The 72,089-nt window shown below is 45.5% G+C and overlaps 1 protein-coding gene across 1 annotated transcript; it reads right to left on the bottom strand.

The window, feature by feature from the left end:
• Nucleotides 1–34,327: 34,327 nt before the first annotated feature.
• On the bottom strand, nucleotides 34,328–54,133 carry LOC142664422 (uncharacterized). Its single transcript, XM_075843490.1, has 3 exons — nucleotides 53,294–54,133; nucleotides 49,589–50,040; nucleotides 34,328–34,339 (listed from the first exon to the last, which is right to left on the bottom strand). Exons 1-3 carry the CDS (start codon nucleotides 54,111–54,113, stop codon nucleotides 34,328–34,330), a joined length of 1,284 nt encoding a protein of 427 aa, XP_075699605.1. The 5' UTR covers nucleotides 54,114–54,133.
• Nucleotides 54,134–72,089: the final 17,956 nt, after the last annotated feature.

Here is a 72,089-nt window from a genome sequence, read left to right as displayed (position 1 = left end):
GTGGAGTGCTCCTGGCGCCTATCACTAAAGAGGAGGTTGAGAAAGTATTGCATTCAATACCGTCTGGGAAGAGCCCGGGGCCGGATGGTCTCCCTATTTCGTTCTATAAAAAATTTAGTCAGCAATTAATACCGAAGTTTGTGGAAGTATGCAATTCTCTGATGAAGGGTGCTTTATTACCTAAGCAAGCATTGGAAGCTTTTATAACTATTCTTCCTAAAGAGGGGAAGGATCTGGAATGCTGTGGGAGCTATAGGCCTATCTCGCTTTTGAATTGTTATGTGAAGTGGTGGGCTAAAATTCTGTCTCTCCGCATTCAACCACTATTGCCGAAACTAATAAATGAAGAGCAGGTGGGATTTGTGAAGGGACGGGAAGGTAGGCACAATGTGAGTAGGGTATTGCATGCTATATGTCAAATAAGGCGCCGGGGGCATTCTATGATCCTCCTTGGTACTGATGCAGAGAAGGCGTTTGATAGGGTCTGTTGGGAGTACATGAGAGCTAAGTTTAATTTTCCTCCTGTGTTTATTAATGCTATATTTTCTCTGTATACCTCCCCATCTGCTAGAATTCAAGTGAATGGTTCTTTGTCAGATTACTTTTCTATTACAAATGGAACTCGTCAAGGTTGCCCTTTGTCCCCGTCTCTGTTTTGTATGGTGATGGAGACATTACTTGCGAAATTACGACAGACCGTTGAGATTGAAGGACTGAGGATGGGGAGTTATACTCATAAGCTGGCAGCCTTTGCAGATGATTTGCTATTGATGGTTACGAATCCACTTGAGGCCTTTCCAAAAATAATAGACGTCTTTAATAAATTTGGAGAGATATCTAATTTTAAAATTAATTATGATAAGTCGGAGGCCTTAGGCATTAATGTACCGGTTGGTCAGCTTTTGTTTTTTAAATCTATGTCGCCCTTTAAATGGCCTTCGCATGCTATTAAGTACTTGGGGATAATGATTTCAGCTGATGTGTCCCAGCTTTTCGTACTTAATTTTAAACCCCTCCTCTCCAAGATTCATAGATATATATCCCAATTGAACATACCTTATGTCTCTTGGATAAGACGGAAAAATTTATTGGCGACTTATGTGCTCCCACAGATCCTATACATGCTGCAGAGTCTGCCTATTGAGCTGCCAAATAGCTTTTTCAACAGTTTCAAGAGCCTTTTTGTTAAGTTCTTGTGGAAGGAGAAGCATTCCCGGTTGGCTTATCGGCTCCTTACTCTTAAAAAAGCGCAAGGAGGGATGGCATTACCTGATTTAAAGACATATTATGAAGCGGTCCAACTGTCTCACTGGTCACAATTAGCCAATTTGTCTATGGGGGCTCTTCATCTGGATATGGAAAGAGCGTTCCTCTCGGAGGACTTAGCTCACTTGTTGTGGGTGAAATTACCATTACCTCCGCCAAAGGCATTAATTAGTGTACTGACTAGGGAAATGCTTAAAGTTTGTCAGAAATCGGGCGCTCTGGCCATGTCTAGTGGAAATCTCTCTTCATTGGCTCCGCTGGCTGTTCTACCACATTATGTCAATAAAATGCTAACTGTGAGTTCTTCGATGTGGCAGACACTTAAAACATATAAGGTAGCGGAGATATTAGATTCAGCAGCTCTACCTGATTTGGAGGCTCTTAGGACAAGACTTAGCGGAATTGCTCCGAACGCTTCTCTTCATAAGGTTAGGGTCTCCTTTCTACATCAATTTAATTTTAAATTAGTATGTCGTAAATTTTTGTCGGCTAATCCAAGCTCGTATCCGGACCCCACGTGGCTTGAAAATTATTCTCTTTTACCCAGTACCCCAACTAAGCCTCTGTCTAAGATACATTCTGGTCTCCTCCTACAACGAGCTCCATCTAAACCACACTTCATTAGAGAATGGGAAGTTGAGCTGGGCTCTACCTTTTCGCAGACAGAGATTGATCTGATACTATATCACTCTCATGGGTTCTCTAGATGTGTGCAGTACCAGGAAAATTTGTACAAATTGGTGACAAGATGGTATAGGACACCTGCTTATCTTTATAGAATACATCTAGTTAGCACAGACGTTTGTTGGAGATGTGGCCTAGAGACAGGGACGCTCGCACACATATGGTGGTTTTGCCCTAAAATTAAGAATTTCTGGAGGGAGGTGGAAATAGCAATAGGCAAGATCACAGGAAATAATATCCGGTTGACCCCGGAGCTGGTTTTGTTGTGGTTACCAGTGAAAGATTTTACGCCTTCGAAAAAGAATTTGATTACTTTCCTGGTGTCCACTGCAAAACTTCTAATTCCCTTCTATTGGAGGAAAACAGATCCCCCTACGATAGAGGTTTGGTGGTCTAAAATGCATCAACTATATAGACTTGAGGAGTTGGTGGGCTGGAATACTTTCACAAGGGACAGCTTTCTTAAAACATGGCAACTTTGGAAACAATATTTAGAACAATTATCCAGTAACAATATATTGACAGGGGACTAGCTAGAGATAGGCATATCTCAAGAAGCCCTTTCTAAATTAGGTAAACTAGTATCTAGGGGATTAGGGTATGAATAATTTCTATCTCATGATGCAGCAACCACGAGGAAGAGCTTCCCAGGAGGATGGGAGCAGTAGTGAAGTGCACGGTGTATGGCCTGAGGTATCTGTAGGAATCTCTACCTCTCCTCCCTCGCTCCTTCTCGGGCTGGCACAGTGACAGGGGGGCTGCACTATGGATGATGGTGGTGATAGTCTTTTCCCCCGTAGCAACTCCCGTGATGGTGGTAGTAGTATGTGTGCGCCTGGCAAGGTGGTATGTGGGGTGCCCTTGATGTTATGCAGTGCAGGGACCAGACGACACAGGGGATTTGAATAACTCACGTTTACTGAAGAACTTTATACAGTCTTCCAAAATGGAGGCACGTTATCTTCTGTCCACTTCAACAGTTGAGGGGAAGAAGGGACCAGTGGGTGACCAATGAGGGTTTCAATTGTCCAGCTATATCTAGAAATCATTCACTTTTCCAGCAGCGTGTGTAATAAATGAACTCACTTTTCTCAGTGATGAGGGTTGTAGTTGAGTGACTTGATAGACACTTCTTATATTAATTGTGGCGTGCGGCAGAACCGGTAACAGCGCCAGCAGGAGTTCTGAGGCCCAATATTATATAGACTTCTCCTCAGAAACAGACAGACAGCTTTTCAGCTAAATAATACTTGCTGTGGTGATGATAGAGATGATATGCTGGTTACAATCTCCTTACTGTTCCTCCTCTTGCATTGGGCTGCAGGTGCTGAGACCTGTTGCCAGTTGAAAGGATTGTATTAATCTGCTGTGTCAGAGCAGCTAGCAGACATGTCTGTCTCCTCACAGACACGACCCGACTCCTCTGTGTAGACTGTGAGACAGAGTCAGAGTGAGGCTCTAGGGCTCTAGCCAGGCTCCACCCCCTTTTCAAACAATGCTAGATGTACAATGCACCCTCTAGTGGCTCCCCACTGATACCTTCATCCTTCTCTTCAGCTGGTGAACAGCACACTGTGTGAAAAATAATAAAGACATGTAAAACACATACAATGCATGACATACAAATAACAGGGAACCAGAAGGGTATCTTCTGGGATGCTGCATACTCCCGGACTTAAGACAAGACGTCCTCGTCGTTTTCTTGGATATGAACAGCCTAAAAGATGTAAAAAGGGTTAACATGAAATGCAAACATCTTAATAACATTGTATTCCTGTATTCTTGACTCACGAAGGGGGAATAGGGGCGAAGATGTCTTCTGTAACAGTTGGAAGATGAGGGGCAGAAGTCTCAAGTCAAGATGAGCGGCAGTGTCCAACAGTTTATGGCACTTAGGATATGAGGGGCTCTGGTACGTCAGAGTCTATGGGGATATTCCCTCTTGAACGTAACAAGGGTTGTTAGGCTTCAGCCTAACTTGGATAGGAATAAATGAAGAAATGAAGAAGGGGCTCTAGAACATAAGAGTCTTTCTTGTTCCCTACTTGCAATTATATTCAATCCCTATAGCGAACTGGTTTCACTCCTTTAGTGGTTCTCTCTGATCTCCTGACAGGTTCAGGTACAACAACAGCAGGTACATGATGTGATCTGTCCTCTGTGTGAGTTGTAGACACTGTAGGTGTAGGATCAGGTGCAAGGAATGACAAAATTGGGGTAAACCACCAACTCAGTGGGTTCTTTATGTCCAAGTGTTGCTCTTGAGTTGAGGACTCAGTAGTTGTTGCTTCAATAGCTTCAGTTACTTCTGGTAGATCAATTGCAACTGGTTCTCCAATTGATATTTCCTGTTCAAAGGTAGGCAACTGTTGATCTTGTAGGCACAGTTTAAGCCTGTTACGGTGGACAATTTGCGGTTGTTTACCATCTCTTTGGATCTCATAGATATCTGTTCCTTGGTATGGGACAGCCTTGATGGTATAAGGGATTCTTTCCCACTTAGTGTCCAATTTGCTGGTTCTTTGAAAGTTTTTCAACCAGACAAGGTCTCCAACTTGAAAGGGTTTAGCATTAGCATGTTGGTCATAATCATGTTGTTGCTTCTTTCTCGCTTCTTCCATCCTAGCTTCAACAATTTCATTTGCATCAGCCATGCGTCTTTGGTGTTCACTCACCCACTCTGTGGTTGGTAGAGGGTTCAAGTCATCTGGAACGGACACATTCAATGAAATGTCTGAAGGCAGCTTTCCTTGTCTTCCGAACAATAGGAAGTATGGGGTGTAACCTGTGGAGGCTTGCATAGTGTTGTTGTAGATGTACACCAACTCAGGCAAATGATTTGGCCAGACAGCTCTCTGATGAGGCGGTAAAGTTCTGAGCATCTCAATCAGAATCTGGTTCATCTTCTCACACAACCCATTTCCTTGGGGATGGTAAGCGGTTGTTCTTAGTTTCTTACAGTTGTACAGCTGACAAAGTTCCTGAAATAGTTGGGATTCAAATGCAGAACCTCTATCTGTCAAGATCTTCTCAGGACAGCCATAGGGTAGAAGGAGAGTTTTTAGGAAGACTGCAGCGGTGGTCTTTGCTGTCAAGTCCTTTACTGGTACTGCGACTGTGAATTTGGTGTAATGGTCGATGATGGTCATGGCATAGGTGTATCCTGTTCTACTTGGCTCCATTTTCACATGGTCGATGGCCACGATCTCCAGCGGTCGATGACTCACGATAGGATGCAGAGGGGCCTTTTGGTTTGGCTTCTCTCCTCTTGCTAAGGCACAAGCAGTACATTCTTGACACCATTTCTCGACATCACCTCTAATTCCGATCCAATAGAATCTTCTGCGAATTGTAGCTTCTGTCTTTTGAACTCCAAAGTGTCCAGACTTGTTGTGGTATGCCTCAAGGACAACTTTGGCATCTCTCCTTGGGATGACAATTTGGTGCAGCCGATTACTGGTGATGGGATCCAGCACTCTCCTCAGCAGCAGACCATTCTCTTCAAAGAGACGTTTCCTTTGTCTCCAAAGGCGAAGTAGTTCTGGGTCTGTGTTGCCTCGGCGGATTCTAATGGGTATTTTTTTGGTATCCAGGTAGTCTAGGATATCTCCAATCACTCTGCTCTCAGCTTGCAACAGGGCCCATTGTTCTTGTTCTGGTGACTGCTTCTTGGCCTGTTGGGAAGAACAATGTACCTGGGTTTTGTTGTTGATAGCATCAGGATCTGCAAAGCGGTTGTAGAATGCAGGCATCTCTACTTCCTCTTTGTGGTTGTCATCATCAGGATTCTCCGGGTCTTCTCCTGTAGGCAGGCGGGACAAGGCATCCGCATTGATGTTGGACTTGCCTGTTCTGTATTTGACCACGAAGTTGTAATTTGCTAATCGTGAAGCCCATCTCTGTTCTAAGGCTCCCAGCCTTGCGGTGTTCAGGTGTGCTAGCGGGTTGTTATCTGTGAAGACAGTGAAGGAAGAAGCGGCAAGGTAGTCCTTAAACTTCTCTGTGACGGCCCAGACCAATGCAAGGAACTCCAGCTTGAAGGAACTATAGTTCTGATCGTTTCTTTCAGCTCCTTTGAGTGCTCTACTTGCATAGGCGATCACTCTTTCTTTGTCTCCTTGTTGTTGTGCCAGCACTGCACCAAGTCCTTGGTTGCTTGCATCTGTGTAAAGATGGAAGGGCAGGCTGTAATCTGGGTAGCCCAGAATGGGTGGTTCAGTCAATAATCTTTTTAGTAACTGGAAGGCAATTTCTTGTTCTTCTTTCCAGTTAATGGGAATTCTCCTCTTCAAGTGTTCTTTAGGGTGCCCCCTCAAGAGTTCTTGTAGCGGTTCAGCGATGCGGGCAAAATGAGGAATGAATCTCCGGTAGTACCCGGCAAATCCGAGAAAGCTTCTTACTTCCTTCACAGTGGTAGGTGTATGCCAACTGTGGACAGCAGCTATCTTCTCAGGATCTGGCTTTATGCCTTCTGCGCTCACTATATGTCCCAAGTACTGGACTTGAGGTTGGAGGAGGTGACACTTGGAGGGTTTGATTTTTAAGCCATTTTTGGTTAGGACCTGGAACACTTCAGCTAGATGCTTGAGATGATCTTCATAGGACTTGGAGTAGACTATGACGTCATCCAGGTATAGGAGCACAGTCTCAAAGTTCCTGTGACCTAGGCATCTTTCCATCAGCCTTTGGAATGTTCCAGGAGCATTGCACAGTCCGAAGGGCATGCAATTGAACTCGAATAAGCCCATTGGGGTGGTGAAGGCTGTCTTCTCCCTATCAGCTGGAGACATTGGTACTTGCCAGTAACCACTTGTGAGATCCAGTGTAGAGAAGTAGGCAGCTGATCCCAGGGCTGTCAGAGATTCTTCAATCCTTGGAAGAGGATAGGCATCCTTGTGGGTAATGTTATTAATTTTTCTGTAATCCACACAGAAGCGAAGGTTGCCATCTTTCTTCCTGACAAGAACTAGTGGTGCAGCCCAGGGGCTGTGACTTTCTTGGATGACTTTAGCCTCTTTCATGTCGTGGACCATCTGCTTCACGTCTTGGTATAGGGAAGGTGGTATAGGCCTGTGTCTTTCCTTAATGGGAGGATGAGTACCAGTGGGAATAGTGTGCTCAATGTCTTTTGCTCTCCCATGGTCCAGAGGATGCTTACTGAAGGCTTCATGGTTATCCCGAGCCACTTCAAGTACTCCTTGGATCTGGTAGGCAGGTGTTGTTGCAGTTCCCACATGGATTTCTCCCCACCAGGGTGTTACTGGTGCTTCTTCTGACGTCTTTAGTTGCTGTGCAGCCTGTTTAGCGGTGACAGTTGGAATGTCCACCAGGTCTTGCACACTGAGTTGGGACAGCTGTGCTACAGGGTAGTACTTCCTCAGGGTTACTGAATCGTCTCCTAAGTTGAGAAGACGGATGGGTACTTTCCCTTCGACCACAGTCACTAAACTTCGGGCAGCCATAACCATTGGATGTTCATCTAGTGGTATTGGTTCCACTAGGGCTTGGTAGTCAAGTCCTTGTAGGCCTGAACGGGCCCGACACCATAGCAGTGTTTCTGTGCCAGGTTTTAGGGTTACTGGATGGTGGTCCTTGATGCGAGCTCTGCAGATCTCTCCTCTGGCGTTGGTGAATCGCTGTTGGGCAGCCAGTACACGGATGGTCTTGTGTATTACCTTCTGGGCAGCCTGGGAAGCCTTGGGGACGGATTGTCGTAGGGCCTCTAGCATTTCTCCATAGCAGTGCTTTAGGATGTTCATTCCCAGAATTACTGTGGGTTGTCCTTGATCTTTAACTTTGATCACGAGGACTCCTTGCTGAGGTAAGTGCACTCCTCCCACTTGGACAGTAGGCTCCCAGTACCCGTGCAGAGGTAGGGACTGGCCGTTGGTAGCGATGACGTCTAACCAGGCTTCTGGAGGTTGCATCAGGATCTCGCTACTCCAGTGTTGTTCAAAGGCGGCCTGCTGGATGGTTGTCACTTGGGATCCCGTATCCAGGAGGGCAGCAAATGGTACTCCATTGATGCGGATGGTAACTTCTGGACGAGGTCCGACAAACCGTGGCAGCCATTTTAGATCTTTGGGACCTATTATTTCTCCTCCCGAGGAATGGTCCTCTGCCTCGGGAGACGTCCGTTTAACGCCCAGCATTGACGTTCTTGGTGACCTATCTTATGGCAGTGTCTGCAGGCAGGTCTCCCATGTTCATCAAAGCGATCTGTCGACGTTTTGTTGGGACTATTGCGGTAGCCCTTGCTAGGACTATTTGGATAACTGTCTCTAGATGTTGGCAGCTCCCATTTTACTGGAGAGCTAGCTTCTAGATTCTCCAGTCGTTGGCAGACTTGCTCCAGGCTTTTGGCAATGAGTTTCAGTTGATCTTGGTACTGATCTCCTCCAGCTGTGATTTGAGCCTGTGTAGCCTGGTAGGTGATGGGCTTGCAAGGTGTTGGATGTGGTGCTACTGGGGCAGGTTCCTCTTCTGCCTCTTTAAGAGGGGTGGTAGCCCTGACTGTTCTTCTTCTGGGCCTTCTTTCTAGTACCTCTATGGCCAGTTCTTTAAACTCATGGAAGGTGCTGTCAGGGTTCTGGACGGACATCATTTGTAGTTGATGACTCATGGAATCTGAGGCGACTCCTTCAATGAACTGCTCCCTCAGGATTCTGTCTGCTTTTTCAGCCTCATGGGGGTCGGCTTGTATCATGGCCCTCATGGTCTCCTGTAAGGAAAGAGCAAAATTTCGGAGTGTCTCACCTGGTTGCTGAACTCTGTCCATGAACCTCATCCTGAGCTCAGAGATGGATTTGGGCTCAAAGGTGGTACGTAGCTGGACCAGGATCTGATCCACAGCCTTCTTTTGGATACGTGGCCAGGACTCCACTTCTTTTAGGGCCACATCTTGTAGTTGTCCCATTAAGATCTCTACCTTCTGTTCTTCTGGAATGGGGTAGAGGCGGAACATGGCAAGCATCTTTTTTCTAAAGTCTTTTAAGGTGTGTGGTTCACCTTTGTAGTGGGGCAGCCATGGGGCCCCTGCATAGTAGGGCATGGACAGCGGCATGATGCAGGGTGCTGCAGCAGGTGTTGTTCTTTCTGTCATGGCCGGTGTAGTGACCGTGCTGAGACCGGGCTCTTCCGTGTCACTTGAGTCCGACATTGTTACTGTCCCTTTAAATTTTTCCAATGTCTATTATTGGCGCTCCCGGACTTTTAACTGAGTCGGGGGTCTTGTTAAAGGTGCTCCCGGACTTTTTATTGGGTCCGGAGTGATGTCCAGGATGCTCCCGGGCTTTTTATTGGGCACCGGTGGTGGTACAGCAGGGGTTAACTTGATGGCCAATTGAATCGGGACTCACCGATGGTATGCTGTTGCTTCCCTCTGGGCTGTACTTTACCGGGCTGTTCCGTTGCTCTCCTGTGATGTTTTTGGGAGAGTTGCTGGTTGCAGGGGATCCGCGGTGGAGGTGCCGTGCAGAGGCTTCACTCATCCAAGATGGCGGCGCCTAGCAGTTTTCGGCCGTTCCCTCTTGCCTGTGCTGGATATTGTGAGTTCCTATAATCATCCAGATGGTGGCGCTAGACTGGCGCCGCAGGTTAACCTGTCTGGAGCGGGTAAATGGAACTGTGACGCAGCAGTTTGTGAGGTAAAATGGCGGATTAACCCCTTTTGGGCTGGAACTGCCGGGAAACAGTGATTTTAACCCCTTTTGGGGCTGAAATAGTCTCTTGCAGCTGCGGTTGCAGCTTTGTACGGTGGGGACCAGGGCTTTGGGACAAAGTCTCTCTGGTTTGGGGCCCACATGAGATTTAAACGTATCCTGTTCGTGACGCCAAAGTTTATATGCAGCAACCACGAGGAAGAGCTTCCCAGGAGGATGGGAGCAGTAGTGAAGTGCACGGTGTATGGCCTGAGGTATCTGTAGGAATCTCTACCTCTCCTCCCTCGCTCCTTCTCGGGCTGGCACAGTGACAGGGGGGCTGCACTATGGATGATGGTGGTGATAGTCTTTTCCCCCGTAGCAACTCCCGTGATGGTGGTAGTAGTATGTGTGCGCCTGGCAAGGTGGTATGTGGGGTGCCCTTGATGTTATGCAGTGCAGGGACCAGACGACACAGGGGATTTGAATAACTCACGTTTACTGAAGAACTTTATACAGTCTTCCAAAATGGAGGCACGTTATCTTCTGTCCACTTCAACAGTTGAGGGGAAGAAGGGACCAGTGGGTGACCAATGAGGGTTTCAATTGTCCAGCTATATCTAGAAATCATTCACTTTTCCAGCAGCGTGTGTAATAAATGAACTCACTTTTCTCAGTGATGAGGGTTGTAGTTGAGTGACTTGATAGACACTTCTTATATTAATTGTGGCGTGCGGCAGAACCGGTAACAGCGCCAGCAGGAGTTCTGAGGCCCAATATTATATAGACTTCTCCTCAGAAACAGACAGACAGCTTTTCAGCTAAATAATACTTGCTGTGGTGATGATAGAGATGATATGCTGGTTACAATCTCCTTACTGTTCCTCCTCTTGCATTGGGCTGCAGGTGCTGAGACCTGTTGCCAGTTGAAAGGATTGTATTAATCTGCTGTGTCAGAGCAGCTAGCAGACATGTCTGTCTCCTCACAGACACGACCCGACTCCTCTGTGTAGACTGTGAGACAGAGTCAGAGTGAGGCTCTAGGGCTCTAGCCAGGCTCCACCCCCTTTTCAAACAATGCTAGATGTACAATGCACCCTCTAGTGGCTCCCCACTGATACCTTCATCCTTCTCTTCAGCTGGTGAACAGCACACTGTGTGAAAAATAATAAAGACATGTAAAACACATACAATGCATGACATACAAATAACAGGGAACCAGAAGGGTATCTTCTGGGATGCTGCAATGACACTTGATTTATTTTGAAGGACGAGATCAGGGACGTTATAAGGTGCTGACATTCCATACTTTCCCACCACCAGGGAGACTGTATCTTTTGTACTGTATCTACCCTTTTATGTAATTATTATTTTCTTTCCTTCCCTTTGTGTTCTTTTACGAATACAGTAGGTTACTGATATTTGATCCTCGATGAGAGGGTTTTCGTTCATCAGGTTATAATATAGGGAAGTGAACCCCCTGGCCCACTCTCTGTAATGCATGTCTTTATTTTTCTTTCACACTTTATTTCATGCCGTTATGTCGGGATTTATCCCATTCGCTCTTAGACAAATTTTCTAAGGACATTTGATTTACGTAGCCTGCTGATACATTGTAAGAATGTTATTACGATGGATGTAAGTTTTGTTTTTCTTGTTGTTTTGTATGTTAAAACCTTTAATAAAAGAGAATTTATAAAAAATAAAAATAAAAATAAAAAGTTTATTCAGTATACAGTAAACATTTCTACAACTTTCTAATATACTTTGTGTTTCATTGTTCGGTCATTTAGAGGCTAAAAATCTGTGACAGGATCCATCAGGCCGTCGTGGGAACGGGTAAGGTGAGTTTTCTTTTTACTGGTGCAAAGGGGGCCTAACTTATCTATGGTAAAACACAGGGGGCCTAACTTATCTATGGTAAAACACAGGGCGCCTAACTTATCTATGGTAAAACACAGGGGCCTAACTTATCTATGGTAAAACACAAGGGGCCTAACTTCTCTATGGTAAAACACAGGGTGCCTTACTTATCTATGGTAAAACACAGGGGACCTAACTTATCTATAGTAAAACACAGGGGCCTAACTTATCTATGGTAAAACACAGGGGCCTAACTTATCTATGGTAAAACACAGGGGGGCCTAATTTATCTATGGTAAAACACAGGGGGGCCTAACTTATCTATGGTAAAACACAGGGGGGCCTAACTTATCTATGGTAAAACACAGGGGGCCTAATTTATCTATGGTAAAACACAGGGGGCCTAACCAGGGCCGGCCCTAGGATAGATGGCGCCCTTTGCAAAATGATCTTTCGGCGCCCCACCCCATGCACCAGTCCTCTGGAATGCGCTACCCCAATCAGATTAATTCCCAATATCCACAGTTTTAAATGTGCCCTGAAAACACATCTATTTAGACTGGCCTATAACATTCCCTAATCTGACTCCTTTCCATGGCCCTCCTTTTAGATTAGTCATCAGAATAAGATTCCCTCACACTCCTTCTCTTCATGTCAGTCATACACGGAGACTGGCTGGTGACAGGCTCATGCAGCTTTATGTTACCACCCCATGTGTATAAAAATGGCCGGACTATTGTACAGAACAAACTGTTAAACGTTGTGTCTCCTTTATTTCCTCATAGATTGTAAGCTCTTGCGAGCAGGGTCCTCACTCCTCAGGTTTGAATTGTAAATTAACTTTGTCACTATGTAATGTCTGATATTGTTTGTTTCATGTTCCCTCTAAATTGTAAAGTGCTGCGTAATATGTTGGCGCTACATAAATAAAGATTATTATTTATTATTATTATTATTATTATTAATTATTATTATTATTATTATTATTATCATTAAAAATGCCCCATAAAAAAAATTATAATGCCCCTTTAGTGCTCCCAGACAGTATAATACTAATAATATTTAACAATATAATATATTACAACCCCTTCAAGGACACAGTATTTTGTCCTCTAATTGTGCCCACAGTATTTTGCCCCCTGTAGTACCTCTACACAGTATAATGTCCGCGTAGTGGCCCTACACAGTATAGTGCCCCCTCCCCTGTAGATTTTGCCATATAGCCTCCCTCTAGACAGTGCCATAATCCCCCACCGCCTTTTTGCTTTTTGTAGATCGTGCCATACAGCCCCCCACCTCCCCCTTGTAGACAGTGCCAGACAGTCCCCCACCTCCCCCTTGTAGACCGTGTCCCCAAACAAAAACAAAAATTGTACTCACCTAGGCCCCGTTCCCATGATGTACTGAGCTGCTCCACGATGGGATCCTGTGGCCTAGTACAGAGTTTCTCAACCTTTTCGGACTCGAGGCAGCACTGGAAAAATAAAATTTCCTCAGGGCCCCCCTACCAAAAATTGTTTTGAGAAAGACAGAAAAAAGGCTGAGAACAAGCACTACACTCGTAGGGTTTGTTCACACACGTTTTTTGTAAGGCAAAAAAATCTGCCTCAAAATTTCTTCAGGAACTAACAGCGTTGTTTGACCTTGTTTTTGTGTTTTTTCTTAAGCTGTTGAAGCGAATGCAAAAAACGCAGAAAAAAAGCTCCAAACGAGCGCCGCAGGTATTTTCTGCCTCCTATTAATTTCAAAAAGAAACCACTTGAAGACCATCAGCCCCCCACTCACAGTAAAATGACCATCAGCCCCCCACTCACAGATTACCCCTGTAGGTAGCGCCACACAGCCCCTTGTAGGTAGCGCCACACAGCCCTTTGTGGGTAGCGCCACACAGCCCCTTGTGGGTTGCACCACACAGCCCCTTGTAGGAAAGACCACGCAGCCCCCTTGTGGGTAGCGCCACACAGCCCCTTGTGGGTAGCGCCACACAGCCCCTTGTGGGTAGCGCCACACAGCCCCTTGTGGGTAGCGCCACACAGCCCCTTGTAGATAGCACCACACAGCCCCCTTGTGGGTAGCGCCACACAGCCCCTTGTGGGTAGCGCCACACAGCCCCTTGTGGGTAGCGCCACACAGCCCCTTGTGGGTAGCGCCACACAGCTCCTTGTAGATAGCGCTACACAGCCCCCTGTAGGGAGTGCCACACAGCCCCCTGTAGGGAGTGCCGCACAGCCCCCTGTAGGGAGTGCCGCACAGCCCCCTGTAGGGAGTGCCGCACAGCCCCCTGGTAGGAAGTTCCGCACAGCCCCCTGGTAGGAAGTGCCGCACAGCCCCCTGCTAAGGAGTGCCACACAGCCCCCCTGCTAGGGAGTGCCGCACAGCCCCCTGCTAGGGAGTGCCGCACAGCCCCCTGGTAGGGAGTGCCACACAGCCCCCTGGTAGGTAGTGCCACACTGCCCACAGCCCCCCTGTAAGTAGTGCAAGGACTACGAAATGACCCTGATAGCTGGCGGGCAATAGACATTCAAAAAAGGACAACTGTGCAGGAGCACACAAAATACCCAGCATTCCCAGCTATCAAATAAATGTGTGGAAATAAAAGAAGATATAACTTTTATTTAGTCTAGCTAAAGGATTAATCCTTTTAGCTAGATTAAATAATAGTTATATCTTAGTTTATTTCCACAGATTTATTTGATAGCCGGGAAAGCTGGGTATTTTGTGTGCTCCCGCACAGTTGTCCTTTTTTGTAGGTAGTGCCACACAGCCCACAGCCCCCCTGTAGATAGCAACCCCCCCCCCCACTTTCCAGTATAGATAGCGCCACAGTAGTTCCCTGAAGGAGCGGAATCCCTGTGTGGCTGGGGATTCCGCTCCTGGAGCGCTGCTTGGTGCTTCTGTCCATATATGGACAGTGACATCAGGGGAAACTCCTGAAGCGGAATCCCCGGTCACAGCATGGCTCACGCTGTGACCGTCGATTCCACTCCAGGAGAAGCTCCTGTCGTCTGTGTCCATGACGTCATTGGCTTCTCCTGGAGTGGAATAACTGGTCATAACGTCTGCAACGCTGTGACCGGGGATTCCGTTTCAGGAGTTTCCCCTGATGTCACTTTCCATATATGGACAGAGACTTCAAGCAGCACTCCAGGTGCGGAATCCCCAGCAGAAGGGGGATTCCGCTCCTTCAGGGAGTTACAGTGGCACAAGTAGATAGCAGAGCAGGGAGATACCTCCCTGCTCTGCTATAGTGCCGTCGCTACCGCTATAGCAGCCGCAGCAGCTGCTAGCGACGCCACCACCCTCATGCCGCTATGGCTGATACAGCGGTAGCGACGGCCACTAAGTGAAGAAGCGCCCGGGTGGAAAGGCGACTGTAGTGAGTGTGTGTATCCCCACTGCTAGTTGCAACGGCGCGTGGATACACACACCTGCTGGCGCCCCTCTTGCAGTGTGGCGGCTAGCGCCCTGTGCGACCTCCCTGGTCGAACATATCTAAGGCCGGCCATGGGCCTAACTTACCTATGGTAAAACACAGGGTGCCTAACTTATCTATGATAAAACGCAAGGGGCCTAACTTATCTATGGTAAAACACAGGGGGCCTAACTTATCTATGGTAAAAAACAGGGGGCCTTACTTATCTATGCTAAAACACAGGGGGCCTAATTTATCTATGGTAAAACACAGGGGACATAACTTATCAATGGTAAAACAAAGGGGGCCTAACTTATCTATGGTAAAACACAGGGGGCCTAACTTATCTATGGTAAAACACAGGGGCCTAACTTTTTCTTTTTGGTGTCTAGTTTCTTCCATTTTACTGCTGCTGCCGCCGAGTAAGTTGCACCGCAAAAGGGGTCACTAAGACCATGTTCACACAGTGGATTTTCTGCAGTCAGCCAAAATATTCCTACTCCCATTCACCTCAGATCGGGCAGGACGCTTTTTTTATCCGCTAGCTGAAAAAATCAGCTAGCGGTAAAAAGAAGCATCCGCCTCCCACTGAAATAGAGATCTGTAGAACATTGCTCTCTCCTCTCTACCGCCTGACAGATACATAGTGATATATTCTGCAAATTATTATACAACTGATCTCTCTAGAGATCTGCAGATCATTACTCTGTCCTCTCTACCTCCTGACAGATACATAGTGATATATTCTGCAGATTATTACACCACTGACCTCTCCAGAGATCTGCAGAACATTGCTCCTCTAACACCTGACAGATACATAGTGATATATTCTGCAGATTATTACACCACTGACCTCTCTGGAGATCTGCAGAACATTGCTTTGTCCTCTCTACCTCCTGACATACATAGTGATATATTCTGCAGATTATTACACCACTGACCTCTCTGGTGAGCTGCAGAACATCGCTCCTCTACCTCCTGACAGATACATAGTGATATATTCTGCAGATTATTACACCACTGACCTCTCTATAGATCTGCAGAACATTGCTCCTCTACACCCTGACAGATACATAGTGATATATGCTGCAGATTATTACACCACTGACCTCTCTATAGATCTGCAGTACATTGCTCCTCTACCTCCTGACAGATACATAGTGATATATTCTGCAGATTATTACACCACTGACCTCTCTAGAGATCTGCAGAACATTGCTCCTCTACCTCCTGACAGATACATAGTGATATAGTCTGCAGTTTATTACACCAATGACTTCTCTAGAGAACTGCAGAACATTGCTCTGTTCTCTCTACCTCCTAACAGATATATAGTGATATATTCTGCAGATTATTACACCACTGACCTCTCTATAGATCTGCAGTACATTGCTCCTCTACCTCCTGACAGATACATAGTGATATATTCTGCAGATTATTACACCACTGACCTCTCTAGAGATCTGCAGAACATTGCTCCTCTACCTCCTGACAGATACATAGTGATATAGTCTGCAGTTTATTACACCAATGACTTCTCTAGAGAACTGCAGAACATTGCTCTGTTCTCTCTACCTCCTAACAGATATATAGTGATATATTCTGCAGATTATTACACCACTGACCTCTCTAGAGATCTGCAGAACATTGCTCCTCTACCTCCTGACAGATACATAGTGATATATTCTGCAGATTATTACACCACTGACCTCTCTGGAGATTTGCAGAACATTGCTTCTCTACCTCCTGACAGATACATAGTGATATATTCTGCAGATTATTACACCACTGACCTCTCTGGAGATCTGCAGAACATTACTCCTCTACCTCCTGACAGATACATAGTGATATATTCTGCAGATTATTACACCTCTGACCTCTCTGGAGATCTGCAGAACATTGCTCTCTCCTCTTTACTGCCTGACAGATACATAGTTATATATTCTGCAGATTATTACACCACTGACCTCTCTAGAGATCTGCAGAACATTGCTCCTCTACCTCCTGACATATACATAGTGATATATTCTGCAGATTATTACACCACTGACCTCTCTGGAGATCTGCAGAATATTGCTCTGTCCTCTCTACCTCCTGATAGATACTTATTAATATATTCTGCAGATTATTACACCTATGACTTTTCCACACCCTTATGATCCCTGTAGATAAAAGGCTCCCGGGATAAATTCCCCAATATATATATGAAAACACTGAAAATTGTAAAGAAAATATATGTTTATTCCAGAATCCAGTAGAATTGCTGTGCGGTTTTCTCCGGCCCTTTAACATGTGATGATCTGTGAAATGAAGAAGAGGAGGGTCCTTCTTCACACGTGGATATGGCCGCCAGTCCACCCTTACACAGCTCAGTCCTGGATCATAAGAGAGCGTAAAACATTTTTCTATTTTTTCACAGTTGTATCCTAGAAAAGACAAAAAATCTGAATTAGCCCAAAAATTCACAAAACCTTCACCACAAGGAGATGAAGACGGAGCAGAAGACGTCGGACTTACCGGATCTCGCTTCTGTTCTGCGCGTCACTGGTTCTCAGCGCTGGGGAGTCTTCATGGCAAATTCAGATGGTTTAGGTGGTAAAGACCACCATGTTGGGGCGACAAAAGATGGTGAATGGGCCCCGAGTGACAGATGGAACTGAACAGGTCTCTTTCTCTCCCGGGGGTTCGGGGCCCTGATGGTAAATGGGCCCCGAGTGGCAGATGGAATTAAAATGGCCACTTTCTCTTCCGGGGGTTTGAGGCCCTGGTGGTAACAGTAACCCCTGAAAGGTCCTCCATCTCCACATCCTCTGGAAGTTGGCGTCCGCGAACTTCCTTTTTGTTTTTCTCATCCTCCATATCCTCCATCTCTATATCATCAGGAAACTGGCGTCCGCCAACCTCCATTTTCTCGTCCTCCTCCACGTCCTCCATCTCTACATCATCGGGAAATTGACGTCCGCCAACCTCCATTTTCTCTACAATCCTCATCTTGAAAAAAGTCTTCACTATCCTCCTCTTCTTCAAAGACACCTTCATGATGAGAGCCAGCAAGAGAAACCGACACCGTGGTCAATGTGTGACCCCAATTTATAGACTTGATGATGTCATAAGATGTTTACACATCCAGATTAAGAAGTGTAGAGAAATAGAATTTGCCCATATTCTAGATGACATCACAAGAAGCGTATCTCAGTGATCCGGTGGCCATATAAAACGTAATATGGTACAAGAATACAGACAGTAGGGTCAGACTACACCCTCTGGGGAAGTTTCTATCATCTCAAAGAATTCTCAAATCAATGTGGTCAATTCCACTGGCTTTCTTAAATGTTATCGCACACATAAAACGTACAACACGGGCATTTACATATACAGTAAAAATGAAACAAAACCATTTTTTTCATAAAAAGTGGGTTTTATTTTGTACAAGTGGGAAAAAAAATACACATATATGGTATCACCACGATCGTAACGACCAGAGCAATAAAGTTAACACTTTATTTAAACAGCATGGTGAAGACCGTAAAAAATAAAAAATAAATAAAAAAAACATGGCAAAAGAGTTTTTTTTTAACCCCCCACAAAAAATATAATAAAAGTTAATCAATATATCATATGTACCCAAAAATGGTGCCATTAAAGAAAATAACAAGTCTGGCAAAAAAAAAAGCCCTTATACAGCGATATTGACGGAACAATTAAAAAATTACGGCTCTTGGAAAGCGGAGATGCAAAAACCAATTATTTTTGTTTCAAAATATTTTTAATGTGCAACTAAAATTTATATTCACCCAACCCGGTGAATTGCACAACAAGAGCAGATGAGGCCTCTTTTAGCCTTTAAGATTAACGGGCAGGAGCGGCGGCGTGATACAGTGATTGTAAGTCAGTATCCTACAAAACAGAGAACGGCAGGGGTCTCTGTCATAGGTTTCAACTAGAACCGCCTCCTGATAGGCCGTATAACCCCTAAGTCGACAAAGTCAATAGCGAGTGCAGCATCTAAGTGGTTGAGAGAAGGAGGGGGCATCATCTGTACAATAGCAGGCGATCGCGGGGGTGCCAATGGTTGCTATTGCAACTGGAGGCCTAACAATGGTCTCCTGGCCTGCCATGTACAGAAGCCTATTAGGCCCTGCCAGAATGCAGTGTATTATACCAGCTAAGAGGTGATCGGATCCTCAAGTCCCCTAGTGGGACAAAAAACGAAAAAAAATGCTTTAAAAAAAAATAAAAAAAAATTGCCACTCTCTCTTTATAAAGTCATTATTAAAAAAATATATAAACCTATACACAACTGGTATTGCCACATCCATAAATACACAAAAATAATCACATCATTTATCCTGCGCGGTAAACTTTGTAAGAAAAATATTTTAAAAAAATACAGATATTCTGTTTTTTGGTCACATCTTCTCCAAAACATTGGAATATAAAGCTACCAAAAAAATGTACCCCAAGATAGGTGCAGGCCACAAATTTTAGCTTAGGGGGGCAAGCACACAGCACTGGACCAAGAGTAGTGGCCCGTCCTTAACCTGTTTACCTCCACCTATGCTATAAAGGCGGCAGAGGTAACTGGGCTTTAAATTGTTAAAAGACGGCAGCTGGTTGTGTTTTCAGGTTGGGATTGTACACGCAAACTAATCCCGCTTCAGGCCTGTTCACACCTGCGTCAGTGTTTATGTTGAGGACTAGAACCACAAAATTACCGTCTGGTTTCCGTCATGGTGTCCGTGGTTATACCAAAAACAAAAGCGCAGCAGGCTGCGCTATGGTTTCCGGTATTTTCGTCCAGATCTGTCACAGAGCCTCCAACGCAGATGTGAATAGGCTCTTACCTGCATAGTTACTCAATACTTCCGCCACACAATGACCACATAGTGACTGAATAATATTACCATACTGTTACTGAATCAAAACCACTGAACAAAAACCAATATCACCACCTTATAGTGACCATATAGTCATAGATGCCGATCCTAAACAGGGGCTCTACAGACCATATAAGTGATTACAGTACAATGACATCCAGTGACCATATAGTGGTAGATACCAGTCCTACACAGGAACTCTACAGACCATATAAGAGATTACAGAACAGTGACATCCAGTGACCATATAGTGGTAAATACCAGTCCTACACAGGAGGGTTGTAGACCATATACAGCACAGAGACATCCAGTGACTCACAGGTGGCGTTGTAAAGGTTCTGCCAGGCACAGCTTCTTTATCAACACCCATAGGTAATCAGTCTGCACCTGCTTCTAGGTCTGTGAGACTGACTCCATCTTCCACCACTCAGGATGGCAGGCTTAGGAGTGGGAGAGCCTATCGCAGCCTGGCCAGACGGAGCTAGCTCCCGCCCTCTGTCTATTTATACCTGCCTTTCCTGTTCCTCCTTGCTTGTGAATCTTCTCTGTTGGTTTCCTGGCCCTGCTGCAGCTTCTTGTACTATTTATCCCTGCTTCGTATTGACCCTGGCTTACGGACTACTCTCCTGCTCTGCGTTTGGTACCTCGTGCTCTCCTGGTTTGACTCGGCTCGTTCACTACTCTCCTGCTCTGCGTTTGGTACCTCGTGCTCTCCTGGTTTGACTCGGCTTGTTCACTACTCTCCTGGTCTGCGTTTGGCACCTCATACTCTCCTGGTTTGACTCGGCTCGTTTACTACTCTTGTTGCTCACGGTGTTGCCTTGGGCAACTGCCCCGTTTCCCTTAGGTTCTGTGTTCCCTTGTCTGTTTGTCTGTCATGCATTTATTGAGTGTCGGGACCGTCGCCAAGTTGTACCCCTGTCGCCTAGGGCGGGTCGTTGCAAGTAGGTAGGGACTGAGTGGCGGGTAGATTAGGGCTCACTTGTCTGTTTCCCTACCCCCATCATTACATATTCACAAGTCTATATACCTAGTCTACCCTGGTCCCTGACACTACTATGGACCCCCTTGAGACCCTGGCTCAGCAAATGCAGGGTCTCTCCCTACAGGTCCAGGCCCTGGCTCAGAGGGTCAACCAGCCTGATGCTACCATGGTAGTGCCCCTCACCTCACCTCTTGAACCCCACCTCAAGTTGCCCGACCGGTTCTCAGGGGACCGGAAGACTTTTCTCTCCTTTCGGGAGAGTTGTAGGCTCTATTTTGGCTTAAAGCCCCACTCCTCAGGTACTGAGAGCCAGCGGGTGGGTATAATTATGTCCCGGCTCCTGGAGGGGCCCCAAGAATGGGCCTTCTCCTTGGCTCCCGACGCCCCTGAACTTTCCTCTGTTGATCTTTTCTTTTCTGCTCTCAGACTCATTTATGACGAGACTGACAAGACTGCCTTTGCCGAGAGTCAGCTGGTGACCTTACGTCAGGGTAAGAGACCTGTTGAGGAGTATTGTTCTGACTTTAGGAAGTGGTGCGTAGCTTCTCGGTGGAATAACCCTGCCTTAAGGTGCCAGTTTAGGTTGGGCCTGTCGAACGCCCTGAAAGACCTGCTAGTTAGATACCCCTCTTCTGACTACCTAGACCAGGTTATGGCTTTAGCGGTACGACTTGACCGACGTCTCAGGGAACGACGACTTGAACATCTTGGTGTTTTCTCCTCTGACTCCCCCATGATGCCTCCCGAGGTTCCGTTGCTTCGTTCTTCCACGGAAGACTCGGAGGTACCTATGCAACTCGGGGCCTCCGTGTCCCCCCAACAACGTAGAGAGTTCCGCAGGTAGAATGGTCTCTGCTTCTACTGTGGGGATGACAAGCATCAAGTGAACAACTGTCCTGGCCGTAAGAATAAGCTCCTAAGTGATCATTGGGGAGGCCACTTGGGCGCACAGGTATTTCCCGTAAATATGAAACGTAATAAAATCTTGCTTCCCTTTCAGGTCTCTTTTGGTGGTAGATCTGCTACTGGCAGTGCCTTCGTGGATTCAGGGTCTTCTGCTAATATCATGTCTGTGGAATTTGCTATGTCTCTAGCTATGCCTTTGATTGATTTGCCTAAACCTGTCCCGGTAGTGGGTATCGACTCCACTCCTCTTGCTAATGGTTATTTTACACAGCATACCCCTGTTTTTGAACCCATTGTTGGCTCCATGCATTTGGAGCAGTGCTCTGTACTGTTAATGCAGGGATTATCGTACGATTTGGTTTTAGGCCTTCCCTGGTTGCAGTTGCATAATCCCACGTTTGACTGGAATACTGGGGATCTTACCAAATGGGGTAATGAATGCTTGACGTCATGTTTTTCTGTCAATTCTATTTTCTCCCCCTGAGGAGGTGAACACGCTACCTGAGTTTGTTCAGGACTTCGCTGATGTTTTCTCTAAGGAGGCCTCCGAAGTGTTACCCCCTCATAGAGAATACGATTGCGCTATCGATTTGGTACCAGGAGCTAAGCTCCCTAAGGGTAGGATATTTAATCTCTCTTGTCCCGAACGTGAAGCCATGAGAAAGTATATCCAGGAATGCCTGGCCAAGGGTTACATTCGCCCCTCTACTTCTCCGTTAGGTGCTGGCTTCTTCTTCGTTGGGAAGAAGGATGGTGGTCTTAGGCCATGCATTGACAACCGAAACTTGAATAAGGTCACTGTGAGGAACCAGTATCCCCTTCCTTTGATTCCTGATCTCTTTAATCAGGTTCACGGGGCCCAATGGTTCTCTAAGTTTGATCTACGGGGGGCTTATAACCTTATCCGCATCAAAGAGGAGGATGAGTGGAAGACTGCGTTTAACACGCCCGAAGGTCATTTCGAATACCTCGTCATGCCCTTTGGGTTGTGTAATGCTCCCGTGGTCTTCCAGAATTTCATAAATGAGATTTTAAGAGACTATCTGGGGGTATTTCTTGTAGTGTACCTTGATGACATACTTGTGTTTTCCAAGGACTGGTCCTCCCACATTGAGCATGTCAGGAAGGTGCTCCAGGTCCTTCGGGAAAACAAACTGTTTGCGAAGACCGAAAAATGTGTGTTTGGGGTGCAGGAGATACCATTTTGGGGTCAAATCCTCACTCCTCATGAATTCCGCATGGACCCCGCCAAGGTCCAGGCTGTGGCGGAATGGGTCCAACCTGCCTCCCTGAAGGCGTTACAGTGCTTCTTGGGGTTCGCTAATTATTACCGGAGATTTATTGCTAACTTCTCGGTCATCGCTAAGCCTCTTACGGATCTCACTCGCAAAGGTGCTGATCTCCTCCACTGGCCTCCTGAAGCTGTCCAGGCTTTTGAGGTCCTTAAGAAGTGCTTTATCTCGGCCCCGGTGCTGGTTCAGCCCAACCAAATGGAGCCATTTATCGTGGAAGTTGACGCATCCGAGGTGGGAGTGGGGGCTGTCTTTTCCCAGGGTACCAGGTCCCTCACCCATCTCCGTCCCTGTGCCTACTTCTCCAGGAAGTTTTCGCCCACTGAGAGTAACTATGATATTGGCAACCGCGAACTCTTAGCCATTAAATGGGCATTTGAAGAGTGGCGCCACTTCCTGGAGGGGGCTAGGCACCAGGTAACGGTCCTTACCGACCACAAGAATCTGGTGTTCCTAGAATCTGCCCGGAGGCTAAACCCGAGACAAGCTCGATGGGCGCTATTTTTTACCAGATTCAACTTTTTGGTTACCTATAGGGCTGGGTCTAAAAATATTAAGGCCGATGCACTGTCGCGTAGCTTCATGGCCAGCCCCCCTTTGGAGGAAGATCCTGCTTGTATTCTGCCTCCTGGTATAATCATTTCTTCTATTGATTCTGATTTAGTCTCAGAAATCGCGGCTGATCAAGGTTCAGCTCCCGGGAACCTTCCTGAGGACAAGCTGTTTGTTCCCCTGCAATTTCGGCTAAGCGTACTTAGGGAAAACTATGACTCCGCACTATCTGGTCATCCAGGCGTCCTGGGTACCAAACACCTCATTGCCAGAAACTATTGGTGGCCTGGGTTGCCTAAAGACGTTAAGGCCTACGTCGCCGCTTGTGAGGTTTGTGCTAGGTCCAAGACTCCCAGGTTCCGACCAGCGGGCTTACTACGTTCTTTGCCCATTCCCCAGAGACCTTGGACCCATATCTCCATGGATTTTATCACCGATTTGCCTCCATCTCAAGGCAAGTCGGTGGTGTGGGTTGTAGTAGACCGCTTTAGTAAGATGTGCCACTTTGTGCCCCTCAAGAACCTACCCAATGCCAAGACGTTAGCTACCTTGTTTGTCAAACACATCCTGCGTCTCCATGGGGTCCCTGTCAATATTGTTTCGGACAGAGGGGTACAATTTGTTTCATTGTTTTGGAGAGCCTTCTGGAAAAATTTGGAGATTGATCTGTCCTTCTCCTCTGCCTTCCATCCTGAAACTAATGGCCAAACTGAGAGGACTAATCAATCTCTAGAACAATATTTAAGGTGTTTTATCTCTAACTGTCAATATGATTGGGTCTCATTCATTCCCCTCGCCGAATTTTCCCTCAATAACCGGGTAAGTAACTCGTCAGGGGTCTCCCCCTTTTTCTGTAATTTTGGGTTTAATCCACGGTTCTCCTCCGTTTCACCTGGTAGTTCCAACAATCCCGAGGTAGAGGTCGTTCATCGGGTACTGTGCACAGTCTGGGCCCAGGTTCAGAAGAACCTAGTGGCGTCCCAGAGCGTACAAAAAACTCAGGCTGATAGAAGACGTTCTGCTAACCCCTTGTTTATGGTCGGGGATCTGGTATGGTTATCGTCTAGGAACTTGCGCCTTAAGGTCCCGTCCAAGAAATTTGCTCCCCGGTTTATTGGGCCGTATAAGGTCATTGAAGTCCTCAATCCTGTCTCCTTCCGACTGGAGTTGCCCCCATCTTTTCGAATACACGACGTGTTTCATGCCTCCCTCCTTAAACGCTGCTCCCCGTCCTTAGCTCCCTCGAGGAGACATCCTGTTCCCGTTCTCACCCCTGAGGGGGTGGAATTCGAGGTGGCCAAGATTGTGGACAGCAAGATGGTCCAAGGCTCCCTCCAGTACCTGGTCCATTGGAGAGGATACGGGCCTGAGGAGAGGACTTGGGTACCCGCCCGGGATGTTCACACTGGGGTATTGGTCAGGAAGTTCCACCTTCATTTCCCCAATAAACCAGGTCCACTTAGAAAGGGTCCGGTGGCCCCTCATAAAAGGGGGGTACTGTAAAAGATCTGCCAGGCACAGCGGGGTTAACGCCCATAGGTAATCAGTCGGCACCTGAGTCTATGCCTCTGAGTCTGACTCCAGCTTCCACCACTCAGGCTGGCAGGCTTAGGAGTGGGAGAGCCTATCGCTGCCTGGCCAGACTCAGCTAGCTCCCGCCCTCTGTCTATTTATACCTGCCTTTCCTGTTCCTCCAGTGCTTGTGATTCTTCTCGTGTGGTTTCCTGGCCCAGCTACAGCTCATGACTTTTTGATCCTGCTCCATACTGACCCTGGCTTACTGACTACTCTTCTGCTCTGCGTTTGGTACCTCGTACACTCCTGGTTTTACTCGGCTCGTTCACCTCTCTTGTTGCTCACGGTGTTGCCGTGGGCAACTGCCCCATTTCCCTTAGCTTTGTGTACCCTTGTCTGTTTGTCCGTGGGGACCGCCGCCCAGTTGTACCCCGTCGCCTAGGGCGGGTCGTTGCAAGTAGGCAGGGACAGAGTGGCGGGTAGATTAGAGCTCACTTGTCCGTTTCCCTACCCCTATCATTACAGCAGCCTCCTGAATACAGCTGGGGTCGAAAAAAAAAATTACGACCCCAGCTGTTTAACCCTTTGATCGCTGGGGCATGAACAAAGGGGACTCCCCTCTGCGATTGAAGACTGCGTAATCCGTCTGCAGTCAGCCGTGGGGACCTACAGAGGACCCCACGGCGGTCTGTTCAGTTTGCCTGCTGTTGTGGCACATTATGTGATGCCCTAACAGCAGCCTGTGTCATAGTGACACCGAAGATCATGTATTAGCATATAAGAGTATGCTAATACATTATAAGTGAATAATATAAATAAAGTTATCCCTTAATGGGATTAAAACAAAATATTTAACAAAAAATAAACATATTAAAAAATCTCAAAAAAAAGTCATTATTTTGCCTAAAATAAATGTTATTGCCCATACATAACATAAAAACAAAAAATCCTACCCTTATTCGGTATCTACACGACCATAAAAACTTGAAGAATTAATTTAACAGGTTATTTAGCGTGAAACATGAACGGGATAAAAAATAAACAAAAAAGACAATGCCGAAAATCAATTTTTTCCTACATTCACGCCGTAAAAATAAATTATAGAACTTACACAGTGATTGTTTTTTACCCCCAAACTGCGCAGAAAAAAACAAAAACAATTTCCCGCATAAAACAAGGCCTCCTACAGCCACGTCAATGAAAAAATATAAAAGAGTTATGGCTGCTGAAAAGCAGAGAGGCAAAGACGGAAAAATTTAGCTGGTCATTAAGGCCTTTTCAGGCCCGGGTATTGAGGGGTTAATAGGTCCACTATCTGATGATTTCATCATCTGTAAACTGCTATGTTTCTCACCAGAGAAGTGGATCCTCAAATCAGTTTGGACCTGGCAAAACTAGGGTGCAGAGTCCAAGGTATCCTCCTGTTCCTACACCCTTAACCCCCACAAGGAGATATAGACCTTCATGGTCGGGATCCCAGTTTGCGATACCGAGAATAGTCACCGATTGGCGGCAGGAGCAATGATACAACTTTAGCCTATTTAGGAAGGGGTCATAGCCAGGGGTCATCACCAGGATAGTGGTCAGAATACGACAACCAGAGAATGAGACAGAGACATAGTTAGAGTACAGGCCAAAGGTTAAAATCAGGAGTAGAATAACCGGTACCAGGTGACAAATCCATGGGATGACACAGAAGCGAAATCCGGAAAGCCAAGGTCAGGATCAGAGTCAATAGCAAAGGATATACGTTAATAGAGAATCTGAGACGTCACCGGTGAGTCACTTAATGTAAATGTTTATTCTGCCTCTAATCAGCACTGTAGTCACTGTATGATCTGCAGCGAGATGATGGGTGGTATGATTATGATAGGATTTATTTTTTGTGAAACGGCATCTCCCAGCATATCCTTATCATTGTTTGGGCCATGCTGGGAGCTGTAGTTTTACGCCGTACACACCTATACGGCAGGAGTTGCACTAAATTGAGCTGTATTTGTGCTGGTGTTGTATATATGTAGTGAGCTTGGTTCTGGTGTTGTGTATAGAACCATATTGCTTGCAAAATGTACAAATGTTTTTATGCTCGCGTTACATAAAAATAAATGACACGTCGATTGGTAGAGAAAACAAACACGGTGAGGGGGAAGGAGATGTCGGGAAAGAGGCTGGTGGGGGGGGGGGGGGCGCCAAACTGAATCTTTGCCCCGGGTGCTGGAGAACCTAGCTACGCCTCTGCATTATCTGTAAACTGCTATGTTTCTCCCCGGAGAAGTGGATCCTCTAATCAGTTTGGACATGGCAAAACTAGGGTGCAGAGTCCAAAGAATCTTCCTGTTCCTACACGCTTAACCCCCACAAGGAGATATAGACCTTCATGGTCGGGATCCCAGTTTGCGATACCGAGAATAGTCACCGATTGGCGGCAGGAGCAATGATACAACTTTAGCCTATTTAGGAAGGGGTCATAGCCAGGGGTCATCACCAGGATAGCGGTCAGAATGCGACAACCAGAGAATGAGACAGAGACATAGTTAGAGTACAGGCCAAAGGTTAAAATCAGGAGGAGAATAACCGGTACCAGGTAACAAATCCAAGGGATGACACAGAAGCGAAGGCCAAGGTCAGCATCAGAGTCAATAGCAAAGGATATACGTTAAAAAAAAGACAAGGCTTTGAGGCTAGAGTCCGCTTTAAATAAGCTACCAGAGTGATGTCATCTAGGAGGGTTCGGTTGCCATGGCCCGCCAGAACTGCCAGCAGGAGGCATCGCCGGAGGGGGGAGAAGTCATTCAGTTTGCAAGGTAACTTGATGCAGCCTGTGGCTAGAGCCACGGCTGCCACTGGGGACCCGCTGCTGGAACAGGGTAAGGCCTCATGCACACGAACGTATTTTTTTACATCCAGGGAGGCCGTACTGGAGGAAGAAGTAGGGAGTTCTGGGTAAGTATGAACTTCTATTTTTTTTACATGTTGATCTATATTGTGATCGGAATTCACTGTCCAGGGTGCTGAAAGAGTTACTGCCGATCGTTTAACTCTTTCAGCACCCTGGACAGTGACTATCCCCTGACGTCGCCTAGCAACGCTCCCGTAATTACAGGTGCACACACGTAGTCACCAGTATTTACGGAAGCCCCATAGGCTTCTATGGGCCTGCCCGTGCCATTATTACGGCCTGAAATAGGACATATAAATAACATATCTATATATAGCAGGTGGGTATTACCCCTAGGTAGTCACTCAGGTTATTTTTAAGATCACAACTGGATATCTGCTTTTACCATATTGATCTAGAATGAGATGCGGTGAAACCAAACCTTTTTCTATTGATTACATGAATCCTTACATATGATATAGGGCTTTTCAGACCTTCATATTACAGCTCCATGTGGGGTCAGACGCCGATCAGCCAGAACATTAAAACCACCTGCCTAATATTTTGTAGTTAATCTCATACTGTCAAAGCATGTCATGCATGGACACCAAAAAGACATCTGAAGGCGTCCTGTAGTATCTGGCAGCAAGACGTAAGATACACTATATGGACAAAAGTATTGGGACACACCTCTTATTAATTAAATTTAAGTCGGTCCCATTGCTACAAGTGTATAAAATCCAGCACTCGCCATGGAGTCGCCTTTACAGCCATTTGTGATAGAACGGGTCGTTGTAAAGACATCACTGAATCCCTGCGCGGTCCTGTAATAGGATGTCACCGATGTAACGAGTCAGTTCATGAAATTTCATCCGTCCAAGTTATTCTACCATCACCTGGGAGCGATATTATTGTAAAGTGGAAGCGTATAGGAACCACAGCAACTCAGCCACGAAGTGGGGACCACGTAAAGTTACAGAGCCGAGGGCTGAGGCACATAGTGCATAAAAGTCACCAACGCTCTGATGACTCAATAACTGCAGAGCTCCAAACCTCCTCTGGCATTAATATCCACACAAAAACTGCCCCGGGAGCTTCATGGCACAGGGGCCGAGCAGCTGTATGCCAGTCTTACATCACCAAGCACATGCCAAGCGTCAGATGGAGTGGTGTAAAGCCGCCGCCACTGGACTCTGGAGCGGTGGAAACGTGTTCTGTGGAGTGATGGATCACGATTCTCTATCTGGAGTCTGATGGACGAGTCTGGGTTTGGTTAATGCCAGGAGAACGTTACCCACCTGTCTGCATTGTGCCAGATGTAATGTTTGGTGGAAGAGGATAATGCTATGGGGATGTTTTTCAGGTGTCGGCCTCTTCGTTTCTGTGAAAGGAAATCTTAATCCTTCAGCACACAAGACATTTATGATAATTGTAGCTTCCAACTTTGTTGGAAAAGATTATTAAAGAGAAGGCTTAAGGCCCCAGGCATTTTGCATCTACAGGCTCCTATGTCCCATACAAATTTACTTCTTTTTTTTCTGCAGAGTTTACTAAAGGAACCTTCTATTGACTGTAACCCTGGGTGGTCCGCTAATTTATTGCAGACCCAAATCAGGCCACTTTAAAGCCCCTTTAAATTGTACCTCTAGTTATACTGACTCATGTACTGACTGCAGGTGACCGTGGGTAGTTTTAGCAGCTGGATATCCAGGGGATATATTTACAAAGGGGGCTGTTTTGTTGAATTACCCTTAAAGTGGTTGTCCACTACCAGACAGCCTATCCAATGGATAGGTCATCAGTATATGATCTGTGGGGGTCTGACACCCAGACGCCGCACCGATCAGCTTCTCCGACTGCCTGCGGGCACCGGACGTCCATGCCGGAAGCAGATGGCTCCGGTCACGAAATAGCGGCCGATTCAAGTGAATAGGAGCAGAGCTGCAGCTCGGCCCCTATGCAATGTATGGAGCCAACTGCTTCCAGCCCCGTACATTGCATACTGTGCAATGACATCTGATGCCTGCAGGCAGACTGAGCAGCTGATCGGTCCGGGGCCCAGGTGTCAGACCCCCACAGATCATATACTGATGACCTATCCGGTGGATAGGTCATCAGTTGTCCGGTAGTGGACAACCCCTTTAATGTAATTAAATTCTAGCTGCCTAAAGTCACCACTAGAGGGAGCATATTTTGCACTTATTTATATGGAGGTGTGTAAAGGATCTGCCAGGCACAGCTTCGGGGTTAACTCCCATAATTAATCAGTCAGCACCTGAATCTACATCCCTGAGACTGACTCCAGCTTCCACCACTCAGGCTGGCAGGCTTAGGAGTGGGAGAGCCTATCGCAACCTGGCCAGACTCAGCTAGCTCCCGCCCTCGGTCTATTTAAGCCTGCCCTTCCTGTCCCTCGGTGCTTGTAACTCTTTTCGTGTGGTTTCCTGGCCCAGCTACAGCTCCTTCTATTTTGATCCTGCTCCATACAGACCCTGGCTTACTGACTACTCTTCTGCTCTTCGTTTGGTACCTTGCACACTCCTGGCTTGACTCGGCTCGTTCACCACCCTGGTTGCTCACGGTGTTGCCGTGGGCAACTGCCCCTTTCCCTTGCTTGTATTTCCTTGTATGTTTGTCGTGTACTTACTGAGCGCAGGGACCGCCGCCCAGTTGTACCCCGTCGCCTAGGGCGGGTCGTTGCAAGTAGGCAGGGACAGAGTGGCGGGTAGACTAGGGCTCACTTGTCCGTTTCCCTACCCCCCGTCATTACAAGGTGTATACATTTGTATATGGTAAGACCCTAGTGGTGGCTGAAGAATTGCATTATTGACCTCTAGAACTATATGTATGGAGCTCTGTATAAAAAAAAACAAAGCTGCATCCTCTATAAACATATTTTATTTCATAATTCTTTATAGAAGTTTGATGCCCTAAAAATTAAATGTTTAAAGCTAAAACTAGAACTAATGAATATTAGGATTATAATAAATATGCAGATATTTTGAGTTTAAAGGCTATGTACACCTTCACCATCATTTTTTGTATTGTCCCAAAGCATCTAAAATGTAAAGTGAAGCAAATTTGCAAATAGTCCTGATTCAAAATTTTGTTTTATGTCAGGCATGTGTCTCCATGGTAACAGACTACAAGTAAACCCTATGTAGTCTGATCTCGCAGCTATGCTATCTAACATCTGTCCCCAACCTATTGCTAGCCTACCACAGGCAACTTTTCTTTATTCATTACGGGGGGGAAAAGAGCAAGCTGTCTCTATAGAACCACCTATAGGTGACTACCCAGTAAGTCAATGTCTAACCAAGGAGTATCTGTACCTTCCCAGATCTGCATTAAAGGAATCTCACACAATTGTGCTGTCTAAAATAGGGTATCTCTAGTTTGGCTATTAACCCAAATCTTGTTTCAAGTCTCTAGAAAGTTTCGGGCATTAGGTTACAGAATAGTCACCTATAGGTGGCACTAGACAGACAGTTTTCCTCCTTCTGGAGTACCGGTATTTTGTATACATTTTCCCAGGTAACATTGCCTTTAAGACTCCCTGCCAGCAAGAAGAATCAGCACTTTCCAAGAGAAAAAAAAGGAGAAGACTCAAAGTTATGTTTATACATTTTTATTTATTTCCTACCATTATTACCCTATAATTATTAATATAATATTACTAGGATTATATTACTGCTATCATTATTACCCTAACACTATGAGATCCCTATTCCTAAAGCTGTTGATCCAGAAGAAGGCGAAAAACCCTGGACAATTTGAGCCAATTCATGTCACAGGGGGAAAATTCCTTCTTGACCCCGGGAAAAGGCGATCAGTCCGAGAACCCTGGATCAAAGCTGCTAATTCCTATTACAGTTTACTAATTATTACAGTTAATTAACCTAAATTATAATGAAATTTAATTATTATATTGTTAGTATTACTTTTTTTGTTGTTAATAATAATAATATAATGATACTACTATTGCTATCCCTAATATCTAAGTCCCTATTCCTAAAGCTGTTGATCCAGAAGAAGGCGAAAACCCTGGACACATTCAGCCAATTCGTGCCACAGGGGGAAAATTCCTTCTTGACCCCGGCAAAAGGCGATCAGTTCGAGGACCCTGGATCAAACTCGCTGCTAAATATTATAGTTTACTTTATTTTATAGTTAATTTCCCTAAATATGTTATTATTATATTAATTTGTTATTATTAGATTATTATTATTATTATTATTACTATTATTATTATTATTATAGTGATATTTCCATTACACATTTTTTAATAAGACTATACTATAATTATTAGTTTATTGAGACTATTCTATTTTTTATATCATCTTATTACTACTATATAACTACTAATATTACTAACATTTTTATTGTTATTTTCTTATTTATATTTATTATATCCCTAATCCTAAGCTGTTGATCCAGAAGAAGGCGAAAAACCCTGGACAATTTGAGCCAATTCATGCCACAAGGGGAAAATTCCTTCTTGACCCCGGGAAAAGGCGATCAGCCCGAGAACCCTGGATCAAAGCTGCTAATTCCTATTACAGTTTACTAATTATTACAGTTAATTAACCTAAATTATAATGAAATTTAATTCTTATATTGTTAGTATTACTTTGGTGTTGTTAATAATAATATAATGATACTACTATTGCTATCACTAATATCTAAGTCCCTATTCCTAAAGCTGTTGGTCCAGAAGAAGGCGAAAACCCTGGACACATTCAGCCAATTCGTTTCACAGGGGGAAAATTCCTTCTTGACCCCGGGAAAAGGCGATCAGTCCGAGAACCCTGGATCAAAGCTGCTGCTATTATTATATAATTATTTTTGTTATTACTCTCTTATTATTATACTATTTCTAATATTACTGCACTCTTGCTACCAATATTAATATGACTGACCTTTTTAATCTAACAATTATTAATATTATTATTATTATCATATTATTAATATTACTGTTGTTGCTGTTGATGTAATAACAGTTAAGATGTTTCCATACAAGTCTTCATCTTCTCATTGGTCTGACGAGGATGGTCCAGATGATGTTCCTCTTCCCTCTGATGTTCTTCATCATATCATGGAGGAAGGAATGCTGGCGGATTTCCTTTCTTCTTCCTGTCTGACACTGAATTCTTCTCATCGCCATGCTGACTTCTTCCTTGGTTTCTTCTTGCTCTTTAACCGTTTTCTCTTCCTCCTCCTCCTCTTTCTCTTCAACCACACTCTCTTCTTCTTCATCCTCGTTGTCTGATTTCTCATCAACCTCCATGTCTTCCACTTCATTGTCTACCTCCTCCTTGTCTTCCTCCTCCATGTCTTCCACTTCATTGTCTTCCTCCTCCTTGTCTTCCTCCTCATGGTCTTCTTGCACTTGTTCCTCCTCGCGCTCTTCTGCCTCTCCTTCCTCCTTCTTGACCTCCTCTTCCTTCAGATCCTCACACAGATGGCTTGATGTAGGTTTGGGCTCTTCTTCATCCCACGGCCATGGCAGATATTTCCTCTGAGCTTCGCGGTTCGTTGGCATGAGGCGCTAAGAAGATAAAATATTCAGTCAATTGTCTATTGAAACGTTCCAATAACATTTTTCCATCTATAGAAAGAACATGGATAAATCTGTTATAGAGAGACCATAATAACCAGTATGATCACTGACCTCCATCTTGAAGATTGGGGATGGTAAGAATTTCGTGCAGTAGATCAGGCGCTGTAGATCTCTCTCCTCCGTGGTGCTGGGGTAAGCTGAAGAGAGAAACAACCAGATAATGGGATCAGTCATAAAACGACACCATTAACCATAAGATAACATTACAAAAATATTCCTTTAATCTGTCATCAATGGAACATGACAGGTGCTTTATTTTAAAATATTCTGGATTATTGGACGGGCATAGAAAAGTAGAGAAATCTTAGTTTCAATCTTCAATTTCCTTACTGGTTCTCTCTGCGCAGTCTTCCACATTATAGTACAGTTCTGTGCTAAATGACCACATTTTCGGGATTATCAGATACAAAGGAATTTTACTGTATTTTGAGATCATCTATTAATCACTTTCTTGTGGTAAAGTCTAATTATTTAAAAAAAACCTCACTTATGAAGGGTCTAAGTCCAAAAGCGGATTCCTGCTGCCGATAGATGTCCTAAAGAGAAGAGAATCCAGTAAGTGACCACTTATCCCTCCTCAGGAATGGACAGAAGGACAAGGGGTCAGTTTTACAAAAGAGCAGCCGGTGATTTGTGGACTTGTTACCTGTCCGGGGCTCGTACTCAATAAGCCGCTACTTGTCTGAGTGGACAGCCGGCCACATGGACCTCTCCTGCTGGATCCAAGTCTCCTGCTACATGTCCATCACAGGGAAGGAAAAAACAGGACAATGAAGCCACTGACCTCCAGAGATCTGCTGCCCGCTGCCATCCTGCACCCGTCCTGAACTGTAGAATTCAAATCACAATCTGAAACACAAAAAAGAGATGTATTCCCCGATCTGATAAAGACCCAAAATCCTGCAACTTTCCACACGTATTAATAGTGAATGTCCAAAAATATATATATATTTTTTTTTAATCTAAAACGATACAAAATTCTGAGTTGAATAATTAATTGTTTGGGACGCCAATTGCATACGGTACCTTCAAGTTTGTGGCCTGTGATTGGTGCCTCATGTCACATGATCTATGACCCATAAGGAATAGCAGTGCACAAGTACAGACCGCGCAGTGCCATAATCTGGGCAGTGCAGCGCTTGGCGGTCCTATAGCTCCCATAGATCTTGTATGAGGTGTCAGTGTGCGGCTGCATCTTTTCTAACAATCTCCTCCACACTGCGGTCGTCCGGTTGTGGAGGAGAGCAGGGGCGTAGCTATAGGGGTGCAGAGGTAGCAGTAGTACCCAGACCCTGATGCCTGAGGGGACCAGAGGCTAAAAAAGAAGACACCAGTATGACAAACATCACATAGTAGATGGGGGCCCTGTTATAAATATCACACTGGGCCCCAGGAGTTTCACAATATGCCTCTGGAGAAACGGATACTGGGGACCCCAGTACTATTGATCGTGGGGGTCCCGGCAGTGATTAAACATGTATGGCCCCTCCGGTGTATAGGTGAGAAATGTTTCTGGTGGGAGAATCTCTTTATCATGAGCGATCATCGTTTTCTGCGCTGTTTATTTCTTACATCTTGACATTATAGAACATTTATCTCTGGAAATCTTCATGTAACATTCTCCACGGTGGATTTTACTGTATTTTGGGCTTTGTACTCTCATATATATATATACAGACAGTGATAATACATTGGAGTGTGGCCTGTACTGGTATTTGTAGCCGTATAGGAGGAGGAATATAGGTAATACTGGACACAAATACATATGCTATATGGGATTTCATTGCTGCCCTATAAAGATATATGTATAATATTTTGTCTATGTTAATTCCATTCACAAGTACAGAATACACCCCAAAACATCAACCAAAGAGTCCCCATTTACAGCGTCATAAGAGTGACCCTATAAACAGTTCCAGCAGACCGCCCTCATTAAAAATAATGGCAGCAATGCCCCCACATAATGCCAGCAGAGTGTCCCTAATAAACATTACTACTGGCAGCAGAGAGTCCCTAATAAACATTACTGGCAGCAGAGAGTCCCTAATAAACATTACTGGCAGCAGAGAATCCCTAATAAACATTACTGGCAGCAGAGAGCCCCTAATAAATATTACTGGCAGCAGAGAGTCCCTAAGAAATATTACTGGCAGCAGAGAATCCCTAATAAACATTACTGGCAGCAGAGAGTCCTTAATAAACATTACTGGCAGCAGAGTACCTAATAAATATTACTGGCAGCAGAGAGTCCCTAATAAACATTACTGGCAGCAGAGAATCCCTAATAAACATTACTGGCAGCAGAGAGTCCCTAATAAACATTACTGGCAGAAGAGAGTCCCTAATAAACATTACTGGCAGCAGAGAGTCCCTAATAAACATTACTGGCAGCAGAGAGTCCCTAATAAACATTACTGACAGCAGAGAGTCCCTAATAAATAGTACTGGCAGCAGAGAGTCCCTAATAAACATTACTGGCAGCAGAGCGTCCCTTATAAACATTACTGACAGCAGAGAGTCCCTAATAAATATTACTGGCAGCAGAGGGTCCCTAATAAATATTACTGGCAGCAGAGGGTCCCTAATAAATATTACTGGCAGCAGAGAGTCCCTAATAAACATTACTGGCAGCAGAGAATCCCTAATAAACATTACTGGCAGCAGAGAGTCCCTAAGAAACATTACTGGCAGCAGAGAATCCCTAATAAACATTACTGGCAGCAGAGAGTCCCTAATAAACATTACTGGCAGCAGAGGGTCCCTAATAAATATTACTGGCAGCAGAGGGTCCCTAATAAACATTACTGGCAGCAGAGAGTCCCTAATAAACATTACTGGCAGCAGAGGGTCCCTAATAAATATTACTGGCAGCAGAGAGCCCCTAATAAACATTACTGGCAGCAGAGAGTCCCTAATAAATATTACTGACAGCAGAGAGTCCCTAATAAACATTACTGGCAGCAGAGAGTCCCTAATAAACATTACTGACAGCAGAGAGTCCCTAATAAATATTACTGGCAGAAGAGAGTCCCTAATAAACATTTCTGGTAGCAGAGAGTCCCTAATAAACATTACTGGCAGCAGAGCGTCCCTAATAAACTTTACTGACAGCAGAGAGTCCCTAATAAATATTACTGGTAGCAGAGAGTCCCTAATAAACATTAATGGCAGCAGAGAGTCCCTAATAAACATTACTGGCAGCAGAGGGTCCGTATTAAACATTACTGACAGCAGAGAGTCTCTAATAAATATTACTGGCAGCAGAGAGTCCCTAATAAATATTACTGGCAGCAGAGGGTCCCTAATAAATATTACTGGAAGCAGAGAGTCCCTAATAAACATTACTGGCAGCAGAGAGTACATAATAAACATTACTGGCAGCAGAGAGTCCCTAATAAACATTACTGGTAGCAGAAAGTCCCTAATAAACATTACTGGCAGCAGAGAGTCCCTAACAAACATTACTGGCAGCAGAAAGTCCCTAATAAACATTACTGGCAGCAGAGGGTCCCTAATAAACATTACTGACAGCAGAGAGTCCATAATAAACATTACTGGCAGCAGAGAGTCCCTAATAAACATTACTGACAGCAGAGAGTCCCTAATAAATATTATTGGCAGCAGAGAGTCCCTAATAAACATTACTGGCAGCATAGAGTCCCTTATAAACATTACTAGCAGCAGAGTCCCTAATAAACATTACTGGCAGCAGAGGGTCCCTTATAAACATTACTGGCAGCAGAGAGTCCCTAATAAACGTTACTGGCAGCAGAGGGTCCCTAATAAACATTACTGGCAGCAGAGAGTCCCTAATAAACATTACTGACAGCAGAGAGTCCCTAATAAACATTACTGGCAGCAGAGGGTCCCTAATAAACATTACTGGCAGCAGAGAGTCCCTAATAAACATTACTGGCAGCAGAGGGGCCCTAATAAACATTACTGGCAGCAGAGGGTCCTATATAACCAGTTCCAGCAGACGCTTCCCATCACACAGCCATAGAATAAATGATAAAATGCTGGTTGCCTGCGGCCACCACTAGGGGGAGCTCACAATTTCCATTTTTATACAGGTTATATAGAAGTTATTGGGGGTAATATAAATACAATGTGACAGCTCCCCCTCGTGGTGGTTTCCAGCACACTTTGTGGGGGCCTTGTCTGCTGTGTCAGGAGATCTCCCCTATTTCTGGAAACTCACAGACAATCCGGGATTTGGGGTAAATGATAAATTCCTAATAACATGAATGAAGCATCATGGGAGATGAGATAAATGGGGGTCAGTTATATCACATTATGGGGGAACTCACCGACGTCCAACTTCACTCGCCGTTGTCCTGTAACACACTGAGGACCACTGAGCGGTTGTTGTTTCAAATCCAGCGATCCCATTGGCTGCTGCTCAGTGATGTATGTAACAGTAAATTTAAAGGGACATGACTCTTATTTCACGAGACTGCATTTATGATATGTTTGCTATAATTCTGCTTATAACATGAAGCTGTGGAGATAATCTGCAGGGACGGGTTATATTTCTCTTAATATTGGGATTGGGATTAGAGGTTATATCATTTTCTATCCTGTATCAGGACATTTCTTTTATAATTTGACATATTATTAACTATCAATGTGCCATGAAGGAACTGATATCTGAAATCACAGTTGTTTAATGGACGTTGCAGTTTAACCCCTTCCTGAGCAGGTTATTTGGGGTGATCAGATCTCGGGGTTTCCATCTCTTTATCATTCCAGTGTTTGGTTTATTTCTATCATTTTATTGTAAATGATAATGGAAGTCGGATGACGGCAAATAAGCAGCGAGACCCTCTGTGCTAAGTGGTCAGGGGTGTCATGGTCTCATCCAGCATCAGAAGGGGGCGCTGTTTTTCTCTTTGCTATGAGGCCCCATAAATTCTTACAGAAACATTTGTGCTGCCGATCAGAGAGATTTACCATTCAGGAACATAATAAATCTGGGTGACAAGTCCTATGTGCGCTGTAATGGCAGCTGTACTGGTTGTCACCCAGCTTTCCCAGTCTCCTGAATGACAAGTCTGCCTAATTATACAGTGACCCTGCCCCTGCTGTTATACTGCTGCATTATTAGGTAGGTTTACCCTTCAGGGGTCTAGGCAAGTTGGGTAACAACCCTTATGGAGGCCGTCGTTCTCACCCAGCTTTTCCAGAAACAGAAAAAAACAAAAACATAAGGCCTCGAGCCGCCCACAAATCGCGGCCGTGCACATGGCCACGGCCATTATTTTCTATGAGCCTGGACCGCAGAAGACGGCCGTAATAAGACATGCCCGTTCTTTCTGCGGTCCGGGCTCCTGGGCCATGTACGGACCGTGGAAACTATGGTTGTGTGCATGGCCCCATAGCAATGAATAGGGCCGCAATTCTCCCGTGGATTTTCAGGGGAACTGCGGCCGCAAAAGCACGTTCGTGTGCATGGGGCCTAAGGAAAGCAGAGAGAAAGGGCAAGCCTTATTACGGCCTGTTCTGCGGTCTGGGCTCATTAAAAATAATGGCCGCGGCCATGTTCACGGCCCGCGATATGCGGGCGGCTCGCAGCTGTCACTCCGTGGCCGACCCGAAAATCGCGGCCGTGCACATGGCTACAGTCGTCTACATGAGGCCTAATATAAACATTGTACCAAAAACATGTAAAAAACAATGTAATGAGGATCCCGGGGTGTGATGTGATGGGGCAGATCAGAAGCGTGTAAGTGATTGTTGTAAAAGGCTGAGCCAACATAATGCTCCGTCTATTAAATAATTAGGACATTGCCAGCGGGCAGGGAGTGGGCATGTAAGGGGCAGGTGCCACACAGGGATAACTCCTTGGCAGAACGCCACTTATTAGGGATAATTGTAAAGTACAGAAGCCAAAACAAATAAGACTGGATAATATCTGTGTACAATCCTAATATATATATATAATGTACCGGCCGCTGGAGTCACATATTATATCTATCTATCTATCTATCTATCTATCTATCTATCTATCTATCTATCTATCTATCTATCTATCTATCTATCTATCTATCTATCTCATATCTATCTCTCTATCTATCTATCTATCTATCTATCTATCTATCTATCTATCTATCTATCTATCTATCTATCTATCTTCTATCTATCTATCTATCACCTATCTATCTATCTATCTATCTATCTATCTATCTATCTATCTATCCAATTCAATTCAATTCAATTCAAAGAAGCTTTATTGGCAGGACCAAATACATATTAGCATTGCCAAAGCAAGTAAGAAGTAAGGGAATGAGGGATAGGGACTGAGGGATAGGGACACATCTAGGGTCGGGGTTATACAAGTCCATGGCATATCATGTCTCTCTCAGTCTATGGCATGCAGTGACATATTGTGCCGCTTTGCCCACTGTGGTTTCCTCTTCACCCAGCAGGATGTAGAGTTTCTCTTCCTCTTCCATGGAGCTGAAGTCCGGTAAGAGATCAGAGAGTCTCCTGAAGTGAGTGTCCCTCACTGCTGAGTATTTGAACCAGTGCAGCAGGAAGTGGGCCTCATCCTCCACGGCCTCCTGGTGGCACTGTTGGCACAGTCGGCTCTCCCTGGGCTTGTACGTCTGTCTGTGGCGATCGGATTCGATGAGCAGGTTGTGGGCGCTCAGTCTGTAGCGGCTCAGGATCTGTCTGTCTCTGGGGTTTGGCAGTTTCTCCAGATATGGCGCCAGTTTATATTCTCGCTGTAGACTCCGGTATATTGTCAGTTTCTGGGATGTATTTATGTCGTTCCTCCAGTCACTGATATACTCCTCTTGGCCTTTGTTTATTGTCTCCTTGTTTTTATATAATCTATCTCTCACTGGTAAAATTAACCTAGCCTAAAAATTCTAGACTGTTCATGTCTTTGACAGTGGGCAAACTTACAAAATAAGCAAGGGATCAAATACTTATTTCCTTCATTGTATCTATCCATCCATCCATCCATCCATCCATCCATCCAGTGGCGTAACTACCGCTGTAGCAGCCGTAGCAGCTGCTACAGGGCCCGTGGCATGAGGGGGCCCGTGTCGCCCGCCGGCACGGGCCCCCACCATTGCCGCAGCCTCCGCTAGCAGCCGCTATGGCTGCTACAGCGGGACGCCACTGAATACTACGGCAGAGCAGGGAGGTATCTCCCCGCTCTGCCATTAACAAAATACATGTATCCCCTATCCACAGGATAGGGGATACATGTGTGATCGCTGGCACTGATAGGGAGAACGGGCGACTGAAAGTTCCCTGAAGTTCTCTATCACAAACCTCGGACTTCCGGGTTCTGTGTCGGCAGCTCCGTGGAAATGAATGGAGCGCCGGTCGCGCTTGTGCGCATGCGTGACCAGCGCTCCTTTCATTTTTATTGAGCTGCCGACACAGACACCGTAAGTCAGAGGTTAGTCATGGAGAACTTGGGGGGACTTTCAGTCCCCCGTTCTCCCTATCAATGCCAGCGATCGCACATGTATCCCCTATCCTGTGGATATGGGATGCATGTTATTTGTAGGACACAACAACACTGTAGGACACATTTTTTGTGGGGGGGTTGAGGACGCTGTATGGCGTTCCCTGCAGGGGGGGGGGCACTGTATGGCGTTTCCTGCAGGGGGGGTGGCGCTGTATGGCTTTCCCTGCAGGGGGGGTGCTGTATGGCGTTCCTTGCAGGAGGGGCTGTATGGCGTTCTCTACAGTGGGGGCTGTATGGTGTCCTCTACAGTGGGGGCTGTATGGCGTTAGCGCCATACAGCCCCCTCTGTAGAGAACGCCACACACTCCCCCTGTAGATAACGCCACACAGTCCCCCCTGTAGATAACGCCACACAGTCCCCCTGTAGATAACGCCACACAGATAACGCCACACAGTCCCCCTGTAGATAACGTCACACAGACCCCCCTGTAGATAACGCCATACAGCCCTCTCCCTGTAGATAACGCCACACATCCCCCTGTACATAACGCCACACAGTCCCCCCTGTAGATAACGCCATACAGTCCCCCCTGTAGATAACGCCATAGAGTCCCTCCTGTAGATAACGCCATAGAGTCCCTCCTGTAGATAACGACACACAGTCCCCCCTGTAGATAACGCCACAGTTCCCCCTGTAGATAACGCCACACAGTCCCCCCTGTAGATAACGCCATACAGTCCCCCCTGTAGATAACGCCACACAGTCCAACCTGTAGATAACGCCACACAGTCCCCCCTGTAGATAACCCCACACAGTCCCCCCTGTAGATAACGCCACACAGCCCCCCCTGTAGATAACGCCACAGTCCCCCCTGTAGATAACACCACACAGTCCCCCCTGTAGATAACGCCACACAGTCCCCCCTGTAGATAACTCCACACAGTCCCCCCTGTAGAAAACGCCATACAGTCCCCCCTGTAGATAACGCCATACAGTCCCCACTGTAGATATCTACAAAGGGGGCTGTATGGCGTTATCTACAGGGGGGGCTGTATGGCGTTATCTACAGGGGGTCTGTATGGCGTTATCTACAGGGGGGGCTGTAAAAAAGGCACTATCTACAAGGCGGGGGGTTGTGTGACTCCCAGGGGAGGGGGGGCCCCAGTCAAAAGTTTGCTATGGGGCCCAGTCTTTCCTAGTTACGCCCCTGTATCTAACTATCTATCTATCTATCTTATATCTCATATCTATCTATCTATCTATCTATCTATCTATCTATCTATCTATCTATCTATCTATCTATCTATCTATCTATCTATCTATCTAGCAGATATAAAAAAATGGCGACAGCACCCTGCAACACTAATGCCACCTAAACCACTAAATATAAATAGATATGCACTAAAGCTAAATCTACCTACAAATAGGGAGGTTCTTAGTGCACATTTTGATCAAAAAGTGTTAGCCCACCTGCCACGACAAGGCGACCTCTGTAAGGTGGGAACCTACGCTGCACATACACCCAGAACTGGGACTAAGCCTACATATATACCTGGGGATGGTAGGATCCAGCATTGAACTGATTAAAATCACCCAGGGCAGAGTGGGAGGAGTGCAAGAACAACAAGTCTATCTATCTATCTATCTATCTATCTATCTATCTATCTATCTATCTATCTCTTTTCCCATTACATACTTTTATGGCTTATTGATTCGATTTATCACCAAAAAAATTGCCGCTCCAGTGTTGCTCCAGGCATTGGGAACCCAAACAAAACCTGTTTTCTTATCGCTCATTAACTCCCATCAACAAGATTGTTGGAGGTCCGGGTGGTCAGACCCCGCTGAGCAGTTTTATTTTATATCCTGTATAATCAATATGGTCTGTCATGGGAAAAATATCCTTGAAATGTCCCTGGAGGACCCATGACAATTTGATAATCCAAAACCAAAACCATGAAAAATCCAGTAATCTAGATTTTATAGGTGTTGAGAATATCAAAAAAGAAATAAAAATACCTCTGGCTGCCCAAACACATACAATGGCTGTCGGTCGATACCCCCATACACATTAGATAGTCGTCAGACTTTTTTATGTTATGTGTTTGGGAACCTTTAGGACATGTTCACACAGCTTTTTTTTTTGAGCATTACTTCCCATCCCAAGTAATGAAATCATAAATCTGATTCTCGGCATAGAAGTAATGACGGATAATATAGATGATATCAGTGGTGAGTAATGGAAGGCGAATTACCAATAAATCGTATTTTTGGAATTCATCTCTAACATGTATATTTTGAGTCTACATCAAATATGTAATCGGAGGTTCACTATATGGACAAAAATTGGGACCCAGCTCTTAATCATTGAATTCCGGTGTTTCCTTCAGTCCCTCAGGTGTATAAATCCAGAACCCGCCGTGCAGTCGCCATTACAGACATCTGTGATAGAATGGGTCATTGTAAAGACATCACTGAATCCCAGCGCGGTCCTGTAATAGGACGTCATCGATGTAACAAGTCAGTACGTGATATTTCTTCCCTCCTAGATATTCCACCATCAGCTGAGAGTGATATTATTGTAAAGTGGAAGCTTCTAGGAACCACAGCAACACAACCACGAAGTGCAGACCACGTAAAGTTACAGAGCCGGGCGCCGAGTGTTGAGGCGTATAGTGTATAAAAGTCGCCAACGCTCTGCTGACTCAATAACTGCAGAGTACGAAACCTCCTCTGGCATTAATATCTGCACAAGCACTACGCCCCAGGAGCTTCATGGCACGGGGTCCGAGCAGCTACAAAGTCTAAAGTGTTTTACTTTATTTTAGCTTCTAAGTGAAATTCGCGGGAAAATCTGCAGCGGCTAATGCACACTGTTTTGGGTAGCAAATTCGCACCAGGATTTTCTGGATATGCGACGGGTGTGGATTTAGTCTAACACAGTCTATCAGTGTTGTCTGAAGTGTTCCCTTAAAGGGGCTGTCCAAGATTAGAAAAAGGGTCTGGATTTTTTCCAGATACGGCGCCCCTCTTGTCTAATGGTTTTATCCGGTAATACGTTCTTTTGGATGGGAATAAGCTGTAATACCAGACACAGCCCAGAAACAGCGCCACTTTTGTTCATGGTCTGTATCTAGTATTACACTTCAGTTCCATTTACTTTAATGGGAATGGGCTGTAATACCATATACCGCTTCTGGACAGGAGTTATAGGTTTAGGTTATAGTTCTGTGATAAGGAGAAAGATCTCCAAGTTATACAAGTGTATGCTGGATTTTTATGTTTGTAAAGAGTAAAACGCTAACATCTATATGTATAGTAGATGGGGATTACAGTTGTAATGGCCGCCGCACCCACTGTTCCCCGTCGTCATATACTGACCTCTCCATGGCATCCTCTAGCTCTTGGTGGAGACCACGTTCCTGCCTCACTCTTTTCTAATTGCGGCATCCCATGCTGCTCTCTCCTTCTGTGTTTCATACACTACCTACTGCGTGCGCTTGCTGACTCCGCCGGTCTTTAGGGCCAGCGTGCACCTACTACTTAATTCTCCCAGGGTATAAAAGGAACCTCCCCCTGTCCACCATTGCTTGAGCAATTTGGATCCTCCTAGCTTGCTAGTGATATCTGATCAATTATTTGTTTTTCCTGTGTCTGACCTCAGCTTTTACCTTGACTCTCCTTGCCTGCTGCCTGTCCTGACCTTCCTAGTGACCCGTGGCGTACCTCTGCCGCCTGCCCTGACCTTTGGCTTTACCAACCGTGCTCGTCTGCCGGTCTATGCTATACCTAACCCGGCATTCGTCTGCTGTTCCTTTACCATAACGACGGCCATCGCTAAGGGAGACTTCTCTGGGATGTAGTGAATACCTGGGGTTCCCTTAGATTCCGCTATCTGGTTTAGCCCCATGTGACCCTTGATGACACAGTGGGTTCCCACCATCCTCTGTAGGCCCTATGACAGTCTCTCTATCCACAGGCCCCGTTACAACATTCAATAGATAAATGTTACAGATACATTATGAATTGGTTATTGTACTACTTTACTGTTACACTAGGCTCTATTGCCACATGCAGGGTCATTTTAACAACTTTGTGGGACCCGTGGCAAAGATTTAAAAGGCAAATCGGCCCACACCCAGAAGATGTTCATACCACCCCTGTTATCCCACAAAACAGCTCTCAAGGGTTTATGCAATTGTGACCCAAAATAGGCGTTTATGGGAGGGTCTGTGGGTGTTCCTGGGTGGATCGAGGTAGGGCTTAAAATTTCCCTGGAATGGTGATTCAAATTTTAGGAGATCTCCACCCAGGACAACAGGCTCAAAAGCTCCATGTAGTTCCTCAGACACCGGCATAGACCGCCCCCCAGAGTGCCTGCCACTGATCGCCCACCAGAGTGCTTGTTACAGATCCTTACCCAAGCGGCTCCCTTCAGATAAGTGTATACCGCAATCAGACAGTAGATACAGCGGTCAGATAACATCACATAGCCCCAACATACATATTACACACACTGCCCAGGTGAATAGTGCCATACAGCAGAGGCGTAGCTAGGTTCTCAAGCACCCGGGGCAAAGATTCAGTTTGGCGCCCCCCCCCTCAACCTCTTTCCCGATATCTCCTTCCCCCTCGCCGTGTTTGTTTTCTCTACCAATCAACGAGTCATTTCTTTTTATGTAACGCGAGCATAAAATTATTTGTACATTTCACAAGCAATATGGTTCTATACACAACACCAGAACCAAGCTCAGTACATATATACAACACCAGCACAAATACAGCTCAATTCAGTGCAACCCCTGCCGTACAGGTGTGTACGGCGTAAAACTACAGCTCCCAGCATGGCCAGAACAATGGTGAGGATATGCTGGGAGATGCTGTTTCACAAAAAATAAATCCTATCATAATCACACCACCATCATCTCGCTGCAGATCATACAGTGACTACAGTGCTGATTAGAGGCAGAGTGAACATTTACATTAGGTGACTCACCGGTGACGTCTCAGATTCTAGTTCTTTTTCTCCATCCGGTCCAGACCTCTATGATGACTTCTCCCGGTCACTGCCCATTTCTGCAGTTTGCCGCTCACATGTCTTCAGCTTCTCACTTTTCCAACATTTCTGCACCTATAAATAAATATAAAGTTATCATTATACCACACACTACACCCCTAAATATAATAGCGCCAAACACTGCACCTCTAATTATAATAGCACCATACACCGTGTCCCACACACACACTGTGCCCCCTGTAGATAGTGCCTGCCATAGAGCCCCCTGTAGATAGTGCCTGCCATAGAGCCCCCTGTAGATAGTGCCTGCCATAGAGCCCCCTGTAGATAGTGCCCCCATATAGACCACCCCTGTATATAGTGTCCCACAAATAACTCCCCCTATAGTGCTCTACAGATAGCCCACCCCTGTATATAGCCCCCTGTAGATATAGCCCACCCCTGTATATAGAGCTCTACAGATAGCCCAACCATGTATGTAGCCCCCCTGTAGATATAGCCCACCCCTGTATATAGTGCTCCGCATATAGTCCCCCCCTGTATATAGTGTTTCACAGATAGCCCACCCCTGTATATAGACCCCCTTGTACATATAGTCCACCCCTGTATATAGTGCTCCACTAGATAGTCCACCCCTGTATATAGTGCTCCACAGATAGCCCACCCCTGTATATACTATATACAAGGGTGGGCTATCTGTGGAGCACTATATACAGTGGTTGACTATATGTACATGGGGGCTATATACAGGGGTGGGCTTTCTGTGGAGCACTATTGGGGGAGCTATTTGTGGGATACTATATACAGGGGTGGGCTATATCTACAGGGGGACTATATACAGGGGTGGGCTATATCTACAGGGGGACCATATCTACAGGGAGACCATATCTACAGGGGGACCATATCTACAGGGCTGGGCTATACACAGGGCTGGGATATACACAGGGGGGCTATATCTACAGGGGTGGGCTATACACAGGGGAGCTATATCTACAGAGGGGGGCTATATACAGGGGTGGGCTATACACAGGGGGGCTATATCTACAGGGGTGGGCTATACACAGGGGGGCTATATACAGGGGTGGGCTATATACAGGGGTGGGCTATATACAGGGGGAATATATCTACAGGGCTGGGCTATATCTACAGGGCTGGGCTATATCTACAGGGGGGCTATATACTGGGCTGGGCTATCTATGGAGCACCATATACAGGGGTGGGCTATATCTACAGGGGGCTATATACTATATAGCCCACCCCTGTATATGGTGCTCTATAGACAGCCCACTCCAGTATATAGCCCCCCTGTAGATATAGTCCCCCTGTATATAGCCCAGCCCTGTAGATATAGTCCCCCTGTATATAGCCCACCCCCTGTAGATATAGTCCCCCTGTATATAGCCCACCCCCTGTAGATATAGTCCCCCTGTATATAGCCCAGCCCTGTAGATATAGTCCCCCTGTATATAGCCCAGCCCTGTAGATATTGTCCCCCTGTATATAGCCCAGCCCTGTAGATATAGTACCCCTGTAGATAGACACCCCCCGTAGATAAAGTCCCCTGTGTAGACAAAGTCCCCCCCCCCACAGATACAGCCACACTTCTATTACAATTAAAAAAAAAACAAAAACATTTCAAACTCACCTTATTCCCGCTCCCACGCCGTCCGGCAGCCATGGAGATCTGCTCTCTCCTGCACAGGTCTCCAGGGGGTTGAACGCAGCGTTTATGAAAGGCGCTGATTGGCTGGGCAGGATGACTTTCCCTTGACCTGCCTAGGTAGAGTCGTGTGTTAACCTTAAACCATACTATCCCCCATCCCCATTTAGTAACGACACATGACACCGAGGTTGGATGTGAAATGGCCACAGCAGCCGTTTATTAATTTCACAGTTTTATAAAAACAATTTAAATCCGAAACATTCGGATAACTAGTTAGGAATCCACCAGAGAATTCCTCCTAATAATTCACATGACCCAACATGGGTCATAACATTAACCCGAGCAGAGGAAGTCCTTGAAGCCCCCTCAGATAGTCCTTTTTAAAGAACACACCGAATTAGCCATCTGCAAACCACCAATTACCTCCAGCCGTAAACCAGCTCGGAAGCACCGTTCACCTCTGCAGATGGCTCCAACCACTAGAAGTCCACTTCAAGGGGATAACACCCGATGAAGCCCTCCAGTGATATACCGACCACTAGAAGTCCACTTCAAGGGGATAACACCCGATGAAGCCCTCAAGTGATATACCGACCACTAGAAGTCCACTTCAAAGGGATAACACCCGATGAAGCCTTCAAGTGATATACCTTCTACCAGAAGACCACTTCAAAGGGATACCACCCGATGAAGTCTTCAACCATGTACCTTTTTTGGGGGACGCATACCCCCGATGCGACCCCCCCACCATTTTGTACTGACTGGCCTCAAGGACTCCCCCCGCCAGCTGCCATGACAACAGAACCTACTCCGGAAAAAAGAAAAACATGTTAAATAAGCACACAAAATAAAAACACAACGCTCATAGCCAGACGTACATAAGACCTAAAGAGTAACAAAACAAGGGTGGGAGGGTGGGAGCTTTGCTTACTGTGTGTTACTCCTCCCGCTGCTTCCGGCTCAATGCCGAGAAACAGCGGGAAGCACAGCAACGGCCCCCCCCGCCCCCCTTAACTCCTCCCCGTCCCTCCTTCAGCTCCTTCAACTTTCCCTGACCTCGTAACATTAACCCTTTCCCTACCAGGACGGTCATGTCGGCTTCCCTTAAGCCTGCAGCTGCGTCCAGCCTCTTCTTGACCTGCCTAGGTAGAGTCGTGTGTTAACCTTAAACCATACTATCCCCCATCCCCATTTAGTAACGACACATGACACCGAGGTTGGATGTGAAATGGCCACAGCAGCCGTTTATTAATTTCACAGTTTTATAAAAACAATTTAAATCCGAAACATTCGGATAACTAGTTAGGAATCCACCAGAGAATTCCTCCTAATAATTCACATGACCCAACATGGGTCATAACATTAACCCGAGCAGAGGAAGTCCTTGAAGCCCCCTCAGATAGTCCTTTTTAAAGAACACACCGAATTAGCCATCTGCAAACCACCAATTACCTCCAGCCGTAAACCAGCTCGGAAGCACCGTTCACCTCTGCAGATGGCTCCAACCACTAGAAGTCCACTTCAAGGGGATAACACCCGATGAAGCCCTCCAGTGATATACCGACCACTAGAAGTCCACTTCAAGGGGATAACACCCGATGAAGCCCTCAAGTGATATACCGACCACTAGAAGTCCACTTCAAAGGGATAACACCCGATGAAGCCTTCAAGTGATATACCTTCTACCAGAAGACCACTTCAAAGGGATACCACCCGATGAAGTCTTCAACCATGTACCTTTTTTGGGGGACGCATACCCCCGATGCGACCCCCCCACCATTTTGTACTGACTGGCCTCAAGGACTCCCCCCGCCACAGAGAAACAGGCCTTGACCACCTTAAGCCTGTGAGTTCCTCCACACCACCACCGCCCTTTCTATTCCTTCTGCTATCGCCAAGCTCCAAAGATCAATGCCAACCTCGGTCAGATGAACCCCGTCACTCCTCCAGAAATTCCCCACTCCTGACTCCAAATCCCTATGCCTCACGCAAATGCCCCCGTTTTTTGCCACAAAACGGGACACCGCCTGATTAACTTTAATGCGAGCCTTATTGACTCTCTCCACAGATCTAGCTAACCGCCAATGCTTTCTTGGGACTATGTCCGACCACACTATCACCAACTTGGGATAAGATACCCACAAACACAACATATCATGTTTGGTATCCCGCACCAACTCACGAAAGGGGCGGACTCCTAAGTCATTCCCACCCACGTGCAACACTAAGACCTCCGGAACCCTATCAAGCCGAGCATATGTCTGGAATTCCGCCAACACCCTGCTCCACGACATACCTCTAAAACCCAGCCAATGCACAACCGCATCCTGTCGCGGAATGCGCAACTGGCGACCATTCGGGCGGACGTCCGCCCTCAAAGCCCCCCAGTGCACGTAAGAATGACCCATCAACCACACCAAACACGGAGGCGACTCTGAAACTGAAAAAACAATTAGGCACCACCATATAACATTTGTAAAGCGTTAACAGCAAAATTCATAACATATGGGGGCGGACATAGGACTTAAACCTGTTGGACTCCCAACGACCAATACGCCTCACCCCCTCATCATCCAACCCCCAGCGCCCCGCTTCTGTTGCTGCGCCAATCCTGAAGGAATGAGATGAATATGAGCCTGCCGCGACACCAACCGCCGTCAAACATTTTTTAAATACAGCTCCAAACTGAAACCTGGACAAAAACGACCCGTCCACCTGACGTAACAAAGGCAAATCTGGAGACCCCCTGTTTGGCGTAAAACCCCGCATGCACTCTACTGGGCACATAACCGACCCCGGGGCGCAACCCCTTCAAAGCCTGCGATACCAGAAATTCCTTCGATACATCCTGAAAACCCCGCAACTTAAACCCAAACGCCACCGCAGACATGAACCGGTTCACCTTCGCCACTGAAAACCCCGCCTCCCAGGCGTCCCCTAACCAGTACAAAAGTGCCACCAACCTGTCTCTATCCGTATTGACGTCACCCAACTCTCTTACCCACTCCTCCCACTGCCTCCAACAAGCAGCATAAGCACTCCACGTCGTGCGCGCCAAAGACCTTTGTACCAATTGTTCTACAGGACCGAGACCAGATCCCAAAGATGCTGCGGACAAGCCAAACCGAGACGTTCCGCTCCCGGTGCCAATTGCCGAAACCGGTCCCACTGCGAGCGAGAAAGAGCATCAGCGATACAATTCCGTACACCCGGGACATGCACCGCCACCACCCACGCGTTCAACGACAAACATACCAACACTAAATGTCGCAACAATTGAACTACCGGAGGAAAGGACGCCGTGATGTTATTAATGGCAAGCACCACCCCCATGTTGTCGCAGTAAAAAACGGACCTTCTTATCCCTGAGCCTGTCCCCCCAAATGGTAGCCGCCACCCCGATGGGAAACAGCTCGAGCAGGGCCAGATTCCGCGTGAGTCCACTGGACACCCAGCTAGCCGGCCATTGACCTGCGCACCACGGACCTCCCCCGTAAGCTCCAAAACCACCCGCCCCAGCCGCATCCGTGAAAATATTCAAAACACTCGTATCCTGCGCTGGGGCCATCCATAGCGAGCGACCATTGAACTGGCCCAAGAAGTCATTCCAAACCTGAAGATCAGCACGGTACTCCTCCTTGAGCCGCACAAAATGATGCGGCGCACGCACTCCCACCGTTGCCGCCGCCAACCTCCTACCAAACACCCTCCCCATCGGCATAATCCGGCAGGCGAAATTCAACTTCCCCAGCAGCGACTGAAGCTCCCTCAGCGTCACTTTCTTCATTCTACAAGCCCGTTGAACCTCCAGCCTCAAAGCACCCAACTTATCCGCCGGGAGACGACACTCCATTGCCACCGAGTCTATTTCGATTCCCAAAAAACAAATCGTCGCTACCGGGCCCTCCGTTTTTTTTTTGTTTTTTTTTTTTTCGGCGCCAAAGGAATCCCAAAATCCCTCGCCACCTTCTGTAGAGCATGAAGCAAATTACCGCAAACCGGCGAACCCCCCGGGCCAACGCATAACAAATCATCTAAGTAATGGATCAACGAGTCGACCCCGGATACTCCCCTCTTTACCCACTCCACGAAGCTACTAAACGCCTCGAAGTATGCACAAGAAAGGGAACACCCCATCGGAAGGCACTGATCCACGTAAAAGGCCCCATTCCAAAAACAACCCAACAGCCGTTGCTTTCTGTATGGACCGGCAACAACCTGAACGCCGCCTCGATGTCAGTTTTTGCTAGCAGCGCCCCAGGACCCGCAGCCCGCACTAACCCCACCGCCTTATCGAATGAGGTATAAACTACGGAGCACAACTCGTGATCAATCCCGTCATTTACCGACGAACCTTTGGGATACGATAAATGTTGAATCAAACGAAACTTTCCGGGCTCGCGTTTAGGGACAATACCCAAAGGGGACACAACTAAATCTTTCACCGGCGACTCCACAAATGGCCCCGACATGCGCCCCAACGAAACTTCTTTTAACAACTTTTCCGACACGACTTCCACATGCAAGTAAGCCGATTTTAAATTTCTCCCCGTAACCGGAACCTCATAAGGAGGCGGAGGAATAACAAAACCAACACTAAACCCTTCATAAAGCAACCTAGCTGCCGCCCTATCCGGATACTCATTTAGATAAAGGGCCATCCTTTCCACCCTCACCGGCGACACCCCCTTGACCAGCCCCGTGCTGGTTCCCGGACCTCTTTTTTCGCAGACATTTTGCCGCCCAGTGTGATGCACCATTACACTCGGAGCACACGTGCTTGAACTTGCACGTGGCCCCAAACTTGCACTGGCCTTCATTGAATTGCCAGCAAAACCCCGCCTTTCCCCCGCCGCTTGGTCCACTCTGACTAGACTGGCCTCCCTGGCCACCGCTCCCGGGAACGGGCTGCCTAACCGGAGCCGTAACCCGTAACCAGAGAGCAATATCCTTCTGGTCCCACCGAATCGCCGGCCGAACCGCCTTCCGCTGACGGAATTGCTCATCATATCGCAGCCACGCCTGACCCCCATACGCCCTATGAGCCTCCCCAATAGCATCAAAATAACAAAATAACGCCGAACAATTTTCCGGCGCCTTTTCCCCTATCACACTAGCCAATATGGCGAACGCCTGCGACCAATTAACGAACGTCTGCGGGATAAGCCTATACCGCCGCCGTTCCTCCTCGTCCTTTTTACTCTCATCCCGCTTGCCCTTATCCAAATTGAATTTAGCCAGCGGCAAGAGAGAAAAAAAATTTCAACGTATTCATCTTTCCAGATCCGATCACGCACCTCCTGCTTTAAATGCGCCCCCAACGGACCCTCAAAACAAACATACACCTCCCCCCGAGCACGATCGTCCATGCGCACTCGATCGCCGTCCTTCTGTGCCTCAGTCTGCACCGACACCGCGACCGCCTCTCTAACCGCCACCACAGGACGCGCCTGCAACGATCCCACGTCCCTGGGGCCTTCCCAAACTACCGCAGGGGACACTTCCGTTACTACCGGCGCCGCGGCCCTATCAAGGCGCCCCACCAGCCCGTAAGCAACCCACTAAATCTGCCAAACCCGCTCCGTCGCGTCCGCCCGCGCCACTACCGGCCCCCGATGCTATGCTAGCAGCCCCCCCGCCGACACCCGACATAAAAATCGCTGGATAAGACAATAATGGAGTTATACACTCACCGGGCTGCACAGGCGCTGTGTTCCCGTCAGCCGGACCATCCTGACCTCGACGATAGACGTCCAGTTCACCTTCCTCCAGTTCTTCTCTCGCCGACGACTGTCCCTCCCAACGACATCTTCGGAAAGGGGATGAGGACGCGCTGACCGATGGGCCGGCAACCTGCCGCCCGACCGCCGGGACCCAGACTTCCGACCGGACCTGTTGCCTCGATGTCGCTGCAGATCTAGTCGTCCGTCTAGACGATCCTGACGAAGCCTGCCCCCTGGCCGGAACATCACCATGCGGGGCGGCCGTACCTTGCTCTCGACATCTTCCATCTGATGGGGGAGGGGTGACAGGGAGCCCAGCCTGCGACTCCCTGCTTACCGCCGGACCCCGTCGCGGCCTGGGATTCCTGCCAGGACGCAGGGCCTGGGAAGGGGCGGTCCTCCCAGCTGCCTGGCCTGCAGCGTCCGGGATCGGGCTCCCTCTGCGACGCCGTGTCCGCGGGACTACCTCCGGACTAAGGCGCTCTGGAGGTCGGGACCGCCGAGAGGGACGGGTCGACACAGCCCGCATCGCCGTCACCCCTGGCACCGCTCTCTGCCTGCCCAGCGCAGGAGCGGTTGTTGCCGACTCCCCCCCCGCCGCCATAGCCATGCTCGTAAGGGGGCCGGGGGAGGGGAGCCTGTCCCTTACAACAGACCCCGAACGCCGTGCCCGGCGTGGCGAAACGGCGTCCGGGATCCGCGTTAATGCAGCCACGGTCTCCTCCAGCCATCCGGGACCGTGGTGCACAGCAGCGGCACGCAGCCGCTCTAAAATCAGGGCCTCTGCCATTACTAAAGAGCCAGGCAACGGGGAGCTTTGCTTAATGTGTGTTACTCCTCCCGCTGCTTCCGGCTCAATGCCGAGAAACAGCGGGAAGCACAGCAACGGCCCCCCCCGCCCCCCTTAACTCCTCCCCGTCCCTCCTTCAGCTCCTTCAACTTTCCCTGACCTCGTAACATTAACCCTTTCCCTACCAGGACGGTCATGTCGGCTTCCCTTAAGCCTGCAGCTGCGTCCAGCCTCTTCTGTCAGTCAGTCAGCGCCTTTCATCGACGGAAGCGTCACTGGTACAAAAGGACACCAGTTTTCCACCCGTATTTATGGGCACGTTTTCGCTTCAAAATTGCACTAATCGGCAGCCCCTTCTCTCTAGCAGTGCAGGGTAGAGAGAAGGGGCAGCCCTTTCCATAGTAAAAGTAAAAGAAATTCATACTTACCCGGCCGTTGTCTTGGTGACACGTCCCTCTTTCGACATGCAGCCCGACCTCCCTGGATGACGCGGCAGACCATGTGACCGCTGCAGCCTGTAATTGGCTTGTGATTGGCTGCAGCGGTCACATGAGCTGAATCGTCATCCCGGGAGGCCGGACTGCAGGAAGAAGCAGGGAGTTCTGGGTAAGTATGACCGTCTATTTTTTTTACAGGTTGATCTATATTGGGATCGGAAGTCACTGTCCAGGGTGCTGAAACAGTTACTGCCGAATGTTTAACTCTTTCAGCACTCTGGACAGTGACTATCCCCTGACGTCACCTGACGTCACACGTAATTACGGAAGCCCCATAGACATCTATGGGCCTGCCCGTGCCGTTATTACGGCCTGAAATAGGACATGTTCTATATTTTTCAATGGCCCGGGCACCTTCCCGTACGCATACCCGTGGCCAATAGAAGTCTATGGGCCCGTAATTATGGGCCGTAATTACGGGCCATAATTGAAGGCTTTTTTATGTTCGTGTGCATGGGGCCTATGGGAAAATATTGAAATTCAACATCAGGAAGAATGGCAGCCAGTAGAACCAAGTGACTATGGGGATTCCAGGAGAGCTAGAAGCTCCATACATATAAATAACATATCTATATATAGCAGGTGGGTATTACCCCTAGGTAGTCACTCAGGTTATTTTTCAGATCACAACTGGATATCTGCTTTTACCATATTGATCTAGAATGAGATGCGGTGAAACCAAACCTTTTTCTATTGATTACATGAATCCTTACATATGATAAAGGGCTTTTCAGACCTTCATATTACAGCTCCATGTGGGGTCAGACGCCGATCAGCCAGAACATTAAAACCACCTGCCGAATATTGTGTAATTCCTCTCATACTGCCAAAGCATGTCATGCATGGACACCAAAAATACATCTGAAGGCGTCCTGTAGTATCTGGCAGCAAGACGTAAGATACACTATATGGACAAAAGTATTGGGACACACCTCTTATTAATTAAATTCAAATCGGTCCCATTGCTACAAGTGTATAAAATCCAGCACTCGCCATGGAGTCGTCTTTACAGACATTTGTGATAGAACGGGTCGTTGTAAAGAGATCACTGAATCCCAGCGCGGTCCCGCAATAGGACGTCAGCGATGTAACAAGTCAGTTCATGAAATTTCATCCGTCCAAGTTATTCCACCATCACCTGTGAGTGATATTATTGTAAAGTGGAAGCTTATAGGAACCACAGCAAATCAGCCACGAAGTGGGGACCACGTAATGTTACAGAGCCGAGGGCTGAGGCACATAGTGCATGAAAGTCACCAACGCTCTGCTGACTCAATAACTGCAGAGCTCCAAACCTCCTCTGGCATTAATATCCACACAAAAACTGCCCCGGGAGCTTCATGGCACGGGGGCCGAGCAGCTGCATGCCAGTCTTACATCACCAAGCACAACACCAAGCGTCAGATCGAGTGGTGTAAAGCCGCCGCCACTGGACTCTGGAGAAGAGGAAACCTGTTCTGTGGAGTGATGGATCACGATTCTCTATCTGGAGTCTGATGGACGAGTCTGGGTTTGGTTAATGCCAGGAGAACGTTACCCGCCTGTCTGCATTGTGCCAGATGTAATGTTTGGTGGAGGAGGATAATGATATAGGGTTGTTTTTCAGGTGTCGGCCTCTTCGTTCCTGTGAAGCGAAATCTTAATCCTTCAGCACACAAGACATTTATGACAATTGTAGCTTCCAACTTTGTTGGAAAAGATTATTAAAGAGAAGGCTTAAGGCCCCAGGCATTTTGCATCTACAGGCTCCTATGTCCCATACAAATTTACTTCTTTTTTTTCTGCAGAGTTTACTAAAGGAACCTTCTATAGACTGTAACCCTGGGTGGTCCGCTAATTTATTGCAGACCCAAATCAGGCCACTTTAAAAGCCCCTTTAACCGGTTAAGGACTAGGCTGTTTTACAGCTAAATGACCAGAGCAAATTTCACAATTTTGCTATGCGCTTCTTTACATGACTATAACTCAGCAGGTGAATAAAGTTCATCTTTGAATTTTACACTCTTTTTAAAGGACAGATAGGGCTTTGTTTTAGTGGCATTTGTCAGTATATATCATTTTTTTTTTTTTCACTAAAGTGGGCAAAATTGGAAAAAAATGCAAGAATTTAACAATTGCGTCGGTTTATGCTAGCATTTTTCACACACGGTATGAACCACGGCCAAAATTAATCTCCTTTCACATTCTTCCACTTCTCCCGTGCATGGGGATACCAAATATGTGAGCCTTATTCACTGTGCGGGCATGTGCCAGGGCTTGGCATAAAAGGAGGCTTTTTGGCCTTTTCGGTCCAGGAATTTTGCATTTGATTTTATAGCCGCATACTGTTTTCTGGGGGGCCTAATGCTGCTGAAACATTAGAAACACCCCATAAATGACTTCATTCACACAAGTAGACCCCACAAGGTTTCCTTCAAGGGGTTTATCATATTTTTAGCAAGTCCAGTTATCTTCTGAAAGTTTCTTGAATAAGATGGAACAAAATAAAATCAGCACTTTTTTAGCAAATGCGTCAGTTTAGGCTAGTATTTTTCACACACGGTATAGACCACGGACAAAATTCATCTCCTTTCACGTTCTTCCACTTCTCCCGTGCATGGGGATACCAAATATGTGTGCCTTATTCACTGTGCGGGCATGTGCCAGGGCTTGGCATAAAAGGAGGCTTTTTGGCCTTTTCGGTCCAGGAATTTTGCATTTGATTTTAGAGCCGCATACTGTTTTCTGGGGGGTGTAATGCTGCTGAAACATTAGAATCACCCCATAAATGACTTCATTCGCACAAGTAGACCCCACAAGGTTTCCTTCAAGGGGTTTATCATATTTTTAGCAAGTCCAGTTTTCTTCTGAAAGTTTCTTGAATAAGATGGAACAAAATAAAATCAGCACTTTTTTAGCAAATGCGTCAGTTTAGGCTAGTATTTTTCACACACGGTATAGACCACGGACAAAATTCATCTCCTTTCACGTTCTTCCACTTCTCCCGTGCATGGGGATACCAAATATGTGTGCCTTATTCACTGTGCGGGCATGTGCCAGGGCTTGGCATAAAAGGAGGCTTTTTGGCCTTTTCGGTCCAGGAATTTTGCATTTGATTTTAGAGCCGCATACTGTTTTCTGGGGGGCCTAATGCTGCTGAAACATTAGAATCACCCCATAAATGACTTCATTCGCACAAGTAGACCCCACAAGGTTTCCTTCAAGGGGTTTATCATATTTTTAGCAAGTCCAGTTTTCTTCTGAAAGTTTCTTGAATAAGATGGAACAAAATAAAATCAGCACTTTTTTAGCAAATGCGTCAGTTTAGGCTAGTATTTTTCACACACGGTATAGACCACGGCCAAAATTCATCTCCTTTCACGTTCTTCCACTTCTCCCGTGCATGGGGATACCAAATATGTGTGCCTTATTCAATGGGGGGGCATGTGCCAGGGCTTGGCATAAAAGGAGGCTTTTTGGCCTTTTCGGTCCAGGAATTTTGCATTTGATTTTAGAGCCGCATACTGTTTTCTGGGGGGTGTAATGCTGCTGAAACATTAGAATCACCCCATAAATGACTTCATTCGCACAAGTAGACCCCACAAGGTTTCCTTCAAGGGGTTTATCATATTTTTAGCAAGTCCAGTTTTCTTCTGAAAGTTTCTTGAATAAGATGGAACAAAATAAAATCAGCACTTTTTTAGCAAATGCGTCAGTTTAGGCTAGTATTTTTCACACACGGTATAGACCACGGCCAAAATTCATCTCCTTTCACGTTCTTCCACTTCTCCCGTGCATGGGGATACCAAATATGTGTGCCTTATTCGCTGTGCGGGCATGTGCCAGGGCTTGGCATAAAAGGAGGCTTTTTGGTCCAGGAATTTTGCATTTGATTTTATAGCAGCATACTGTTTTCTGGGGGGTGTAATGCTGCTGAAACATTAGAAACACCCCATAAATGACTTAATTCACACAAGTAGACCCCACAAGGTTTCCTTCAAGGGGTTTATCATATTTTTAGACAGTCCAGTTTTCTTCTGAAAGTTTCTTGAATAAGATGGAACAAAATAAAATTACCTTTTTTTTTTAACAATTGCGCCAGTTTATGCTAGCTTTTTCACACACAAAATGGACCACGGACAAAATTCATCGCATTTCACATTCTTCCACTTCTCCCGTGCATGGGGATACCAAATATGTGTGCTTTATTCACGGGCATGTGCCAGGGCTTGGCATAAAAGGAGGCTTTTTGGCCTTTTCGGTCCAGGAATTCTGCACTTGATTTTATAGCAGCATACTGTTTTCTGGGGGGCCTAATGCTGCTGAAACATTAGAAACACCCCATAAATGACTTCATTCACACAAGTAGACCCCACAAGGTTTTCTTCAAGGGGTTTATCATATTTTTAGACAGTCCCGTTTTCTTCTGAAAGTTTCTTGAATAAGATGGAACAAAATAAAATCAGCACTTTTTTAGCAAATGCGTCAGTTTAGGCTAGTATTTTTCACACACGGTATAGACCACGGACAAAATTCATCTCCTTTCACGTTCTTCCACTTCTCCCGTGCATGGGGATACCAAATATGTGTGCCTTATTCACTGTGCGGGCATGTGCCAGGGCTTGGCATAAAAGGAGGCTTTTTGGCCTTTTCGGTCCAGGAATTTTGCATTTGATTTTAGAGCCGCATACTGTTTTCTGGGGGGCCTAATGCTGCTGAAACATTAGAATCACCCCATAAATGACTTCATTCGCACAAGTAGACCCCACAAGGTTTCCTTCAAGGGGTTTATCATATTTTTAGCAAGTCCAGTTTTCTTCTGAAAGTTTCTTGAATAAGATGGAACAAAATAAAATCAGCACTTTTTTAGCAAATGCGTCAGTTTAGGCTAGTATTTTTCACACACGGTATAGACCACGGCCAAAATTCATCTCCTTTCACGTTCTTCCACTTCTCCCGTGCATGGGGATACCAAATATGTGTGCCTTATTCAATGGGGGGGCATGTGCCAGGGCTTGGCATAAAAGGAGGCTTTTTGGCCTTTTCGGTCCAGGAATTTTGCATTTGATTTTAGAGCCGCATACTGTTTTCTGGGGGGTGTAATGCTGCTGAAACATTAGAAACACCCCATAAATGACTTAATTCACACAAGTAGACCCCACAAGGTTTCCTTCAAGGGGTTTATCATATTTTTAGACAGTCCAGTTTTCTTCTGAAAGTTTCTTGAATAAGATGGAACAAAATAAAATTACCTTTTTTTTTTAACAATTGCGCCAGTTTATGCTAGCTTTTTCACACACAAAATGGACCACGGACAAAATTCATCGCATTTCACATTCTTCCACTTCTCCCGTGCATGGGGATACCAAATATGTGTGCTTTATTCACGGGCATGTGCCAGGGCTTGGCATAAAAGGAGGCTTTTTGGCCTTTTCGGTCCAGGAATTCTGCACTTGATTTTATAGCAGCATACTGTTTTCTGGGGGGCCTAATGCTGCTGAAACATTAGAAACACCCCATAAATGACTTCATTCACACAAGTAGACCCCACAAGGTTTTCTTCAAGGGGTTTATCATATTTTTAGACAGTCCCGTTTTCTTCTGAAAGTTTCTTGAATAAGATGGATCAAAATAAAATTAGCAATTTTTTAGCAAATGCGTCAGTTTATACCAGCATTTTTCACACACGGTATAGACCACGGTCAAAATTAATCTCCGTTCACATTCTGCCACTTCTCCCGTGCATGGGGTTACCAAATATGTGGGCCTTATTTATCACATAGAGATGTAGGAGGGCGGACGATAGAAGAAGATTATTTCACAAATCGCTTTTTTTCAAAGCTGGTTTTACAAAACTCAACAGAGTTTCTATAACACTTCCAAAATATCTGCTCTTGAAGCAGAGATCCCAAAATATTCATCTAGCGGTATAATGGGAATTTATTTTTTGGGGTTTTCTAAAATAAGAAATTTCAGGTTAATGCAAATGGAGCTCTCCAGCAGATGAACTTTAGAAAACATCAAACATGACATCCACCCCCCACACATTCCCTCCCTCACCCTTGGAGTAAAATCAGGGGAAAAATAAAAACGTAATGTAGGGCAAATATATTTTCAACAAATTAACTAAAATCTAATAATTCAGAACAGTGTGGTATTTTTTAAAACATGGCTCAATGCACAGGCCTGGTTGCGAGGGACATGAGGGACAGAAATATCGGGAATCTTTGCGGTGCCCGTCTTTTCTGCAGACGCGGCACTTTTTCTGGGGGTTGCTTCTGGTTGCTGTTGGGGGAATCCGACTGACGAAGTGTCTTTCAGTCAGTCGCGTGACATCCTCAGACTGGGGGCATTCTCGGGTGTCCTGAACATCAAAAATGAGGCCTTCAATAATTTTCTCCTGGAAATCCAGGTATGTGTCTCTGCCTCTGTTTTTTTTATAGAGCACAAATGAGTTGTGGATGGCCACCTGTAACAAATAAATGGCCACCTTTTTGTACCAGGTTTTAGTTTTGCGTTTTACTAAATAGGGCTGTAAAACCTGGTCGCTTAAATCCACCCCCCCCCATGTACTTGTTATATTCGGACACGCTCACTGGTTTGTGCTTGTCCGATGTTGCCCCTCTTTCCCTCACTGCCACTGTTCCTGCGGTATGAATCGTGCTTAGCACATACACATCTTTGCGATCCCTGAACTTGACCGCCAGCAATTCCTCAGATGCATAAGCACAGGAGTCCCCCTTTACCATGCGCTTCCCCACTAATTGCTGTGGAAAACCAATTCTGTTTTTGCGCATGGTACCACATGCCCCAGTCCTTGCAGCATGCAAATGCCTAAACAGGGGCACACTGGAATAAAAATTATCACAGTACAGGTGGTACCCCTTGTGAAGCAGAGGCTGCATTATCTCCCACACGATCTTACTGCTGGTGGAAAGATCAGGGGGGCATCCAGGAACATTTATTGTGCGGTCCCGCCCTTCATAAATCCTGAAGGCGGTGGTATATCCTGACCCGCTTTCACACAATTTGTAGAGCTTAACGCCATATCTTGCCCTTTTTGAAGGTAGATATTGGCGAAAGCTAAGTCTGCCATGGAAGTTGAGGAGGGATTCGTCCACACTTACATTCTGCTCAGGGGTGTAGAGTTGCAGAAATAAATTATTCAGGGAATTTATTAGCGGTCTTATTTTGAACAACCGATCCCGGTTTGCATCGGTACTTGGGGGGGCCTGTGCGTTGTCATTGAAGTGGAGGAACCTCATTATTGTCTCATAACGAGACCTGGGCATTACTGCAGAATATACTGGGGTGGCTTGGGCGGGTCTTGTTGACCAGTAAGACCTAATGGAGGGCTTTTTGACAATACCCATATTTAGGGTGAGCCCCAAAAAATTTTTTCATTCCTGCAAATTGGTGGGCGTCCAATCTCTGGCATGGGTGGATGAAGGTTTCTGCCTTATATATTGCGTGGCATATAAATTTGTTTCGTGGACAATCTGATTTAGGATGTCGTCCGTTATAAATAAATGGAAGTAATCCATTTGGACAAAATTTGTATTGTCCACGGTTATGCCAGGAGTGGCCGTAAATCCGTGGATTCTAGGCCCAAAAGATGGGGCAGGTGCCCATACAAGAGCCTGGACTGGAGGGACCAGGCTGTCCCGTGCTACAGCGCTACTTGGCCCTGCACTTTCATGTTCTGCAGTTTCGACTGCATCAGGGACAACGTCCCCTGAAGATGAACCTGAAGTGACGCTGTCATCGTCACTACCTAAAACAGGTTCCATCTCGGACGCCATCTCTGATGCGGTCTCCGACTCAGACCACAGCATGGCGTATGCCTCCTCGGCGCTAAACAACTTCCTCGCCATAACGTAACTAACACTAACACTAACTAAACAAATTTTTTTTTTTTTTTTTTTTTTTATAAAACACACAAACTAACTGCTATATATATCTACACTACCGCTAACAAAAAAATAAACCGCTATTGCTATATATATTATATATATGTGGATATATATATAATTATATACTCCCTACCTGCCTATTCTAATAGAATAAAAGAAAGAAAGGTAGATAGATAGATGGATAGATAGATTGTATAGATAGATAGAAATCTATCTATACAGAGAATGTTTTAGTGTAACTGTATTTTTTTTCACTGTATTCTTCTGGCAGCAATTCTCCCGAGTCTCTTCTTCTCCTCAAACTGAAACAATGTTTGAGGAGAAGAAAAGAGGCAGGAGATTTACTGCCAGAAAAGTCAAAATAAAACAAATGTGGTCGCTGTGATAGGTTTTCACAGCGACCACATGATCAGGGACCATCAGATTGGTCCCTGATACTCTGCCCAGTGCCCAGAGCTGTTGGTAACAGCGAGGGCACAGGGCTGTGTGCACGCGATCGCGTGCACACTGTTTTCTATGCAGAAATGCATGTGATCGCTGTGATTGGTTGTCACAGCGATCACATGTTCAGGGGCCAAAAGATTGACCCCTGACATTCTGCCCAGTGCCCATGGCTGTTAGCAACAGCCAGGGCATAGAGCTGTGTGCACGCGATCGCGCGTGCACAGTCTCTGAAGTGCGGCCGTATATATACTATACGCCGGACTTTAGAGACCCTGGCCGCTGGCCGTATATTTACGGCCAGCGGTCGGGAACCTGTTAAATTGTACCTCTAGTTATACTGACTCATGTACTGACTGTAGGTGACCGTGGGTAGTTTAAGCAGCTGGATATCCAGGGGATACATTTACAAAGGGGGCTGTTTTGTTGAATTACCCTTAAAGGGGTTGTCCACTACCAGACAGATTATCCAATGGATAGGTCATCAGTATATGATCTGTGGGGGTCTGACACCCAGACCCCGCACCGATCAGCTGCTACGGCTGCCTGCGGGCACCGGACGTCCATGCCGGAAGCAGATGGCTCCGGTCACGAAATAGCGGCAGATTCAAGTGAATAGGAGCAGAGCTGCAGCTCGGCCACTATGCAATGTATGGAGCCAACTGCTTCCAGCCCCATACATTGCATACTGTGCAATGACATCTGATGCCTGCATGCAGCCGGAGCAGCTGATCGGTCTGGGGCCCGGGTGTCAGACCCCCACAGATCATATACTGATGACCGGTAGTGGACAACCCCTTTAATGTGATTAAATTCTAGCTGCCTAAAGTCACCACTAGAGGGAGCATATTTTGCACTTATTTATTTGGAGGTGTATACATTTGTATATGGTAAGACCCTAGTGGTGGCTGAAGAATTGCATTATTGACCTCTAGAACTATATGTATGGAGCTCTGTATCAAAAAAAACAAAGCTGCATCCTCTATAAAAATATTTTATTTAATAATTCTTTATAGAAGTTTGATGCCCTAAAAATTAAATGTTTAAAGCTAAAACTAGAACTAATAAATATTAGGATTATAATAAATATGCGGATATTTTGAGTTTAAAGGCTATGTACACCTTTACCACTATTTTTTGTACTGTCCCAAAGCATCTAAAATGTAAAATTAAGCAACTTTGCAAATAGTCCTGATTAAGAATGTCGTTTTATGTCAGGCCTGTGTCTCCATGGTAACAGACTACAAGTAAACACTATGTAGTCTGATCTTGCAGCTATGCTATCTAACATCTGTCCCCAACCTATTGCTAACCTACCACAGGTAACTTTTTTTTATTCATTACGGGGGAAAAAAGGGCAAGCTGTCTCTATAGGACCACCTATAGGTACCTTCCCAGAGCTGCTTTAAAGGAATCTCACTCAATTGTGCTGTCTACAATAGGGTGACTCTAGTTTGGCTATTAACCCAAATCTTGTTTCAAGTCTCTAGAAACTTTCGGGCATTAGGTTACAGAATAGTCACCTATAGGTGGCACTAGACAGACAGTTTTCCTCCTTCTGGAGTACCGTCATTTTGTATACATTTTCCCAGGTAACATTGCCTTTAAGACTCCCTGCCAGCAAGTAGAATCAGTACTTTCCAAGAGAAAAAAAAGGAGAAGACTCAAAGTTATGTTTATAAATTGTAATTTATTTCCTACCATTATTACCCTATAATTACTAATATAATATTACTAGGATTATATTACTGCTATCATTATTACCCTAACACTATGAGATCCCTATTCCTAAAGCTGTTGATCCAGAAGAAGGCGAAAACCCTGGACACATTCGGCCAATTTATGCCACAAGGGGAAAATTCCTTCTTGATCCCGGGAAAAGGCGATCAGTTCGAGAACCCTGGATCAAACTCGCTGCTAAATATTATAGTTTACTTTATTTTATAGTTAATTTACCTAAATATGTTATTATTATATTAATTTGTTATTATTAGATTATTATTATTATTATTATTATTATTATTATTGTGATATTTCTATTGCACATTTTTAATAAGACTATACTATAATTATTTTTTTAATGAGTTTATTCTATTTTTTATATAATCTTATTACTACTATATAACTACTAATATTACTAACATTTTTATTGTTATTTTCTTATTTATATTTATTATATCCCTATTCCTAAAGCTGTTGATCCAGAAGAAGGCGAAAAACCCTGGACAATTTGAGCCAATTCATGTCACAGGGGGAAAATTCCTTCTTGACCCCGGGAAAAGGCGATCAGTCCGAGAACCCTGGATCAAAGCTGCTAATTCCTATTACAGTTTACTAATTATTATAGGTAATTAACCTAAATTATAATGAAATTACATTTAATTCTTATATTGTTAGTATTACTTTGGTGTTGTTAATAATAATATAATGATACTACTATTGCTATCACTAATATCTAAGTCCCTATTCCTAAAGCTGTTGATCCAGAAGAAGGCGAAATCCCTGGGCACATTCAGCCAATTCGTGTCACAGGGGGAAAATTCCTTCTTGACCCCGGGAAAAGGCGATCAGTCCGAGAACCCTGGATCAAAGCTGCTGCTATTATTATATAATTATTTTTGTTATTACTCTCTTATTATTATACTATTTCTAATATTACTGCACTCTTGCTACCAATATTAATATGACTGACCTTTTTAATCTAACAATTATTAATATTATTATTGTCATATTATTAATTTTACTGTCGTTGCTGTTGATGTAATAACAGTTAAGATGTTTCCATACAAGTCTTCATCTTCTCATTGGTCTGAGGAGGATGGTCCAGATGATGTTCCTCTTCCCTCTGATGTTCTTCATCATATCACGGAGGAAGGAATGCTGGCGGTTTTTCTTTCTTCTTCCTGTCTGACACTGAATTCTTCTCATCGCCATGCTGACTTCTTCCTTGGTTTCTTCTTGCTCTTTAACCGTTTTCTCTACCTCCTCCTCCTCTTTCTCTTCAACCACACTCTCTTCTTCCTCATCCTCGTTGTCTGATTTCTCATCAACCTCCATGTCTTCCACTTCATTGTCTTCCTCCTCCTTGTCTTCCTCCTCCTTGTCTTCCTCCTCCTTGTCTTCCTCCTCATGGTCTTCGTGCACTTGCTCCTCCTTGCGCTCTTCTGCCTCTCCTTCCTCCTTCTTGACCTCCTCTTCCTTCAGATCCTCACACAGATGGCTTGATGTAGGTTTGGGCTCTTCTTCATCCCACGGCCATGGCAGATATTTCCTCTGAGCTTCGCGGTTCGTTGGCATGAGGCGCTAAGAAGATAAAATATTCAGTCAATTGTCTATTGAAACGTTCCAATAACATTTTTCCATCTATAGAAAGAATATGGACAAATCTGTTATAGAGAGAACATAATAACCAGTATGATCACTGACCTCCATCTTGAAGATTGGGGATGGTAAGAATTTCGTGCAGTAGATGAGGCGCTGTAGATCTCTCTCCTCCGTGGTGCTGGGGTAAGCTGAAGAGAGAAAACAACCAGATAATGGGATCAGTCATAACATAACATAACAAAAATATTCCTTTAATCTGTCATCAATGGGACATGAAAGGTGCTTTATTTTAAAATATTCTGGATTATTGGACGGGCATAGAAAAGTATAGAAATCTTAGTTTCAATCTTCAATTTCCTTACTGGATCTCTCTCTTCAGTCTTCCACATTATAGTACAGTTTTGTGCTAAATTACCAAATTTTCGGGATTATCAGATACAAAGGAATTTTACTGTATTTTGAGATCATCTATCAATCACTTTCTTGTGGTAAAGTCTAATTATTAAAAAAAACTCACTTATGAAGGGTCCAAGTCCAAAAGCGGATTCCTGCTGCCGATAGATGTCCTAAAGAGAAGAGAATCCAGTAAGTGACCTCTTATCCCTCCTCAGGAATGGACAGTAGGACAAGTAGTCAGTTTTACAAATGAGCAGCCGGTGATTTGTGGAATTGTTACCTGTCCGGGGCTCTTACTCAATAAGCCGCTACTTGTCTGAGTGGACAGCCGGCCACATGGACCTCTCCTGCTGGATCCAAGTCTCCTGCTACATGTCCATCACAGGGAAGGAAAAAACAGGACAATGAAGCCACTGACCTCCAGAGATCTGCTGCCCGCTGCCATCCTGTACCCGTCCTGAACTGTAGAATCCAAATCACAATCTGAAACACAAAAAAGAGATGTATTCCCCGATCTGATAAAGACCCAAAATCCTGCAACTTTCCACATGTATTAATAGTGAATGTCCAAAAATATATATATTTTTTTAAATCTAAAAAGATCCAAAATTCTGAGTTGAATAATTAACTGTTCGGGACGCCAATTGCATACGGTACCTTCAAGTTTGTGGCCTGTGATTGGTGCCTCAGGTCACATGATCTATAACCCATAAGGAATAACAGTGCACAAGTACAGACCATGCAGAGCCATAATCTGGGCAGTGCAGCGCTTGGCGGTCCTATAGCTCCCATAGATCTTGTATGAGGTGTCAGTGTGCGGCTGTATCTCTTCTTACAATCTGTGATACTGTCTGCTGAGCTGTGTATCTAATCCTATCATGTTTGATACTTCCTTCTGAGCCACTGTATCTACTCCTATCATGTGTGATACTGTCTGCTGAGCTGTGTATCTAATCCAATCATGTGTGATACTGTCTGCTGAGCCACTGTATCTAATCCTATCATGTGTGATACTGTCTGCTCAGCCACTGTATCTAATCCTATCATGTGTGATACTGTCTGCTGAGCCACTGTATCTAATCCTATCATGTGTGATACTGTCTGCTGGGCCCTATCTCTAATCCTATCATGTGTGATACTGTCTGCTGAGTCATTGTATCTAATCCTATCATGTGAGATACTGTCTGCTGAGTCATTGTATCTAATCCTATCATGTGTGATACTGTCTGCTGAGTCATTGTATCTAATCCTATCATGTGTGATACTGTCTGCTGAGTCATTGTATCTAATCCTATCATGTGTGATACTGTCTGATTTATCTCTCACAAAGGCGTCAGAGTGTGGAGCAGGATGAAGACCATGACAATGTCCCCGACAGGAGACGAAGACGTGGTCAAGTTCCACCGCGCCGTAGGTTGCAGCAAGAAGGAGCGGACAGAAGCCGGTCCCCATTACGACCTGAGCCAATAGAACAGTCTGAAACGACAAGTGGCCATCGTATTAATAGTGAGACCGAGCTCAGAATTCCTGGAGAATTCCAGCCTGGGTCTACTCCATCAGCTACTCAGGAGAGATCCGAAAGGCTGGAGGAACCAACACAAGACCCCAGCACCAGTGAGCCGCTACCAAACCTGCAGCCGTCCAGAGAAGGAATCAGATCTCCTCAGCAAACATCTAACAGGCTGGTGGAGCCAACACCAAGCACCAGTCAGCTGCTTCCCAACCAACAGTCGACAACAGAGACCACAGACAGCAGACCTGTGCAGAGAAGACAACGTCGGCGAGGCAGGAGAGGCAGGCAGATTGATAGACTCCCATCTCGAACCTTTACTGAAAACGAAGACATCCAGTCCTGCACTATATGCCTAGAGGACTATGAGATTGGAGAGCAAGTCACCGTTCTGCCATGTTCTCACATATTCCATCTGCCTTGTATTGCACATTGGATCCCGACAAATCCACGCTGTCCCTTGTGCCGCGTCCATGCCTTTCAAAGAAAGAGGAGGAGAGAAGTACCAACAGCTGTGGTACAGAAGAAACACCAGCAGTACAGGTATGATCACTGACATCTATAGTATTTTTGTGAAATCATGGCTGGAGCTTCGGCACCAGTATATTGCTGAGTGATTATCGTCTGGTCTGATTATTTTTTGTTTTGTCTACAGTACCACCTAGTCTTCTTCATCATCTTCACCTTGGACGCCAGAATCTAAATCTGCACAGAGACCTAATAATAAAATATCCCTGATGCCGTTTCCCAGAATCCATTTATGTGATACTGGCATTTCCCTTCGGGGATTAATAAAGTTATCTTATCTTATTTTATGCCTGGGACTCCCTTCTATCTTGGATATTTCATATTCCATCTCGGTTGGATTGGCGTTTCGACTACTACTACGTTTTGGCCTAAGACTTACATTACGCCTTAAAACTGGTGAGAATGGTGGCGTTCCCATGTTTACATAGGAGCAATGTAGGCCCCAAGATTACAATATTTAGGGTGATTGATATAAATTGTAAAAATAAAAAGCACAGAAAAGTTACTCTTTTTTTAGGGTATGTTCACAAAAGAAGTGCAAGTCACTTCTTGGGCCGCTTTTGGAGCCGTTTTTCCTAGACAATATTAAAAACAGCTCCAAAAACGGCCGTAAAAACGCTGAAAACCTTGAAAACAGCTCTGTATTTTCAGATATTTTTGAGTTTGCGTGTGAACATACCCTAATTTCCATCAATGTACAAATGAATAGAAATTAATTACTAACATATACACCATCCAGACATAACATTAAAACCACCTGCCTTGTGTAGTCCTCCTCGTGCTGCCATAATAGCTCTGACCCGTTGGGACATGGATTTCAGAAGATCTTTAACCCCTTAGTGACCACTAATACGCCTTTTTACGTCGGTCACTAATGGGCTTTAGGCTAGGCTGACGCGTTTTCACGTCAGCCTAGTCTAAGTCCTGCACGGGTCTCCCGTGCAGGCAGGAGCCGGGGCTCTGCTGTCTAATGACAGCTGAGCTCCTGCTCCAATGCCCGCGATCGAAGTTTACTTCGATCGCGGCCGTTTAACCCGTTAAATGCCGCCGTCAATAGCGACCGCGGCATTTAACTTTGTTTACAGAGGGAGTACGCTCCCTCTGTCACCCATCGGCGGCCCGCGAATGAAATCGCGGGTCTCCGATGGGGTGTCATGGCAGCCGGGGGCCTGATAAAAGCCCCCAGGTCTGCCCTGGACATATGCCTGTTAGGACGCGCCGGAGGCACGTCCTAACAGATTGCCTGTCAGATTTACACTGACAGGCAATAATGCTCTTGTATACGAAGTATACCAGAGCATTATAGCAGCGATCGGAATATCGCACAGTAAAGTCCCCTAGTGGGACTAATAAAATAAGTAATCAAAGTGAAATAAAGATTATTAATAAAAAGTACAGTAAAAAAATAAATAAAATCATTTTTTTCCATAAAAAGTGGTTTTATTTAGTAAAAGTGTAAAAAAAAAAAAAAAGTACACATATGTGGTATCGCCGCGACCGTAATGACTCCATTAATAATGTAAATATGTAATTTAAACCGCAAAGTGAACAGCGTAAAAAAAAAACCGCAAAAAACCATGGCGAAATTGCATTTTTTTTCCATTGCCCCCCAAAAAAGTCATAATAAAAATGAATCAATAAGTCCCATGCACCCCAAAACAGTACCATTCAAAACTACGTCTTGTCCTGCAGAAAACAAGCCCAAAAAATCACTACATTGATGGAAAAATAAAAAAATTACGGCTCTTGGAAAGCGACGATGCAAAAGCAAATAATTTTAGTTCAAAAGTGTTTTTATTGTGCAAAAGTCGTAAAACATAAAAAAACCTCTACATATGTGGTATCGCCGTAATCGTACCGAGCCATAGAATAAAGGTAACAAGTTATTTACGTCGCACAGTGAACGGCGTCAATTTAAAAACGCATAGAACAATGGCGGAATTTCAGTTTTTTTTTATAATCCCCCCCAAAAGGGTTAATAAAAGTTAATATAAAAATTATATCTACCCAAAAATGGTGCTATTAAAAAGCACAACTAATCCCGCAAAAAACAAGTCCTCAAACAGCTATGTAGACGAAAAAATAAAAACGTTATAGCTCTTTGAATGCGACTATAGAAAAACGAATAAAATAGCTTGGTCATTAGGGCCTAAAATGGGCTGGTCACTAAGGGGTTAAAAGTGTCCTGTGGTATCTGGCACCAAGACGTTAGCAGATCCTTTAACCCCTTCCTGCTCCTTGACGTTCTATTCCATCATGTTACTGCAACAGGAGGCCTAACAATGGCCTCCGGGTTTGTCATCTACGGAAGCCTAGTTTGTCCTGCCTTAGGTTTGCTGTCAGTGAGTAACTGACAGCACTTTTACACTGGACTACGCATGTAGTGCAGTGTATTAGAATAGCGATCAGGGATTCCTGACTTCAAGTCACCTAGTGAGACAAAAAAAAAAACAGTTGTATAAAAAACCTTTTTTCAATATTAAATCCTTTATTTAAAAAAACAAATTGTTAATTAATAACTATTTTGTGTGGTATAAACATATGCCTTACACCACATTTTCTGTAATTTTTTCTGTTTTTCACTGAATGTATCAACCAAATTTTACCACTAACATAAAGTTCAATGTGTCACCAGAAAACAGTCTCAGAATCACTTGGATAAATAAAGGCATTCCAAAGTTATTACCACATAAAGTGACACATGTCAGAATAGACAAATGGGCTCTGATCCTTAAGGCCCAACCTAGGCTTCGTCATTAAGGGGTTAAGTCCTGTAAGTTGTGAGTAGGGGTCTATATGGATTGGATTTGTTTTTCCAGCACATCTCACAGATGATCGATTGAATTAAGAATATGGAGGCCAGGTCAACACCTTGAACTCTTTGTCATGTTCCTCACATCAGTCCTGAACGATTTTTGCAGTGTGGCGGGGGCATTATCCTGCTGTAAGACAGCACTGGCATTAGAGAATACCTTTACCATGAAGAGGTGGATTTGTCTGTAGCAATGTTTAGATAGGTGGTCTGTGTCAAAAAACAGTATGGGAATACCAAAATAACCACCTTAAGTTCCCCATAGAAAATGGTGCCATAATCTGTCAAATCAGATTAAATTCTAGTGTTGGGTCCCAGTGACTCCAACTGAGGGGCTTGCATTTAAAAAAAAAAAAACATTATTCGTTTTTAGCATTGGATAAAGCAAAGGAGAAACAACAGGAACCTCTCAGAGGAACCTCTCAGAGAGCGGCGCTGTGCTCCGTATACTGCAGGAGCAGTAGTACAGCGAGTACATAGAGTACAGCGGGGCCGATCACATGACGAAGAGTCGTGTCGTCACCAAAGAAGACTGTACAACTAGACTTCCGGTTCCTCATCAGCGCTATAAAAATC

This window comes from Rhinoderma darwinii, chromosome 12, assembly GCF_050947455.1.
Source record: "Rhinoderma darwinii isolate aRhiDar2 chromosome 12, aRhiDar2.hap1, whole genome shotgun sequence".
Classification (NCBI taxonomy): domain Eukaryota; kingdom Metazoa; phylum Chordata; class Amphibia; order Anura; family Rhinodermatidae; genus Rhinoderma; species Rhinoderma darwinii.
Note: the sequence above shows the minus strand (reverse complement) of the source record. Positions and strands in the feature narration are given on the sequence as shown.

Bases quoted from the DNA above. Each gene is read 5' to 3' on its own strand.
- LOC142664422 (XM_075843490.1), bottom strand. From the start codon at position 54,113: ATGGCAGAGGCCCTGATTTTAGAGCGGCTGCGTGCCGCTGCTGTGCAC. The intron at 50,041-53,293 runs GTGAGTGTATAA...TTGTTTTTTCAG, and splicing joins CACAGCGCCTGTGCAGCCCG to TTTCAGAGTCGCCTCCGTGT.